This window comes from Hippocampus zosterae, chromosome 3, assembly GCF_025434085.1.
Source record: "Hippocampus zosterae strain Florida chromosome 3, ASM2543408v3, whole genome shotgun sequence".
Taxonomy (NCBI): domain Eukaryota; kingdom Metazoa; phylum Chordata; class Actinopteri; order Syngnathiformes; family Syngnathidae; genus Hippocampus; species Hippocampus zosterae.
Window position 1 is genome coordinate 17,381,979 of NC_067453.1, and position 72,089 is coordinate 17,454,067.

The following is a 72,089-nucleotide window of genomic DNA, read 5'->3' on the forward strand; positions in this document are numbered from 1 at the left end:
AAAGGAGCTGTTTATACTCCATTAAGGAAGACGTGTTTTCAATGTGAGTGGGACCCGCATACCCAAGGCTAAGAAGTTTGTGTGTGTGTGTGTGTGTGTGTGTGTGTTTCTCTCTTTTTGGTGTGTTCATACAAAAGATTGGTGGAGAGGAATAGGGTGCTCACTTCTCTCCAGTGGCTAATTTTCAATGGATCCCAAGAGTAACCCGCACGTTACATAAGAGAAACCCCAAGGCCTGTGAAAATAATTGGAAGACTACCAAATGCAAGGACACAACAATCACTGCATACTTCCATCCATACATTCATCTGTGTGGAGAGTGGGCGGGCTCAATTATGATCATTACACTACAAACAACTGTGTGTGTGCGCGTAGATCATGCGTGTAACAGTGCGCAGAAACGGCAAGTATAATAAGAATAATTTCTGGTTTGAGAAAGGACCTCTCTCAATCAGCAATGTTTCTCGATGCACTAAAAACGTTGCTGTTGTCGTCATAACATTGTTGGGCTAGCATGCTTTGTCATGATTACTTCAAAGTGAGATCAGCTTGCACAACACTTGGCAGTCGTTTAGAGCCTCTTTTTTTTCTTTTCTTTTTTCTTCAACCAAAATATCTCCAAATAATAGAGAATGACTTGTTTTTAATCGCTAAAACTGTCAAATGTATTCTTCATTCTCCCGCCCTTAGCTAGCATGGAATGAGGTGCTTCATTGGCTGCTGGCTTTAGTGTTGCATTCAAGGGCATTAAAGTGTAAAAATGAGTTGTACATGCAGTTTTGAGAAAGGAAGTCATACAGCAGTCAGAGGGTGCCTTGACACCTGCGAAAAAGGAATCTGCGGATATACCTGTACATATATACTTTCTCGCTATCCATACATTTTGAAAAAACATGTTCATCATTTGGGGTCACACTTATTTCATGGATAGTTTTGGCTAACAGGTGTGCATGGAAACGGAATAGTATGTCAGCAAATAACTATTCAACTAAAAATATTCACTGATGCCATTGGAGTTGCTTTATGATTGAATGTTGGCTGCTCATACGTGTACAGTAATTCTGGTAAACTACAGACCCACAGGCCCAGTAGGGATCCACAACTCTATTTTTATGCGAGTGTTACAGAGAGAAAGATCACGACCTAGACAGACAATAAATAGCTTTCATATCTTGCCCAGCTGGCAATCAGACTTCAAAAAGTAATGCGATTGCTGCGTTTCACTAAGGGCCAATTCATTGTACGCATGCACACGCATGCTTCTCCTACCAATGCTGTCCCCAGTGTGGACTACGTACAAACCACATGACAGTCATACATGTTTAATTTGTACTCCTCTCACGTCACAGCTCCTGATCAAGTGTCCTTTTTCTTCTTTGCATCCTGCTTGATATTCATTTGTCCAAGTACAGGTTTCACGTTTTCAAGGATAATTCCTGACTGTCACCAAGACTATGAACACCACTTAAAGTGAGAAAACCTTGCGCATGTAATTATTGCACCTAAAGAATGGTCTTGCTGAGCTTTGGGGGAGTTACGTCAAGTTGCCCAACTGCAGTTAGTTTGATATGAATCCACACATTTGAAGATGAAGGAATACCAAGCGCAGCTTTTGATTGTGAGCTCGGAATCCGCACAAGTTTTCAAAATGTGTGCCCAGGTAACAAATTGACCAATATCACCGAGCGCCATACCAAATATCTTTTGATATGCGAGGAGCCGAGAGTACTGCTCCACAGGCCATTTGATACCGGGCAATGGACCGGTGGGTGGGTACCATTTGTATAATGAATGCAAAATGTCAATTAAGCTTGATTAATTCATTAATAATCATTTCCTGTGAGTAATATGCGTCAATATCCATCCATCCATCCTTTTTCTGAATTGGCATATGACTAATTTCGAGTGTTCAATCAGCCAACCAGGCATGTTTTTGGAATGTAGGAGGAAACTGGAGTACCCGGAGAAAACCGACCCAGGCACATGCAACTCCACACAGGAAGGCCGGAGCCATAATCGATCCCACGACTTCTGCACTGTGAGGTTGGTCACTCACGCTAATCACTCGACCACCGGGCCGCCTACGCATTAATATTATTATAAAAAAAAACCCCCAAAAACAGGGGTGTTGCTTGGCAAAAAGTTCTACTTGGGCACAGACCCCTTGAGAAACAACCGGTTCGTGGTCCGGTACTGGTCTGCAGACCGCTGTGTACGAGGTCGTACAGATATATTAAAAATAAAAATCTGTAGTGCAGCGTATGTGCCCCAATTGTATGTGGTCACCACAGCAGCAACACAGACACACACACATACACACACACAAACACATCAAAAGGGATTACTACCACAGACACCCCCCCCCCCACCCCATTTTCTTTTGGGAAAGCCTGTGATTAATTTCTGATTATCTAATTGAGGTTTATACTTACTCGCCATCAAATATTGAGATGTTTACAAAATGTGCCCGTTGCTCATCCTTCACATTTGCCTCCTTACTCTCCCCTTTCTCCTCTCCCTCCGTACCCTCTGCTGCCTATCATCGGCCAGGATTTATGCACAATTTCCCTGTTAAAACAAGCTGCATTCACAATTTACACGCCTCCCGCATCCCCACCGTCGCCAATAACCTTGCCTTTATTTAGAGGAGTAATATTTTGCATCCACTTCCTCTCGCTTGCGTGGCTCTTCCTCTCTTCGGCATCATTAAAGCCTGACCTCACCAAGAGGCGTGGTGTGCAAGGATGAAGGGTCAATTTTTCGTGTCCTTGCTCACTTGTGTCAGTAAATGTCAGTGTTGTGGTATGAAAGTGTATTGCTTTGTGTGTGTTCACATGCCTATTTGTGTGTGTGTGTGTGTGTGTGTGTGTGTGTGGGTGTGTGTGTGCACGCAAAATATTGCAGGGGAAGGGTTTGTTTCCTGTATAATAGCTTGACATTAACTTAGCTTTTATACCCTTCAACCGTGGCCTCAAGTAAACTGGAGGTACTATGTGTGTGTGTGTGTGTGTGTGCGTGTGTGTGTGTGTGTGCGTGTGTGCGTGCGGGTGTGCGTGTGTGTGCGTGTGTGCATGCACACCACCATGCTGACCACAGTAATGTTACATTTAAGTGAGGCAAGGGTGACAGTGTCAAGCAAGGTTGACTCCATATTTGAACTATTGAGGATTTAATGTGTTCCTCCGATGTGGCTTCCATTAAATTATATTATGGAGCATGTTTTGTTATAGTAACACACATTGAGGCTGTTTATCTTCAACATGAAAAGCCAAAGTCCCGGTCTAGTCAAGGTTGAGGGATTTCTCTCATGCTGCGATATCAAATAGTAAATTTTTACATACAATACAATACAATACATGCTGATTTATATAGCGCTTTCACAACAGCGGCAGCTGTAACAAAGCGCTTTACAAAACGGTTAACATAAAGTAAAATAATAAACACAACACATAACATAAAACACGGACAGTCATGCAGTTCTAACTACTTTTCCATCACACGCTTTGTTGTTTGAAGCAGTTTGAGATAAAAGAGGAGAGAATCAAAGTGTCCTTTAACCAGTGGATCAGAGACGTCATGCTCAAAATGTGCACACGTCGGCTAGAAGCTAAGTTTCAAAGTCAACAAGAAGCTGTAGCATCCATTCATGAAGAAAGAGATTGGTTCACTTCTCCTGTCCCATGGAAATCCATTTAAATTCCAAGCGGCGACTCACGGTTCCAAATACGCATCGGCGCTCTTCGCCAACGCTCCGCTCTCCTCATCCTCAACTTCAGCGGCCATCCATCCAGCCACACCAACGCCGACTGTCCATGCGCAAAGTTGGAAGGTTTGGATTTACCAATTAGACAGACTCCAGGACAATAAGATAATATTTGAGATGTGCGAGATGAGGGATGACGTCACAATTTGGACACGTTGGCAGCGCTTTTGCACAGAACAGTCAAAAGTGATGAGGGAAATGTGCTGAAGCAAAGTGTTGTGATATTGTGTCCAGGTGTGCGCACTCACCGGGTTTACACGGAGCCACGCAATACGATTAGAATCGATACGAATGACCACAGGGTCTAAAAGTGCCCCATATAAACACCTCGATCGTAATAAAAAATGTGAATCTGAATGACATTGCATTCAGATTCAGGCACGGGAGGGGGGGTATATACCCCCCTTTTGGCAATACCCTGCTTTTGCCAATCCATACGAGTCTCATGTAAACAGGTCAAGCAAAATAGCCAAACTGCCTCCGGACTGCACATGCTCTGTAATGACTTAAATGCGTAGCTGCATATTGCCAGAACTTGTCTATGATTGGAGAAAATAGTTTTAAAGTACTTGTAAGTTGTTGTTATCACGATGTTGCTTTGACATAGGTGTTACTATCATGACCACTGTGCTAAAATAACTGCAACTTGATAAATCACGTGATGTTTATGTCCATCTCCGCATGTCACACGGCTGAATACACAACAATGTGATACTAATGACGTGGTGGTTTGTCATCAGGACAAAATCTTTTGTCAAAGTGGAATAAGGTGGCAGTGAGGGACATCTCAATCATAGCAATCAAAATCTTTCAACCACGCATGTCAAACTCAAGGCCTGAGGGCCAGATCTGGCCCACGACATCATCTTATGTGGCCCGCGAAAGCAAATCAAGCATGTCAAGTTCCATCATGCTTTCTAAGGTCTGGACCAACATTTCAAATTGTCACATGTAATCCACAATAACAGTCATTATTCTTGATTTTTTATCTTAAAACTAGTTATTGATCAATTTGTTGTGTGCTGTGTACGTAATATATGGAGGGGATTAAACATTGATATGGCTTCCCAAAACTCATAACTGCCCTCCAAGGGAAAACGTAACTATAATGTGGCCCGCGACCAAAATGAGTTTAAAACCCCTGTTTTAAACTAAGCGTCATGGCCTGTCTGTGAGCATACAATCAACTATTATAATACTTCAGATCAGTAATCAGAAAAATCGAAGCAAAATCACCTGCACGCTCGACAAGCCTGTACTGCACCACTCAGCACAGTGTGCGTGCGTGTGTGCGCGCATGCGTCAGCTTCTCCATCTCAGTCCCTGACAGCGGGGTGTCAGAATCCACTGATGGCTGACCCACGCTGACTACATAACGAATGAAAACACTGCACAACTACACACACACTTTTTTCCTTGGTAGTCGTAACTGTTCTTTTCACTTCTGCTCTTCCTTCTTCTTTGTCTGCACATTATGCCAGTCATTTTTGTGCGTGCGTGCGTGTGTGTGTGTGTGTGTGTGTGTGTGTATGTGTGTGTGTGTGTGTGTGTGTATGCGCGTGAGCAAGATTCAACAGCTGTGCATCACCGATCTTCCTTCCTTTCCTGTGGACAGTTCACACTGTGCAGGTGTGCACCAGTTCTCCTCTACTTGTCCTACACACACACGCACACACCCACCCACATACAAATCACTGATGGTCGTGAGAGGTGACAGCGGAAGAGGAAGACAGCATGTTGAAGGGAGTGTTAAGAATGGAACTCATTGTTGGACATTCATCCTGTGACGCCAGCTCCTGACGGGCCTTCCAGGAACAAACCACTTGAATTTTCGAGACATCCAATTTGTCATTCAAAGAGGGGTTAACGAATTGAGATAAACACCAAACAAAGAATTCCCTGTAAAATAAACATTTTTTCTTTCTATACGCAATTTTTTTTGTCGGGTTTTCGGCTTGAAAGTTGTGATATGCTATAGTTTTAAGGCTTAGTCTTTCCAGTGTACGACCCAGACAGCAAGCATTATACAGGCTATCACAAGGGAAATGATCTGAATATATGCCTTTTCTAGCCACACAAAAGTAGTATTTATAGCTTCCTAACACAACTTTTAATACACCGTCGTCCCATGGATTTGTTCACAATGTGGTCCTAAACAATTCAAATTTGTCCCAAAAAGTCATCCGCTTGCTTACTGTTACAGAAATTACGATGCAGAGCAAAATATATCCATGGTGCCGGTGATGAGTATGACCGAATATTTCAATTTGAATCAATTTCATTCATTCATTCATTCATTCATCTTCCGAACCGCTTGATCCTCACTAGGGTCGCGGGGGGTGCTGGAGCCGATCCCAGCTGTCTCCGGGCAGTAGGCGGGGGACACCCTGAATCGGTTGCCAGCCAATCGCAGGGCACACAGAGACGAACAACCATTCACGCTCACACTCACACCTAGGGACAATTTAGAGTGTTCAATCAGCCTGCCACGCATGTTTTTGGAATGTGGGAGTGAATCAATTTCAGGACAACCTAAATATCATCCGAGGCCAAATTTGGTTGATAAAAATAAACACAATGCTACATCCAGGCGTACGCACACTGATGCCCGTCTTTCCTGTGAGGGCAGAGTCAAGTGTTCCGCTGATGTTTTGCTGTCTTTGTGAATATTAATGAATCACCTTCTCCATCAAAACACAATCTCATTTAAGCAGGACCTCGGTGGCAGGAAAAAAAAAATCTCACACGCGTGTGCCCACACTGAGGGAAAATACGGAGGTGTTAGGGCCCTACGTGTGACCTTTGCTAGATGTTGTCAAGTGCTTTTGACACACGACTTGTGGACATGTCTAATCCCAAATGCATGCAATCAGGCTTCTATTACAGGAATAGAAAACACATCGCATTAATGTGCGTGCGGGCTTTGACTATGTTTGAAGTGTTTTTGCAATATTAATGAAACAGGTTATATTAAACACACACACACAAAACGCTGTTTATGGAAAAAGCGGAATCAGTGCTGAGTGCATGCGGATTGTGAGAGTTGCTTGGCCAGTGTACTCAGATTTGTGGTCAATTAAATTGGATTTAGTGGACCCATCATGAGATCCTCAGCGTCTTAGTGCATTTATATTGGACTGGGATCTTGGTAAGCCTCCTGCATTCTTCCTCAATTCCAACTTTCCTTTCGCAGCTCTTTTCCTCACTGTCCCCTTTCGCTTGCCTTGTGCCGTGCTGCGTCACACTCAGCCACCTAGCCCTCTCACCCGAAGGGCTGCAGGCAAATGATCTTGGTCATTCCCAGCATCCCTTTTACATTTCTGACTGCTCATCAATTGGTTTACCTGCACTATTACTCTCAATATTCCCAAGAGCTCTAGCCATAATTCTGCAATTACAACGTTAATATTGTTCGGTATTAATTGACGCAGTCAGAGAGGTTTTCATTTCAGAATGGTTTCAGTTTGCTGTGATTTAGAGCAACATTGAATCACAATGTGTGCTGTTCCTCCACCCCGACATGTGCAAAAGTAGATCTACGTCTCGGCGTGTAATCGTACTGCATTCATTTTATCAAAGGTGCATGTAAGTCGAGCTGATTGTGTGGTGGTGTAAAACTCTCGCCGGGGCTCACTTGAGGCTGCGGGAGGGTTCTGAAGTCTCTTGTAATGAGGTTCCCTGCCACAGAGGGAATGAATGAATAATGAGCCAAAAGTATCCTCCGTCCGTATCGGTGATGCACAAATGGACCACTGTCGCCCGTGATGAGGAACTCCACGAGAGATTCTGAGACGCAAACTGACAGAGGTATTCGATTAAATGAAGCACATGAGCTTGTGACTTTTCTTTGTTGCGAATGAATTTGAAAATTCCGATGAGACCGAAGTCATCACGTTCATGACTGTCAACGCTTGGTGTTGGACATTTTTCGGCCGGTGACCTGACGATAATTTATTCATTTTTATGATTGTTTTTCATGAGTATGAGTCAACAATTAAAAAAAAAATTATTGGGCATACTTTTGTTTGCGACGTAGTTCCGTTCCAAAAGGTTCACCCGAATCGATGTTCAGGTTGAAACACATTGTTTACTTACGCTAGCAAACTAGTGAAGATGTTATTGCAGTAAATATTTGTGTGAAATTCAAATATAGAAAAATCACAACAAATAAATATGGAGGCAAGCATTCCTTCATGTGCTGAGGGACATCATCAACAAAAAGTCTTATGCCGTTGTGTAAACAATTTTGTCGTGCGCTGTTTATAACCAGAGGACACTTTGTCCTTGACGGATCCACTGGATTTGCAGCCCTCAAACAAATTCGCCATACAGCTTTCTGTGAATGTTCAGGATCACCTTAAATTGTACTTTGTCACCTTTAGTGGTGAAATTAAAAAAAGCAAAATGTTGAACATCCCAAACTTTTTGTCAGTGGATGGACACATAAATCAAGACAATGTCAACAATTCAAAAAATAATTGCTGATTACGGGATCAGGGGCAGCGTTTTTGGTGTACCCTTTATGAATACTCTTGCATTCATTTTCTAACGCACCCCGTCAATAAAAAGAGGGGAAACAAAACAGTAGAACCTCTGTCACAGATCAGAGGACCTTAAGCGCAGAGAGCCAACTTGCAAGTCGACAGGAAAAAAACAAAACAAGAGATAACAAACAGGGTTGCAGACACGGGTCAAAGATTTGTGACACACACATGACAGCTCTATAACTCCAAGAAAAAAAAGTAACTTGTTTTGCTGTAGATCGTGGAAAAATGAAGTGAAGTTACTGACAAAATGGCTGTACATTGTATGTTAGGGATTTTCCTCACCTTTGTAAGCCTCACATTTTGGACTTTGTGAAAACTGGGAAGTGCCTGACCCTGCAAACTGCATTGACTATATATGGAAACGTGTCGCCGGGAAAGGTCTGTATGCACTCAGTAAGCATGGCGCATTATACATGTACTTTGCGTGCGTCGCTCTCTTGGATTGACGTCAGCGCGATGATTTGTACTCCAGCCATTTCAAAGACTGTACTGAATTTAACAGGAATGAGAGGAGCTGCTTCCATTGGCCCTGGGAAGCATGTCGTTTGTGCTCACTCTCACAGTGGCGCAAATGCCCCTTTGTAACAGCGTCCATCTACGATAATGCCAAAGAAAAGGCAACTCTACCATGTGCACAGTTAGACTACACGTTGTGCTAGAAAATAGGACCTTGTGTGTTGTGTTGGGATAGGAGGGATGCGTCTATCACTATATTACTGTTCAGCCTTGGAAAGAGATCGAAGCTCTATTCTTGTAGCATATTTAAATAGACCACCTCGGTCTGACACTGAATGCCACAAAAAAGCGCCAAGCGTCAATTAAAAAAAAAAAAAAAAAACATCTGAAACAGCGTGCACTTAGCCATTGATATTCATTCATTCATTCATCTTCCGAACCGCTTCATCCTCACTAGGGTTGCGGGGGGTGCTGGAGCCTATCCCAGCCGTCTTCAGGCAGTAGGCGGGGGACACCCTGAACCGGTTGCCAGCCAATCGCAGGGCACACAGACACGAACAACCATCCACACCCACACTCACACCTAGGGACAATTTAGCATGTCGTCAATCAGCCTGCCACGCATGTTTTTGGAATGTGGGAGGAAACCCGAGTACCCGGAGAAAACCCACGCAGGCCCGGGGAGAACATGCAAACTCCACACAGGGAGGCCGGAGCTGGAATCGAACCCGGTACCTCTGCACTGCGAAGTCAAAGTGCTAACCACTGGGCTTTACTGAATCTACTGAATATTTAAACAGGCATAAGGTTAAGTTATAATGGATTATCAATTATAGCAGTTTTGACTGACACCATACTTCAGCAATTTGCGGTGGTATGATATTGAAGGGATGAGTGCATCCTAATTTTGCTCCGAGTGATGACCGTGACGGTTTTAGAGGATACTTCCAAAAGTCAGCAGCGCCATTCCGCAGTGTGCTGGCACCAAGACTGACTGCGCTTAACTGTCTGACCCCAACAGATGTGGCATCCTCTGCAGTAATGTGATACAAAAGGTTGCTCCGTGGGCCAGAACAACCCAACCTGCTGTATAGACAAAATGTCCACGTATTCCCGAATATAGCTGTTCAAAGTGGAGATGACAGGTTATGTGGATAAAACTTGCTGATTGGCGTCTCAAATTGCAAATGTGGAAAGTCATGCCAGGTTGGAGGAAGCCAATGAAACCGAACAAACACAATCGCAAGCTACGGTGCCCTTCTCAGATAAAAACAGATTATATTGTACTGTAATCAGAATATGTAAATGGCCAAATACATTTTGTACAAAGTGTCGCAGTCAAACGGGAATGTAAATGTTTGTCTGTCTCCGTATGTGTTCCTGTGATTGACTGGTGACCAGTCCAGTGACAAATGTGCGCTCGGCTAAATATGCCCCCGGTTTTCCCACAAAGAGCCGCAACAGCAGGAGCGCATCTGTTCACATCCGTCCACCCATCTGTCTTTATGTCCCTGTGTGGTAAGCCTCGGTCACCCGGTGTATCCCCAGTGTCCAATCAGCATCGTTGACCCATTCACACGATGGCGGCACCGGCTGTCACACGATCACATAAAAGTGGAAGGCTTACCTGGTGTCTATGCTGCACAGTGTATGGAACATTGTTAGTACAGGATTTTGTTTACTTACAATGGCCAAGCACAAAAATGTCATGGCCATCAAATAGTTCTTTTCACACTTTGGATAAATGTAGTTTCACTTGTAAATTTTTGCCCTTCTGCCAGGCCCGATGAGAGAAAATCACGCCAACTAAGCCCAATTGGGTCTCACAACAAAATCATGTTGGTTCAACTTTGTGTCATGAGTCCGAGAAGTATTTTTTTGATTGCCCTTTGTTTGTTTGTTTGGCTGTTAGCATCATTTTGTAACTTCGCTACACAGCTGGTGTAGCGAAGGGCGGCGCGGGCACCCGCAGCGGCTCCTCTTGGTGTCTGCTGTCTGTTTAAGAGGGAGGAAATTTTATCTGTGCTTGATAATGATAATAATAATGCATTTTATTTAAAATCGCCTTTCATGCCACACAAGGACACTGTACAGACAATAAGAAGATACAATGTAAAAATTGGTAAGCGAGATATTATATTAAAACAGGACATAAAATCATAAAAACATAGGAAATGGAAGAGCTATGTGTTTTAGGCAATCCTGAACAGGTGTGTTTTTAGACGGGACTTGAAAATAGAAAGAGGTGTGCAGTTTTTAGGTCCGGAGTTATGCTGTTCCAAAGTTTTGGAGCAGCGCAACTGAAGGCTCTGGCTCCCATGGTGCTCAGGCGGGCAGGGGGCACTGACAGGTGGAGGGAGGACGAGGATCTGAGGGAGCGAGTGGGGATATGTTATGTATAGTTACGCATACAGCACATTTGACAATAAAGTTGTACTTGGTACTTGACTTGAGCTGAGAGTCAGGAAAAAAAAAACACGGGCAGGGGATCCTATACTACACAGTGTAAATAACAAAGATGGTTTGAGACAAAATACAAAAGGCACTTGTTTGCAGTGGGCAATTTGCTGAGGGATTTGAAACTTCTAATCCGAGTCTGCTGTCCAGCTTGACCTTAGAACAAGTGTACGGTAATCAAGTTAAGCCTTGAATATAAAATATATTTCAAATGATTCGAAATCTCTCTCAATATGGTACAGCGCAATTGTAGACCACTGCAAACAAAAGACGTAACAAGAAACCTGCTAAAAATGAATTAGTCTGACAGCTTCAAAATAATACCGAGCAGCATCTTTTCGACAGGTTGGTCATAGCATCTCCAGTGTGATCATGTACCTAACATGAATTAATACTATTAATAATGAAATAATCAATGGACCTTCAGTTATGTCACTTTTTTTTTTTGGTGGATACATTGGCTACTCTCGGCACTTTAACACATTCTCTCATTCATCGACTGATGACGCAGCATCAGGAGCAACTGGGGGTTCAGTATCTTGCTCAAAAACATGCCAATGGCCAAGGATTGAACCCCAAACTTCTTGGTTAGGAGAGGACCATCTCCCACTGAGCCATGCCATCCTGATATAGGGACACATTTTCATGTAAACAAGGGGTGCCCATTACGTCGATCCTGATCTACCGATAGATCTATGACAGGTCCCAAGTAGATCCGAGGCGTGTCGAGGAGAAAAAACACAAACAACCATTTGTGTGTCTTTGCACATGTGAGTAATATATATTTTTTGTGTTAATGTACGCTGCACCCTAATCATCCTATCAGTCTCATTTTCACCCAAAAAATAAATAAATAAAATTAAATAAAACAGGTAAATCTTGAATTTACAGTAGCGCGTGATTACATCACCGGAAGTTGTTAGCGCTCAGCAGTCTGTATTGCAGCTTGTGATCAGAGCTGTTGCGCTCTATCTTTTATCGTCATTTTTCTCATTCAGAGTTTGCTTCGTTTACAATTCACCGAGGGCACGGGCAAAGAATAGGAGGCCCCAGGGAAGTACTTTAAAACGGTACGTGTGAGCATCACATGCCTCAGTTTCAGGCTGCTTCTCATCATGGCGCGCGCGTGTGTGTGTGTGTGTGTGTGTGTGTGTGTGTGCATGTGTTTATGTGTGTATAACTTTGTGTGTTCATACGTGTGTACGAGTGTGTATTTGTGTGTGTGTTTATGTGTTTGTAGTTTATGATGGAGTCACCGTTCACCTTTTTTTGGAATAAACACAGCACTGCATTGTCTCACTCAATAAGTGGCTTAGCATCGAACTTCATTACACACACACACACAAACACACACACACACGCGCGCGTACATGTTCAAGCGCGCGCACACTCACACACACACACACACGCACATACAGGCATCTGCCAAGTCTCAGCTCAAACTTGTCGGGAATTTATGTACAAATAATTACTTTTTAATAGCCGCTAATGTGATTTCCTGCCAAAGAAATATTCAAATTTATCTCAGGCAGTCCGGTATATTATCTGCCTGCAGCTATGAAAGCGACATAGGGGAGACAGCGCAGGGAAGACGGATTATTGTTTGTGTTGTGAAAATAATTATTTCAGCCCTTGTCATCTGCGCAGAGAAAATGGGAGATAATGCATTTCTCTCCTTTATTTTCTGGCTTCGTCTTGCTTGATGCAGACACTCGAGTTCCATCAAGCAGAGCTTCCATGCACTCCGCTGGTGATCATCAACCAATCTTTATTATATCTTCATTTATAATAGTGTCTGTGAATGCAAGGGCTTTAGCTTTGTTTGTACTTGTCTATGTTCTATGTTTGGAGGAAGTTGACAATAAATAAAGGATTTTTTTTTCTTTATCGTGAAACACGAAGTTTGAATCATTTCTTTTTAACCATATGAATCAGTTCCATCTTAATAAAAACGTCATGAACTGTCAGGGATTTTATTTTAGAACCTTTGCAACAAGAACCAGGTTCAAAATTCATTCATTCATTCATTAATCTTCCGAACCGCTTGATCCTCACTAGGGTCGCGGGGGGTTCAATATTTCAGGCTTATTTAATTTGGAGCTTGTGGACATTGGTTGAATGCAATAAAATCAGCCCAATCTTTTTTGAGCCAAACTCCAGTTTTCAAGCAGCCAACCTGCATTCAACCTTTTTTATTGTTGTTGTTTTTGTCGACAGGGCGATATGGTGCACAGGCACATCCACTGTTGGCGTCCACCCAATCCGCGGATTGAACCCACCCAACAAGTCTCCAGTTTGGAAGCACAAAACGCTGAGCAAGCAAAAATTATTGGTCGCCAGCTTGGCTCAACAAGGTACAAGGTACGTACAAAGGTGACCTATGTTTTCAACCAAAGAACTATAGCAGGTGTAACGTTCCCCTTTAATTAATCAAATGCAAATATGAACAAAAGCATTTAAAAAATATTTCAATTACATGTATATCTATTTTTAGATGAGCAGAATACAAACTGTACTATACAGTTAATGATGAGTTAAGTTGTTTCATTAATCTGTGTTGTCCGATTTGGTGACACATTTACTTTTTGGGGCGAAAATATACTGTAACATTGACTCTCATTAAAAAATTGACATGTGCATCAGATAAGACCAAGGTGGGGTGCAGCAAAAAAAAAAATAATAATAATTAATACATGCTAACTATGTTGAGCAAAAAAAGAAAGTGGTCAGACAAATATGTACAAACTGGATCCACATGCATCACGGACTCTGATGCGACTCAATATCTGCATGATTTGTCATGCCAACTTGAGCAACTCTAGTCTTGCGCCGGCAAAACTAAAGGAGCACTTCTTGTAACTGCATGGAGATTCAACTTATACTTATGTCCTGAAATTATATTTACTTTTTTCTGTTTTTAATAAATGCACTTTTTATGTCTTGAATTTGTTTAAAAAACAAACAAACATAGAATTATTGTTCACTAATGAAGGGTTTGATGAATGTGCATATGAACTGATTGGGTTCAGTCCCTCTAACAAGGTTAAGAACACCTGCCATAAGGGAAGAAAATTGAGATGTGGTTGTTATTGAAAGCGAGAAGGTGTATATAAATTCCCTGCAGTAGCACTTATTCACTTTTTGGTCAATTTGTCCTTTACAAAATATTTATTGATAAATTATTGATGTTTGTGAGTGTGTGTGCGTGTGCGCGAGTGTGTGCGTGCGAGTGTGTGCGTGTGTGTGTGTGTGTGTGTGTGTTGGTTAATGATGTGAAAGGAAACAAAGTAAACCACAGGGAGTCAAACCGCTTGCTGCGCTCTATTGCTCTGAATGAATGAATGAGTTAGTGTGTGTGTGTGTGTGTGTGTGTGTGTGTGTGTGTATGTGTGTGTGTGTGGCACCAGCCAAATCACTGCTCTGTCATCTATACGCAAACGAATTATAGCACGTTGATGCAGTACTGTCATGAAGCTCATACACAGAGAAAGACAATAAAAGATGTGAAATGGGATATTAGTTATTGACAAATGAGCTGAAGCGGAAAAACTACAATGGCCCGCTTATTTTCATTCTTATTTTTGCCCCTTTTCTTCTTCCATTTATCTGTTAGAGCTGTCTATAGTACATCACATCTGTAGAACTGTATGCTTATTTTTCAAGGCACAGATTTGGGAATGGGTCCATTTGTGTATTGCGTGTGTATGTGTGTGTGTATGTAAAGGTAAGTGTGAGCGTGTATGACAAGCTGATAATAGGACTGACTTTGGGCCAAACCACCTGCCTGGAAACACACTATATCTGCCTCAAGGGAACACACACACACACGCACGCACACGCACACACACACAGACTTTGTGTCTTATCACAATGGCAGCCTAGCCAAAAAGAGTCGGATCACTTACAGTCACGGATCAGCGCGCACACACACACACACACACACACGCACGCACTATGACTGTGATGTCTGTGGCTCACCAAAGATGATCCTTTCAAATCTTCCTCTGACCTCACTGATGCTATCAGACACATGAGCCACCTTCTGGCTGTCTCGATGGTAATTGGTGTTCTTTGCGATTTCAAAGGATTGAATGAATGCAATAGAAAACACACACATACAGAAAACATCCACGTTATTTCACAACTTCATATGAGGCAAAGAAGGAAAATATGAGATAAGACAAAGAAAGAGAAAACAAATCGGGTCAAACCTGGCTTCAGGGCTTGACTTTCAAAACATTTTTCACCCCGCCCCATATATAACCCTCTCTCATCCATATCCACTTCCCTTTGTTGGACACATCTCCCTTTCATTCAGTGCTGTGTTCGTTTCTTTTCTTTTTTTTAATCTCGCTTCGATTTGTCTTCATGTAAACTTTTTTTTTTATATCACATTCTCATTTCTTTTCACTACCTCATGCTAATGATTCATGCTGCAGTCCTGATGGGAAGCCCCTGGCACGCACACATATTGCATGCATTCATCACTGCCACAAGCCCACTTTGTAATACACATGCATTGGCATAATTTTTGGTCATGCGTGTTTGATGTGAAGAAAGATTACATGTTTTTTACTCTTAATAATAAAATGGACAAATAAATAGGATTTCTTGGCACTATTTACAATCAATGTATTCAAATCAGCACTCGGGATGACCAGTGTCTCAGCCTGTAACTGTGTTCGACGGTGTAACTATTTGGCAGACAAGAAAGTGTAGCAAAAAAAAAAAAGTGCTTCATATTGAAGGCTTTCTGATGTAGGCTGAGGGCCACCTGCAGGGATTAAACACGGATTCCACTTTTTGGCTAAACCGTAGTTTTGTTGTCTAGTATTTTTCTTTGTTCTCTGGGAATAGAGAATAAACATATTTTTTTTCGAAAGTGGTTTAAAGTGTCCACAAAGGCAAGCCTTGTTTTTACTGATAATTGACACCAAAGCATCTTTCCCCATCTGCAACCTAATTACACGCGGTCAATTAGTTGCCTCCCTCTCGTCCCGTTTTTGGGCCAGGAGATGGACTTGATATCTCTTGTTCCCCTTAGCTAAAATCAATAGACACAACAACAGTTTCTTTTTTTTTCTTCTTTTTCCTGTTACTCGTGCCTTGGGAGTTAATTTGTTGTCAAAAAACACTCGGATGAGAGGGAGATGATAACGTGTCCTCGGAGGATACTTGCAGAGAAAGCCTGCGAACCGCAGCAGCTTTAAACTGACCGTTCGATGAAGTAAGCCATCACCAGCATGAAGGCCTCCACTTTGTCCACCGCAACTTACATTTACATTACAATGACATCACCATGCACCCCCAAATGTTCTTACAGCGAGAAGGTTGACAAATAAATACATGATATAACGTGGGACCACAATTTTTTTTTTGTAGCCTATCCCCTGTTATTCACAAAAAAAAACTTCACTCGCTACTATTTTTCTGGGATGTGTACCTGCAACATACACTTTGTCTGGATCTGCAATCTTGTCTTCATCTCTACTGCCATGCTACTGCATGTTAGCTAGCGCTTTAATCGTGTCGGCCCAAGCTGTGATGTAACCATCTTCATGAATACAACACTGGGATGGTGATAGATCTTTAAATCACATTATCAGCACTAATCACTTTATCAGCACATAAATGTCTGCCGAAAACCATTTCGTCATCACATTACGCCATCACACATCATCACACACACACACCGTAGCTGGATGGTTGAGTTTGGCATTTTGTTCGTGGTCCATAGCTGTAAGCCAGGGATGGCTAACTGGCATCGGGCCTGAAACCACATGCTTTTCAATTTATTTGATTTCACAAACCCCCCAAATTCTCCTTCTAGTTTTAAATTGTAATATCACCAATCAACACAAGATGGCAGATGTGTCTTAGTTGTGCTGAAACCGGGTTTACTGCTGAAACTACAACGCGAGTAGGCCTTATAACTTTTTCGCGCAATATGTTTTACATTTGTGTTGCTCAAGAGCTACCTTATGGTCGTGCTGTTTTGAGTTGCTTGTGTTGCTCAATGGGCCTTGCCATCGGATGAAAGCCCTTCAAACACAATGTTGGTGTTTGAAACACCATGGGAACATTCCACTTGCCCCCGAACACGAAATGGCAGCCATCTCGTTACCACTGCGTCCTGTGTCCTGGACGCAAAATTTTCCCGTCAGACGCACAGTTCCAAATAATGTGCATTTTTGGGACGCAAGGAAATTTCTCAGTAAATAAAAAAAACCAAAATAAAAAACTACGGTAATCATTTTTTCCCGCAACGATCACAGTTCGACAATCGCTGCCATTATTGTTTTGATCTTGCGTTAAGTAATCTTGCGTGATGAGATTTGCGTTCTCCTGAGACGAGATCCGCCTTCACCCCGTGGAAAGCAGACGATTGCCAAGTTGTGTAACGTTAAAACAAGTGTTGCGAAAGTTTATTGTGGAGAAATGAACTCAAAGACTGAACTATGGGATGAAATAAGAACCTATTTCTCAGCAAATCTTGTATGCCTGAATTATTTACATTTTTACAGCATTTATTTATAAGAAATAAACCTATTATCAATGTATATTGATGTTGATTGAGTTATTATCATATGCAATTGAATAAGTGGACCATTTCAGAATTCAAAATTTGGGACTCTCTAAATGCATCATGGGATTCATACTTTTCTCATCAGCGAGTCCCTGGGACTCGCAGGGCTCAAACTGTAAAATTATCACTGAAATGGCAGTTTTCTTTGATCATTATTTGCATTATAATTTGTGTTATTGAGTAAGGCTTTTTGTGTATGTTGATCTCTATTGTGTTTGGATTGATACTTTCCATTTAAAAAAAAAGCTGTTAATCTCCTGCCTCAATGTTGCCCGAGAGCACACCGCCGACTGCAGAAATTTTCATAATGAGGTCTGACAAAAAAAATAAACACTATTTTTGTAAACAGTTCAACCTTGGCAGTGGTCTGTGTCCGTGTTGAAATGTCACAAAATTTGGTGACACAACACAAGGCAATGCAAATTCCATTGGCCACCCGATAGCTGTCTTTGACATCATCAGCCAAGGACGGGTCAATACTAATCAAGTCAGAGTGAGGACATGGAATATGATTACAGTATCCACTTCCCAAATGACATATTCTGATCAAACGTTGAGACAAGAAGGACAATAGAGCTGTTTGTTGAAATAAAAACAGTTGACGTCAGCATCAAGGTTTTTCACGCGGTTATGAAACTTCACAAACAAGAACCTAAAAAAAAACCCAAACATGTATGGTGCAGATTGTCAGAACAGTTGAAGCCGCTCAAAATAGTGTGCGATTGAGCAAAATGCTCCAATGGACTCAGGATAGCTTTTTTTCGAGCAACAAGTTGCAATAGCCACAAGCTGTTCATCTGACAAGCAATTGCTCCCACGATGCGAGTGCCCATTGTTTGTATTTTACATGACATTATTGTTGAAAATCTGTCAAAATCTATTTGAGATCCCAGAGCAAACTCTATAAAATTGTTGCATACAAAGGCATAGATCGCTATAACAGCAAATCAGGCCCGGTGATACATTGTAAAAAGTACAAAGAAAAGGTGCCGTAAACAGAGGGTTTGACATTAAGCAAATACTTTGAACGCGAAAACTAAGCTAAATCCTCTTCCTGCTGATTGGCCAACAGGTATGCCACCGAAACTGTCAACAGTGGAAAAAACCCCCAACAAACTGTCATAAAACAAGGCGGGATACTTACCGGATATCACATTACCAGTCAAAATCACTATGCTATCATCTTCATTTCATATTTGTGATACAGCGCTTGCTTTGAGTCTCATTTGTGTTGTGACTGCTTTCTTAAATACGCTTGCTAATTGAAAGTTATTGAGTGAGATACAGATGCCACAACTAATGACGTTTGATCATGTTTATAAAGAGCGGAAAACGTGTGCTGTTGCGCCGCCGCATGTATGACACACTCACAGAATTACAAAAGGTGGAAGCGAATGCGTGGGTGACAAATCAATCACCATGAGAGGGTGAAGACACGACCTGCACACAGCTGCTCTTCTCAGAATTTACTCACATCATTTCAATGCATTAAGACACACAAATACGCACGTACACGCACACGGCGCAGGCCGTGGTGCGGCAGCTGCGAACTCTGCAGTAAACTCAGTCAGTCTGCGGGGGCTGCACTCAATTATAAACACATTAGATTGTGTTTCCGATAATGCGGAACGACAGAAGTACCTGTAATATTACAGGGGGTGTCACACACACAATTTCCTCCCTCGCGAACGCGCACATTCATTGGCCACTTAAATAGGCATACCTTTTAAAATGTGATTATGACTGTTCGGAATTTAACTGGCCCCTGGAATTCCTTTTGATTTTTTAAAGCGCTGTACACACATACAAATTTGTGCATTTTCCCGTCCTTGTGATCAGAGTGAGTCAAGAAGCGATCCATCCCACTAATGTCTCTGAATAAATATCCTGAGCAATTATATTGTGGTGTGGGATTTTTTTTCCTACCCATTCTGCTCACAAAACAATTGAGGCTTAATATCTTAACTGTTCACGTTTTTTTCAAATTACTTTTTGTCACGTGTTAAAAGTGTAGTGATAACTTGACAGTTATACATGATCAGTATGATTTGTGAGAAAAAAAAATCCACCATCGCTGGTCTTACTATATGCGTCTTATTTGGCGTATGTGAAACGATCATGCCTGAGGAAAAACAACCAATCAGACAGAGGACGTGATTTCAAAAGTGTGTCACTCATCGCGGCCTTCACATTTGTCCTATTTTGGTGAACAGCACCAATCCATCGTACTCTGGAAAAATCCAAGTTAGACCGGTTGTTAGTAATGTATTTTAAAAAGGGTGTTTTGCGTCACTGTGGGTGTGATCACAGCCAACTTGATCTACTCCCATTCAAAGTGGCTCCTCTCGTTCTTTTTAAAAAATGCGTCAAAAGACACAGCGGGCACCCTCATAGAATACAAAATGAGCTTTAACCACTGGCAACTTAAAATATGTCCACCGGCCTCATGTGTCTATCCCCATGATACATCATTCCTCCGAATGCCCCTCGACGATAATTTATCCATTTTCTTTGGGCCCTTTAGTACCTCCGGAATATTATTCAAATTTGTGTAAAATTAAATAAATGATGTGAGTGGAATGCCGCGGACTGCGAGTGGAGTACTGACTCCTCTCATTACAGAAAGAAAGAAAGAAAGAGAGAACATCTCATGAAGACAGTTTCTTGTAATACACCAGGGGAAACCAGACCTTTTGATACAAATAAAGACTGACTTGACAATTGAGAAATTCACTGCCGGGGTTAAAAAGAAACTCAATTCGTTGAAGAGTCCTCCTGTAAAAATCACGGGTATGCGCGCTCAATTCCCAGCAGTCGCGTTGTCTTTAATGCCACCAACGTATCAGAGCTCAGTCACAAAATGGATGAAACCAGAACTGACAGACAAGCTGAACGGAAAAGAGTGTCTTTGTGTTCCTTTGCACTTTCATCCATAAAAAAAAAAAAAAAATCACTTGAGCAGCGTTCGGAGGCGCGCGGCGTCAAGAGGTGTGGGCGACGAGCTTCTTCGAGTATTAAGCACGTGTAACATGCAGCATACACCCACAGACCACAACATTTAGTACGCCTCGTACACAGGCCACAACGTTTAGTACGCCTTGTACAATAATGCTCAGTTTTGATTGACACCGGCTTAGGGAAGCAGAAAATGGACCCGCTAACAAATAAATAGATGAGACCTTGGCCTTGGCAGAGGTAAGAATGGCGTGGCTGCCTTTGTCTGATCACTGGTGTTATGTGTCAGCTTGCTTGGTCCAAGGTCCCCTACAATTTATCTTCTGCTACAGGCACAAATCATCACACACCTCATCGCTAATATAGAGTGCTGTGAAATCGTATTCACCCTCTTCCTGATTTCTGTGTTCTTTGCATATTTATCACACTACAGTCTACACAAGGAAATACAAAATGCCGTTTGGCAATGTACAACAGACTTGCAACTGTACTAGAGCTTGTAAATATATACTGTATGCCAGGGGTGTCAAACTCATTTTTGGCGCGAAATTACCATTTCACTCGGAGGGCCGTTATGACTGAAACCATACAAAGAAGTCAAGAATAGCTGTTGATTCAACTATTGTTGAAGTTACTATCATAAAGGGGTTTGGTAACAAGAAAATGTTTGGAGAGAAAATCTCTTATTTGTTGCATATGCCTTCAAGATGGCGCCCCAAGAGTTGGCTGCCTTTCCAGCAGCTCCGATACTTTTTGTTCTTCTACTTTCTTTCTTTCATAACTTTTCTGCTGTAAATTGGGAATTTCTTCATTGTGAGATGAATAAAGGTTTTCTTATTCTTATATGACAATTTAAAATTTGGGTAGACATTATAGCAAGGATCATGGAAATTGACTTGTTTGAGCTGCTGTCGAGGGCCACATAAAATGATGTGGTGGGCCAGATTTGGCCCCCGGGCCTTGGGTTTGACACCTGTGCTGTATGCTAACACTTAAGATAAATTCAGGTGCCTTCACTCCTACCTCAGAAACTGGAAATAATCTTTGGCCAAGCCCTCTCATTCAAGAGCCATCCATAGAAATATTTGTAAACTAGTTTCTACCAAGCAAAAGAAAATGGCAATTTTAAAAGAGTCAGTTGAAAATCTCCAAATTTGTTTCTCATCGGGCCTTTGAGCAGCTTCACACTGGAGCTCACAATATTATTTTACTTCAACTTAGCCGAGTAGTAACAGTAGTAACTAGTGTTAGCATTTTGTCTCTTTGTAATGGTATGACAACCAATTAAAATTTTAACTGACAAATAGTTGTATCATTCATTCATTCATTCATCTTCCGTACCGCTTGATCCTCACTAGGGTCGCGGGGGGTGCTGGAGCCCATCCCAGCCGTCTCCGGGCAGTAGGCGGGGGACACCCTGAATCGGTTGCCAGCCAATCGCAGGGCACACAGAAACAAACAACCATTCGCACTCACACTCACAACTAGGGACAATTTAGAGTGTTCAATCAGCCTGCCACGCATGTTTTTGGAATGTGGGAGGAAACCGGAGCACCCGGAGAAAACCCACGCAGGCCGGGGGAGAACATGCAAACTCCACACAGGGAGGCCGGAGCTGGAATCGAACCCGGTACCTCTGCACTGTGAAGCCGACGTGCTAACCACTGGACTACCGGGCCGCCCTAGTTGTATCATGTTTAGGTCATATTTGACCCAATTTCTGCCCCTGACAAAACCTGATGTCACCGACGTCATTCATGCCGTTGTCAATACCGAAAACGGAGAAACTCCACTTCAGTGGACCAAAACCTTTTCATCACGCTCATTGCACCACATAACAATAAAATGTCTTTTTTTCAATCAATACTCATTCCCCTTCAGACAAAAAGAAATGATGGTGACCTTTAACCCGCTGAAGATGGGATATCATTCATGATTGTCCGCATGACGAGCCACTCAACACGCTGCGCTTTGCAAACATCTCACTTCCACGCCGCGGCGACTCATTTACTAGCGTCGCAAGAAAAGGACGCACACCTCTTGGGCCGTGAAAACATTTGAAGCACCACTGAAAAAGGACATCCTATTTCCTTTAAAGGCCGAGATGTGGCTCTTGTTACAACAAGAAGGAGCAGCCTCAAACATAGGACGTTTGGAGATGAGCAGTACAAGGAAAGAATCTAGAATAGAACGCGCGGTAAAAACTCATCTTAAAAGTCAGACAAACCGTGGACAAAAAAATCACGGCAAATAATGGTTTGGATTGTTCAGGAAATAATAACAATACAACGAATCGAACAACAAATCTCTCCTTCCGTTCATATATTCTACAGCTTTGATAGGAAATGTTAAAAACACCAAACAATGTGTACAACACAATAACTACATTCTAAATAAAGCCAAGTGCCAATGCATTGAGATTGAAGAAATATGCACAGATATTTGATGAAGCAGCGCGTGAAGGCGAACGACCGAAGCTGAACTATATATCTCACAGGCACCATACAATGACAATAAAGTCTTAACCAGGAATGGCTTTCTTTGTTAGTCCATCAATAAACGTTAAAACCAATGTTGGTATCAAAATAGTCAGGATTTGATTCGATTCATTTATTGAACCATGTTACTTATGTGGTTTCGACCCCATCTAAAGATAGCCTAAATAATACTCAGACTGTAATCTATGACGGCGGGAGCTGAAGGAGTGAAAGAGAGAGAGAGAGAGAGAGAGAGAGAGATGCTAAAGGGAATCACTGAGTGATGCTCATTAAAACTGATTATTAAAGCAGCAACTCTGAAGAGCGGCATTCATGCATAGACACAGCATCCCAAATGTGTCTCTCGAAGTGTGTGCGTGCACTTGTACCTGTGTGGGCATCAAGAAATAAATACTTGCAAAACAAGAACGAAGCCATAAAGCAGAAAGGATAATGTTGTGTCCAGTGGATCGCATGTCAACCTCACAGTGCCGAGGTCGTGGGTAGGAAAGATTCCTATGTGGAGTTTGCATGTTCTCCCTGTGCCTGCGTGGGTTTTCTCCGGGTACTCCGGTTTCCTCCTACATTCCAAAAACATGCAAGACAGCTGTTTGAACACTCTAAATTGTCCCAAGGTGTGAGTGTGAGTGTGAATTGTTGTTCTTCTCTGTGTGCCCTGCGATTGGTTAGCAACCGGTTCAGGTTGTCCCCCGCCTACTGCCCGAAGATAGTTGGGATAAGCTCCAGCACACCCCTCTCCTCCCCTCCCCTCCTCCCCCACCCCTCCCCACAGTGATCCTACATACATGGATCACTGAATGCTTGGAGTTGTATAAGGTGAACAGGAACCTAAGAGCCTTCGTTGCGAACTCGATGAGGATGTGGAAAACCACACTTGAAGCCAATGGCAAGCCACTTACCCAAGTGTCCATCAAATGTGGCATATACCAAGGTGATGCACTCTCCCCACTGCTGTTCTGCATAGGACTGAACCCCCTAAGCCAAGTAATCACCAAGACAGGCTATGGATACCGCCTCAGAAATGGATCTACAATCAGTCACCTCCTCTACATGGATGACATAAAGCTGTATGCTAAGAGGGAAAGGGACATAGATTCCCTGATCCACACAACCAGGATCTACAGCAGCGACATCGGGATGTCATTCGGGCTTGAGAAATGTAGTCGGATGGTGACTAAGAGAGGAAAGGTAGTCCGCACTGAAGGGGTCTCACTCCCTGAAGGAACAATAGCAGACATTGAGGACAGCTGCAAGTACCTTGGTATACCACAAGCCAATGGCAACCTCGAACTGGCAACAAGGAAAGCAGCTACGGCCAAATACTTCCAGCGAGTGAGGCAAGTCCTAAGAAGCCAGCTCAATGGCAAGAATAAGACCCGGGCAATAAACAGCTATGCCCTGCCAGTGATCAGATACCCTGCAGGAATAATAAGGTGGCCAAAGGAAGAGATTCAGACCACAGACATTAAGACCCGAAAGCTCCTAACCATGCATGGAGGGTTCCATCCCAAATCCAGCACCCTGAGACTGTACGCAAGCCGAAAGGAAGGAGGCCGAGGACTAGTGAGTGTGAGAGCCACTGTCCAGGATGAAACATCCAAGCTCCATGAATACATCAAGGAGAAGGCTCCAACGGATGACGTACTCAGAGAATGTCTCAGACAATGGGGAACAGAAGATGAGGCGCTGGAAGAGGGACCATCATGGGAGGACAAGCCCCTACACGGGATGTACCACCGGACCATAACTGAAGTGGCTGATCTCAAGAAGTCCTATCAGTGGCTAGAGAGGGCTGGCCTGAAGGACAGCACAGAGGCACTCATCCTGGCTGCTCAGGAGCAGGCCCTGAGCACCAGAGCCATCGAGGCCCAGATATACCACACCAGACAAGACCCAAGGTGTAGGTTGTGCAAAGAGGCACCTGAGACGATCCAACACATAACTGCAGGGTGTAAGATGCTGGCAGGGAAAGCCTACATGGAACGCCATAACCAGGTGGCTGGCATAGTCACCGAAACAGCTGTGCGGAGTATGGACTGGAAACCCCAAGGTCAAAATGGGAAACACCTCCGAAGGTGGTGGAGAATGACAGAGCGAAGATCCTGTGGGACTTCCAGATCCAGACTGACAAGATGGTAATGGCGAACCAACCAGATATCGTGATCATAGATAAAGGGCAGAGGAAAGCCGTTGTAGTGGATGTCGCGGTCCCAAGTGATGGAAACATCAGGAAGAAGGAACATGAGAAACTCGAGAAATACCAAGGGCTCAGAGAGGAGCTGGAGAGAGCCTGGGAGGTAAAGGTGACAGTCGTGCCTGTGGTGGTCGGAGCACTCGGGGCAGTGACCCCCAAACTAGATGAGTGGTTGCAACAGATCCCGGGAACGACATCGGACATCTCAGTCCAGAAATGTGCAGTGCTAGGAACAGCAAGGATACTGCGCAGAACCCTCAAGCTTCATGGCCTCTGGTAGAGGACCCGAGCTGAATGAGGGACGGACACCACCTGAGGGTGAGATGAGGATTTATATATATATATATATATATATATATATATATATTGCGTCACAACAGCAAGTTTAGTATATATATATATTGCGCGTCGTCCCGCACGCGGTCTGTCCTTCCGTCTGTCCCTTTTCAAAACGTACCTACTTCACTGCGCCGCTCAGGCAGTGGCTCACTACGATTGCGCGGGCATCTTAGCGAAAAAATGTTGTCTACCCACAAGCATTGCAATAATTGCGAACCAGCTAGTATATATATATATATATAAAATGCTTTTTTTAAAGTGTGGAACATTTACTCAAATTCCTGCCGCGGGGTGTTGTCTCGAGCATGTGCGTATATGAAGAAAACTGCATCAGTATTGTTCAACATGCTCTTGCCTCAGGCGAAGCCAAAAGACATGGACGTAAATCTGAGATGCTGAATCAAGTCGTTTGTGTTTGTGTTGTTTCGCCTTTGTTTTCTGAGCAGGCAGAGCTATCCTAACTCGAGCAACCACATTGTTTTAAAGGGGTCAATCCAATTACTCATAATGATGAGAAATGTTTGGAATAAACCGTACTGCCCAGAGTTAATTTATCTCACCGCTTTTTTTTTTTGTCCCTCAAGTATTGTATCTAAACATATTGACCAGTGGCGATTGCTCTAAGACTGCAAGGGAAGCTCAGCTTCCCCAAAAATGTGTGTACCGTATTTTCACGACTATTCGACGCATCGTACTAATGGCCGCAGTCTCATTAATGCGTGACATTTCTGTATTTTACACATACACAGGACGCATCGTACGAATAGCCGCAGTTTTACAGTGGTAAAACATACGCCAGCTTAAACATACGGCATGCATGCGCGCACTCTAACACGTTAGCTTGAAGCATACGGTAGCATGCCAAAACATACAAATAAGATAAAAACACGTTTTTAAAAAGGCAACGAAAGCAGAACTGAGTTCGGATGTATTTTATTTAGCCATCGTACAATGTTCTCACGTTTTTCGATCAATCATCACCTAGAAATCCATCAAAGTCCTCATCCTCTGTATCAGAAGCAGAGGACTGCACATCTCAGTTGTCATTGAATGCATCACATGCTAGTGTGAGTTGCTACGCATTGCCGAGCGGAAAGAAGGAGTAGCAACAGCAAAGTCAACATTTCTCTCGTGTGAAGCTTTCCCACATTTGAAAGTAAAGAACAGAGCGAAACATGGTGGCAGCGCGTGTGTGTGTAGAAAGAATTGAACAATTGTGCAAGTACCGTAATCCATCAAAAACGCCGCGTTCCCTCTCGTTGTTGCGTATTGTGGCAACTCGCCAAGCGCTGCCTCTCACTCTTTGTAAAGTTGTGTTTGCCACCGATCATCCATTGTTCCCATGCCGTTTGCAACTTTACTTTGAACGCCCAGTTGATGCCAATGTCCAGCGGTTGGAGTTCTTTAGTCAAGCCTCCGGGAATAACGGCAAGCTCAGAGTTCATTTGCTTGACTTTTTTTTTTCACCGCTGCTGTGAGATGGGCACGCATGCCAAAAGCATAACCGGTGGCTTTAAGTTTGAACTGAGCTTCGTAGGCGTGCGTGTCTTTTTGTCGAATTTATTTTCAGGGGTTCTTAGAAACCAAAACCGGAGTTGTTTTGCAACAAAGCACATTGCCACACTCTATACAAGTGTTGGTACTGGCTTGAGGCGTCCACTTACACGCCCACCCTTCACCATTGGCGGACTAGCTTGTCTGTCCTCTCTCTCCCTCTCCCTCTCTCTCTCTCTCCCCCTCTCCATATATGTATGTATACACGCCCACCCTTCCCTGATTGGCCGACTTCTTTCACAGTCACTTCCGCCTTTTCTCTATATAAACAGCGTGTCGGCAGTCAGTCAGATTTTGGAACTCAGCGCATATAAAGGACGCTCCGCACCATAAGGCGTACTGTCCATTTTGGAGAAAATTTAAGACTTTTAATGGCGCCTTATAGTCGTGAAAATACGGTACATAAAATTGTGTGTACATGTCATTGACTAAATATGCGCTACAAGGCGCTCAAGTTTTGTTCCGAATCACAGCTTCTTACTACTGGTTACGACGTGACTCTCTTCTCATTCATTCCCGCAGCTTCACTGTGCTTTTAACTGTGTGGACACTGAGCGTCTACAGCGCGGACGCTGGGTGTCTCGAGAGTAGTCCCAATTCATTGAAACGGGACCAGTCATTGGATAAATGCTGGTTTTGTCCCGCCCATCGGACGCTCAGCGTCTCTGGGAGTCTATGGGCAGTGGGCGTTTACGGGCTGGCCCGGTCAGCTTTTCTGCATGATGATTGGATGATCTGTCTGAGGCGGAATCTGTTTTTGATCGACAGCGAAATGAGCCAATCACTGATCTTTTGGTGGAGGCACCTTTTTTGCCTCAATTTTCAATTCTCATTCTGTTCTGAGTTGAACTGGAGACTTCTTCTAATCATATTCGCGGCACTCTCTTTGTTAAAAACGACGATTGACAGATTACCGGTAATCTTTTATTTCTGGTGTGTTTTATGGTAGTTGTTTGTGTTCACAGACTGACTTATGTCACCCCAGTTAAGACCCTGGAAAAGACGCCTTGTTGGTATGACAGCGTCACAGATCATTTTCTTGAAAAGGAACGGAGACTCGAATTCACGTATAAATAAACGGACACATTTTATGATGTCGGCCAAAACTGAGCTTCCCCTCGTTGACAGACCAGCATCCGCCACTGATCTCGACCCATTGTAGGATAACCTGAATGACAGGTTATTTTATGACAGGCTTTACCGTCCTATTTATCTAAAGAGATGACATGCCTTGCTTTTTCTTGCCAGTATATCCCAATATAATTTGCAGACTCCAATCAATTAGTATGTGAAGTCTGCTCCACGTTTGGTTTTCTTCATCTTATTAACAGCCAAAGATCAAATCAGACTTTTTCGATCGAGATCATCATCTCGTTTCTTTATGTACATAATCTCTCACCCTACACTGCTGCCATTTACTCTTCGTCATCGCTTCTCTTCCTCAGGCTTCCAATTGACCCATAGAGCTCATGTTTGACTCTCCTCCGATGGCGGTTAACTTGTTCAAGCTGTCGCAGCACACGCTGACTTGATGGGAAGCTCAAAGTGTTTGCTGTTAACTAATCGCTTCGTCGGATGGAAGAGAACAAGGAGGTCTTTTGAATTAAATACAACGGAGGGGCAGGGGTGAACTTTTTTAAATTTAAGTCTTCGATCACACACTATCAGCTTCATTCTTGACAATCGTATCATATTCTTGTGGTTAAAAAAAAGGAACATGGATTAATGTATATTTTGTCACTCAAAATATTAGTTGAACTCGAAATTGTGGATGTGACACTGCGTCACAACAGCAAGTTTAGTACAAACCAACGTGTCATCCACATGATTGCAAAGCAATTTGCCAAACAAGCATCGAAAACTCTTTGTGGAGGACCCGGTACACTCTTTTCTATTTACGAAGATTCTTCTTCCTTATTGGCACTTACTGCTCACATCACCACTGTGAGAGTTAGCTTAATTACTTGATCGACGGTGTGCAGTAAAAGCTCATTTTGCCCCCGGAATAGCCAGATTCACCCTGAGGAGGATTTAAGACAATTAGTCACTTATGCGCCTGGAAATGAATGTATAGAATTGTGTAAATGTATCTTGGTCTGAAGTTTGACGTTTGTCGACACAATAACTGCACGGCAATGATCTTAACATTTATGATAGGTGGTTGTGTTTGTGTCATAATTAGTGTGTGTGTGTGTATGTGTCATGTATACATAGGGTGGTCAAAAAGCTTTGCATCATTTCATATTGTGAGAACAGCCAACTCTCGCTCAAATTAGCTCAGAGTTTAACAAGAGGTGTAGATAGGTTGATGTATTTTTGGTTTTTTTTGTTGTTGTTTATGTTAAAATGCATTTCATGTGTATGAATACAAAACAAGAGTGTCCCATGTATATTGTTTCAGAAATTTAATGGCTCAACAAATGCAAAGGAAAAATTCAACTCACAGCCAGTGAGAGAGCTGGAAATAATAATGGTCATAAATAAATAATAATAATAATAATAATACCCATGTTAAAAGTGTTAATGTAGAATGGAAATATGGGAATCCGGACAATTTGATTTTTTTTTTATTGGATGAATTTTCCAACACCAACTTTATCCAAATCTTTGATCAAAAAAAAAAAGATTAATAGAATAAACAGGTTGAGGGTAAAAAAAAAAGTTTTTTTACACACACACACATACACACTAACACACACAAACATGTAAGCACATCTTAATTAATTACAATGTTGAAGAAAGGTTTACTGTAATGAAATCAATTCAAAAGGTGAAATGCAAATATTGTACAAAGTCACAGATAGGAAAATGCTTCCCAGAAGGCAAATTTCTCCCCGATTTCCACTTTAAAATGATCTTTGAATAGTGATTATGAAATATTCAAATTTCTTTTTAGCATTCTATTCCTTCTGGTAGAGAATTTAGACATTCCATTAGCTCTGAACTATAATCCTCCAAATTCTAACACATAAAATAATTCAATATTTGACGGTGTGTCTACTTTTATTCCTGTGAGTTTCCACAGAAAACTTTTGCGACATATCCAGTACATGTCCTCCCCTCATCAATCCTCACAGTGTGGAATTTGGAATTTGTGTGCGTGTGTGTCCATCAAGAAATATTGCATTAATCACCAGTGACTGGACACAGCTTTTTATTTTTGTTCGACACGTTGTGTAGCGCACTCTCGTGCAATATCTGAAGGACATCACTTCAAGCCGAAAAAAAAAAAGAAAAAGAGGCATACAGCAACAAAAGCTTTTTGTGCACAATATGATGGTCAAAGGAATAGAAAACAGGAATGTCATGCTTCTTCTTTCAAACACACACACACACACGCACGCAGGGGCGCGTGCACTGTATTCCTCTTCCCCTCGTCCATCCTCATTTCTCTGCCCAAAAGGTTAGTAAATGTCAGATGGGAGTTGTCATCATCTTCAATGGCGTCATCTTTCTTCATAGAAGCACTCTGTCACGATGAGCATCTTTGTGTGTTTTTTGTGCTAGTCTGTGTGTGTGTCTATTTTTTTTTTGTGCATGTGCGCGTGACAGGTTGAAGGGAATAATAACTAAGCAGAATGAAATAGGGCGGCATACAGAAAATGGGCATGCAACAAATAACAACATGCATGCCCTGAAAGATCCTTTTGCCTCAGTGTGTGTCTTCATTTTGCCATGGGAAGCCAACGCACAAACTTTGGGGAGCAAAATAAATAAATAAATAACATCGACGGGGCATTCCTGTGTGTTATCCAGTAACACACATTTACACTCACTGTGCTGCGTCGTCACTATATTTTATGACTAATAGAAGGAGCAAACCTTTGTGGCCATGACAAATCTCAACACTGCGACACTTTTACGAGCCCTAAAGAGCCCCTTGACAAACGATTGGGCTGTTTCCCTAATATTCTAATGTTGGGGGTGATTGTAATGGCGTGTGTGTGTGTGTGTGTGTGTGTGTGTGTGCGCGCGTGTCTACAAATGACTCTTTCCGAGCTGTTAGGCATCACCTAACTACATTGACAATCAATAAGCTTTAGCACCAAGAACAAATGCAGATTTTGTCCACACAAGCACGCTTGTGTCGTGCTTTATGTACGTTAAATGTACCGCGTGGGTGGAAAGGTGCGACATTCTTTTTTTGGATACGTTTACAGATGATGAGTATTCAGGTGAACTGTTCAAGGTTATGCTATAATTTGACGAGTACCAATGGATACGCTTGAATGCGACTATGCAAACGAAGGGTGTTGCACACTTCTTTAAACGTTAATTGCTGCGCGATATTCACGGTTTGTTTCACTGATCCTCCATCCTTTGAGTGTGTGGCTTTATCAGTCAGTCTTTTGAATCATGTTGTGTGTGAGTGGTTCTGCAAGGATGGGCCCTGATAGTTGAAGCCACCTGTAGTCGTGCGTTTACGGATTCTTGGAAGCATAAAATTGGGAATTCTGGAATCATGGCGCCTTGAGAAGGCGTCACAAGCTCTTTCAGGTCCATTGCTGCGTGAAACAATTAGTGCTTTTATAGGAGAGGGGAATGATTGATTTAAAGTATCCAGTGCATTGAGAGCTATGATCGCTTGTCCTACCTCCAGAGTCAGCACTGGACCACCTCTATGGAGACTTTTTTGGCCCTTAATTCATTGTTTTAACTGTGGTTGTTTTCATGTCTGAGTTTGTGCGGTGCATTGTATGCAGCTGTGGTTGTATTAAAAATGCTCCGTAAAAAGAGTTGAGATGAAACTCAACTTTTTGGGGAGGGTTGGCGAAGGTGTCAAGCAGTTTTGGTGAGGATTAAAAATAGGGTGCAGGTATATTAGATTTTTTTTTCCTATTCCAGTCCACTAGCCCTGTTGCCAAGACATCCACCAAGCTTGGCGGGGTGTAGCGAGGTGCCCATATCCCATTGGTGTGCAGCGTAACAGCTAAATGCTGATTCACCCCGTTTGCTTCCTTCACTGTGGACTACCGCACCTTGTCGCACGGCCATTCGAACTCTGGACTAAAGAGAGTGCTGAAAATACCGGAAAACATTGACGGACTCCATCGTGATTATTCTTTCTAAATGACGAGGCTTCTGCTTCGGGGGGCTGGCATCCCGCATGCCACATCGTCATCTCATAAGTCTTAACGGAGTACATGTCTCACACCTTTTCTCTGCTCTGCTCATCCATAATCCCCAAATGGCCACGTGGTGTTATTTCCCCCGAGGCCCGACGGGCCAGCCACTGTTGTGGGAATGCATTAAATTCAAGAGTTGTTGATGCACGCTTAACAGAAAGCAATAACCTGTGCAGGGTCATTTTTTTCCCCTCCTTTCCTTTCATTTTCTGAGGGTGGAACTGAATTGCCTTTCAACCGCGCATGATTATGTTGCGCTTAGCATGGGAATTATGAGAACCACGCGCACCTCAACAAGATTAAAACTTGCTGGTGGAGAGGGAGAGAGAGAGAGAATAAGGGTCAAATGGGAGAAAGCGAAGCGCCGAGAGTGATAAGCGTGACATGTATCTTTACTGTTTTAATAACACCTTTCCTTGTAGCTTTTGTCGGGTGAGCCCCAATGATGATTGACGGTGATTATTCCAGGTATCAATCCGGTAGCCCGCAGCCTAAACAATGACCGCTGGCTATTCCAGACAAAACAGGAGAAGGTTTACAAGCATTTAGTCTCCCGATTGTCAAGCGTGGAGTTGGCAGCATATGTTTTAGAATACAAGAGTACCTCCCTCCCTTGCCACCTGTTAAAAAAAACCTTCGGCAGATCACAAAGTGCATTGGACACCAGGTCTAGCTACTCACAAGGCCCTGCACCGAGCCATGCCGTGATAAGCAAGGAAAATAAAACACTTCCCTTTTTTTTTTTGAAGTCTGGACCAGGATGAAATCTCTCTGTTCAAGTAAGGGGATGCCAAACCCCAAAAGCCAAAGCCACACACCTTTTACGGTTTATCACCATTTCTTTGTTGTTACAAAATCCACTTGTTGATTGTCTTCAATCATGTAATGCTGTGAGTGACGGGTGGGCAGTAAAGTGATACATTTGCTGAAGTGGGGAACAGATGAGTGGATACATTTGCTCTTCAACTATGAGTTATGTTAATTACAATGTCAAATAGATTAAGTATCAAAAGTAGAGACGAGTAGCTTCTAAATCATCACCGTGCATTGACTGAAATGGAACAACTTTTTGTGCGTACGGTGAAGACAAAAGAAAAGCTCAAATCTGTTCTTTGCTGAGGATGAAATTCATCTGTTCCTAAAAAAAAGAGTGGAGATAACAGCTCTATTTGGCGTGGTACCATGGTGAGAGCGACCCTCGTGAGGATAAAGCAGATTGGATATCGGACGGATGGATTTATATTTTAAAAGTCTTGACAGTTCATTTAAAAGGAGACCTGCAACTTTAAAAAAAAACGTTTTACCTCCTTTGTGTACAGTACACACATCGCGGTGATTATCATCGTGAAAGATAAGATAGGAAAAACCTCTATTAGTCTCGCAATGGAGAAATTCCTGATTCATAGCAGCAAAGTTATGAAAGGAAGAAGTAGAACATCAAAATATAGGAGCTACAGGAAAGGCAGCCACTCACGCGGCGCCATTATAATCATATTCACGACATTGGTTCACACACAATCACTGGACTATATATATATATATATATATATATATATTATGATATCTTCATATATATGTATATTAAGATTTCCACATTACTTCCCATCAGCTGAAATATTGTTTAAAAAAAGTCTAAAGTAGTCTTTAAAAAAACCCATCATATTTTGGGATAAAGATTCTGACACTACCATCAGATTTAGCAGAAATATGAAACGTTTAAAAAATTCATAATATAAAATAATGGAATGGCTGAAATCATTATACTATTTCACATTAAAAAACGAACGTCACGTATGTCAAATTTGTGCAATCTTTTTTTTTTTTTAGAACCAATTACAGCTCTTCTTTTTTTAATTTATTCAATAAATTATGACAATTTTGATCAGGAGTCCTTTCCAAACTCCCCAGCAGCAAAAGCAAATCTATCAAATATTTCGTTAAATCAAGGAAGAAGATTGCATTTCCAAGCCAGCAGCTCGTGTCACTTCATGAAGCAGGCGTGTCACTTTGTTACCCCGGCAACAGGTTGGTTATCAATGTCGAATGTGCTTTTTGTTAATAGGAGGAGGTTGGGGGGGTGGGGGGAGGACACACTCCACTAATTTAGCTCCCTCAAGTATGCTTAAGGACTTAAGCTCAGCTTGCAGGCACGTAACTTAAGGTGCTTGTTTTGGTCAGGATATGGACAAGGCGGCAGCTGCGTGCAGACCAATAGGCAAAGAAATCCTTTGTCCATCGAGCCATCTGTCCATTTTCAATGCCTTCATTTTTGTTTTCTGACCATTCTTTACTTTCACTCTTTCCATTTGAATAAAGAAATGTGAACTTTGCTCGGTCAAAATAGCCTGTTTTCTATTTTCACCCTATGGAAATGATCAAACAATGTGTCAAGAACAGAGTGTGAGGACATTGAAGGTGTGTAGTCAAAAGGAGACAAGCCTGGGCAACAAGAATACCAGAGGATTTTTACTTCCACTTACAGGTCTCATGCCAGCAAAACCTCAAATTTTCTGCTGGTTTATGCCATACATAGATCAAAATGCTTCTGTGATCTGTGAAGTTTGACATCTGCACATGCAATTTGTCCATCTTGCGAGATAAAATCTGCATCCAACACTGGTTAAAAAAAAGTTTTACATTTTTTAAATAAAAGTAAATTTTTAAACATTTGTTGTACTTTTTTGTGCTCTCCTAACAATACGTAACTACATATATTATTTTTGAATGTCCTTAAGGCAGTGAAGCTTTCAGTCTTTGTGATCAAAATGCACACAAGCGACGTCTTGCCTGGACCACACCGGTTACATGAAAGTGAATGGGAGCGGAGTCATTCATTTCCATCACCGTCATCTGTGTAGGAACCCGTGTCTTACTTCATACTTACTCTCTCAAACGATGGTTTTTAATTGTGAAAAAAAGTTAAAATATGCTTTATATGCAGTCTCGGGAGCCTACACAGGCTTGCGGCGGAGCGGGCAGGCTACACGTTGGACTGGTTGCCAGCCAATCACAAGGCACCAAAAGGCAACTTATAACAAAAAAAGAAAAAAAATACCAGTGCTTGCAGAAGCAAAATATCTAAGACGGTAATGACAGTTAAAATTTAATCCCACCATCATCATTCTCACCATTAGCCATTTCTCCCACACAATAATTACACAGGGCGGCCCGGTAGTCCAGTGGCTAGCACGTCGGCACAGTGCAGAGGTACCGGGTTCGATTCCAGCTCCGGCCTCCCTGTGTGGAGTTGGCATGTTCGCCCCGGGCCTGCGTGGGTTTTCCCCGGGTGCTCCGGTTTCCTCCCACATTCCAAAAACATGCATGGCAGGCTGATTGAACACTCTAAATTGTCCCTAGGTGTGAGTGTGAGCGTGGATGGTTGTTCGTCTCTGTGTGCCCTGTGATTGGCTGCCAACCGATTCAGGGTGTCCCCCGCCTACTGCCCGAAGACAGCTGGGATAGGCTCCAGCACCCCCCATTACCCTAGTGAGGATCAAGCGGTTTGGAAGATGAATGAATGAATAATTACACAAGCTGCTCAACCCTTCTCTTTTTAATTGCCCCTCTCCACCCATTCATTCTTGTTTCCTTCTTTCTCCTCCTTCCATCCCGGAGCCGAGTGAGGGGGGGGGGCCCGGAGGCCCCCCCCCCACCCCCCCCACACACACACACCATTTGAAGAATTAGCCGCTCTCATGTCAGCCCTAATTGGCTGTCACTGTGTGCTCAAAAACGTGAAGCCGCATCCCGGATATAATCATGTTTACACACGGGCACCGGGTGCCAGATTGCCGGGCCTGTCTCTCGCTCAGTGTAATAAAATAAATAGATATTAAGACACACTGATTTACTCCTTTTTTTTCCTTGCTGTTAATTTGCCAGAAGGAGTACTGGAGTAGCAAGACACGTAAGCCTCATTATCACCTTGTTACTTGAAATCACAAGCAAATAAGTACATTCATGTTTTATTTCAACCAGCAAATCCCATTCGTGACGGCATGGGAAAGGAGCAGAAAAGGAGTTTTAACCACGTAGGTTGGATATTTCCAGTGAAACCCCTGACATGTTCAACACCACTGGTCGTACAATTTAGAAAATGTCAATTTGTAACCGTCCCTGACCATGCCTGATGCTACCTTACTTCAGCAAGCATTCACAATTGAACAGCTGCAGCCGACACCAGAGGAGAAAGACTCCGTAAACACATGATCCACGGACACTCATCCCCTTTCTGTCTGAATCACTTTAAATCATCTGACGCCAATCCTTCTAAATTTGCGCTTGTGTGTGTGCGGCCACTTGGTATTTGGAAATGTCCCCTCATAACTGCTGATCCATGAATAGCCCAGCTAGCTGCTTCGCCACATGTCCTGTCATTGAGTGCCTAATTGGCAAAAAACATGCACACAGAGAGATGAATGAGTGTGTCTGCATGCACACACAGGAACAGAAATAAGGGACACAAACACACACACGCACACACACACACACACACACAAACACGCTAGCACACAACCCAGAGAAGGACAAAGGAAAACACAATTAGAGTTAAAAAAAATGTCAAGCTTCACAGTGTGTGGACATCTCAAGCGGGCCCCTCAACACACCCAGTCCTCACTGCGTTGGGAATAGGAATTAACGGGATTCATAAATAAGGATGTGCTCCTCGGAGAGTTGCCCTCTGGTCACAGCGCTTCCAAACAAAGACGCTTTTAATCGGAAATATTCTTGACACTTAAGTAAAACACTTTTTGTCATCCTGTGCACCGACTTTGCCATTGTGACAGCGTGACAGATGCATTACGCTTAATAAATCGATTTTCTACACTCGTCGCTGATGGTGTAGTGGTGCACCCGCCTGGCTCATGTGTGGGCGACGTGGGATCGGTTTCCACTCAGTGATGGTCTGAATGGTCTGAAAAGGTTACATTCCATACACATTAATATACCGTATTGGCCTGAATATAAGACTGTGTTTTTTGCATTGAAATAAGACTGAAAAAATGGGGGTCGTCTTATATTCGGAGTCTAGACATTATACCCATTCACGACGCTAGATGGTGCCAGACATCATTGAAGCGAATGCTGAACTTGACTCCCCGGGCCAAAGTCAACCCCTGTCACAAAGAATAAAAGTAAAAATAGCGGCAGCACGAAGAAGAAAAAAAAATAGCTTAAAGAAAGAAAAGAGAAGAAAATAATAGAAGAGATAGCAGAAAATGGAGAAACGTAGCGACAATCTGGAGAAAAGTGGGTCGAAGATCGGCCAGGTTAACCGGCAGCTGAGGAGAAGTTATGGTGACAACTTCAAGATGCTTTTTCTCTCAAATATATTGTTATAATAATTTGTTTCAGATGCACTGTAATTATTTTCTGTATCAAAACTTGGTGTTCAAAAAGTCTTTTTTCAAACTTGAGTCTTGAAAAAGAGGGTGTTGTCTTATAATCAGGGCCAATCTTATATTCGGGCCAATACAGTAATATTTGATTTTGACTTCATAAAGACTGTGAGGACCACACTTTGCCTAGGTCAGCCCTCACCATTAAAAACCATCAGTCTGCACAGTATTTGATATTGAACGACATATTCCATGATGCGTAAGAATCTTAATGCCATGTTTGGTTTCTTCCCTGGTAAGGCCCGTGATTATGCAGGAAGTTATTCACAATGAGATTTGGTCCAGATGTGCCCAAAAAACCTTTGTATTATTAAATTCAAACATAAAACGACATTCAGAGTGTGCTCCTCTCCGAACATCAGTGCCGGAAAGAATCTGTCCGTGTTCATTATCTTCTTTCTTTGCTTTGTCTTCCGTCTTTCTATAACTCTGCGGTCTGCTCTGTCGTCGTCTGCACTCCCTCGTCACTTCAGCTCATAACGCACGATGTACGGTACACATTCAGGTCAGCCGCAGCAACACACGTCCTATTTGGCATTCCGCTGTTTCCATTCGGAGGCCTGACCTCCACGCACAGAAAAGATACTTGCTCAAGTCATCTTCACAGTGTCACTGTCGCTCTCAGATATGAGCGTTTGTTGGCTTGGGCGCTCTGAATTCATGAAAATACCACCAAATACCACCAATTCATGAATAACACGGGTTTGATTGTTTTTCACAGGCCCACTTAGCATGTGTTTAATTTTACAGATGTTTTGTGCGACAAATGACAGGCAGAGTGTTGTTATTTTTTTGCCATTCGTTCGTCTGTCTCACCACTGTGGTTGAAGTCGCTGGACTGTGTTTTCCTTTCATGCACGGGCTCTCAAATAAGCTGACGACACGAAGCATTTTGGTTAAAATGAGATCAGAGATAAGGGGCGATAGCGTTAGCTTGCCTTGGCATGCACTGTAAACCTGTGATCACATATCAGTGCATCAGTGCGTTATTTGTCGCAGGTACCAATGCCAGCATTTGAATGCGATATTGGGGCCCGTCCCGATACTCATGTCGGTATCGATGCAACACTATTTTGATTGGCTAGCCATTAGCTTGGACAAAGCTAGGCTCGGCAGTTCCACTTTTCTTCATGTTCCCTCCGCTGCCAACAGCACCTGCCAGACCCGTAAGCAACCCACTGATCCTGCCAGTTGTGAAAAACTCATCAATTTGTAGTGTAATGTAATTCTGATTAAGTCCACATGATGATAGTATCCAGCAGAGAAGGTAAAATTACAGTTAAAAATGAAAAGGAATGGCTTGGTCCTTCTGTTGCTAAAGCTAATATTTCATTCAAAATTTTGCTGCTGTGAATTGGGAATTTCTCCATTGCAAGACTAATAAAGGTTTTCTTGTCTTATAAATAACACTAAAGATTTCAATATATTAAAGAATATATTTGATATTATTATTTTACAAAATCTGGGAAAGTTCAATTGCCTCTCTGATGAATGAAAACTGCAAAACATTGTTGACTAGTGTTATTCGATTATCAGTGGACTAGTATAACACACACAAATGTTTTTCATTCATACAACAGGACTGCGTCTGCTGTTTCATAAGAACTGTGATTTTTGCCATCATCTGAAAGAGCATGTCCTGGTTATGCAATCCAGTACTATTCATGATTAATTCGTTACTTGGTTTTGTTTACGAGTAACATCACACCAGGATGGTATTTCGACCACTGGTGTGTGCGTGTGTGTGACTGTGAGTTTGAATAAAAATAGGAGAGTATTGTAAAGGTTGTGCGTGACTGTGCAAATGTTGGTAGAATGACAAGGATTGAGATGAAGGGAAAGTCTTTTGGGACAAAGAGGTACAAATTCCAAACATGAATGGCATTAAGCACAATGTAAACAATTTGAAGAAATGTGTAGGTGTGTGTGTGTGTGTGTGTGTGTTCTGAATATAAGGAATAACACACTCACATGGGTGGACTGCGATACTGTGAATTGCTCAAGTCGGCTGAATCTCAGTGTGCTTGCTACAATCCCATTCGAACCGGAGGTCTCTCGGCATATCGCCACACACACACGTTGGACAATCACAGTGTGGAAAAATGCATCGTCATTCAACACACAAGCTGGTTCGTGCAGATTTTGTCTGGTTACTTTAAGATCCGGATGAAAACCCCCTCCAAGTGTGAAAGTTTACCCTTAAAGTTAGGAGGGCCCTTTCACAGGCGCTGTGTCAGTTGTCAAAAAAAATCGCTGATGCACGTCGCAATGTGTGGACATGTTATGCATCTTTTAAAAGCGGAGTTTCTGGAGATTTGAATGTTGCCCTACATGTTACAATTGTCACATTTGAACCGAAGCTCGGGGAGACTTAAGCTTTGATCCTGTCGTGTTTTCAAGTCCTTAATCAACATTCTAAATCAATTTTCAAGGCAGGTATTATGAAAGGAAATGAGACGAACGTTAGATTTGCCTTTTTCTTCTGTTTTCAAACATCCGTAGTTCAGTGACAGGAGCACTTCCACAAATTCCTACTGTATGGGAGAAATACATTTGGAATACTTCAAAAAAGGGCAACTTTAATAAAAACCCACTAAATCGTGTACTCACCATTAACTTTGTCTCTTCACACGAACACAAAAGCCAGCTAACTTCCAATGCGCGATCAACTCTTCTTGTATTATTAAGTTGTTGCTTTAGCCATATTGTAATGAGCAGCCACAGCTGCCATATGTTATCATTCCATTTGAGTTCCATGGCGGCCTTCATGTCACCAATTTTGTATTTTTCCGCACTCTTGCAGTAGCTTCAGTTTGCGCGTTGGTTCCCCAAAATGGTTCAACGTATGCTACTGTATTTGAATAAAATGGTTGTTGTAATTGGTAGAAAGAGATGAAATGAATCGCATAGATTTCAGTGACACATTATAAGCAGCCAATTGCCAACACCAAAAATCTATTGTCTTAAAATAAGCATGCATTAAAGCTCGTTGTCTCAAATCCAAAACACAACAAAAATAAAAGATTGTGTTTAGAATCATTTTTAATTTGCGGAAACGGCATAAGACAATTTGCTGATTCAGAACTCGGCTTTTTTCTTGAGAACATCCATTCGTCCCACTTAACCTGTTTTATGGTTGCAGGGCACTATAGCCAATCCCAACAAGTGGCAGGGTACACCCTGGATGGGTCGCCACTGAATCACAGGGCATTCTTTTAAACACATGAGCAAAAGTACATTTGGCTCAAACATGTCACCCCTTTTGAGAAAGTTGTGAACTGTTTAAAAAAAAAATTACCATTTGCAGTAGTTGTGCAGGAAGAATAGTCTGTTACTTCTCAACAACACATTTCCCCGAATGCTCTAAATTTGAGTCCTCCAAACATTCAGTGAGTGATGACAAGCCACTTAAAAACAATAAGAAGATGAAGCTGTGTTTACAGAGCGAAACCAGGGCTCGGAACGTAGACGGAGAGAGAAATTGAGGACAAGATGTTTAAAGGAGGGTCTTCGGGAGGGACAAGTGGCGGCAACATAAGACATGAAGAACGAAGAGATGAAATAAAAAGAAGGAAGAGACGACGAGAAGGAGAAGGGAGGAAGGAAATGATGTTTGTGTTTTACGTTTTTTATTTCATTTTTTTTCCCTAGCACAAATTTTCCCCCCGGAGCTCATTAGTCTGGAGAGAAACAAACCACAAAACCTTAAAAACCAACAGAGTGGAGAGAGACAGCGGCAAAAAGGGGGAAGCTTGAGGCAAAAAAAAAAACAAAAACAAAAAAGATGTCAAACAAGAGAACGCGGCAGTGGAGGGAGTCGGGAAATGCGACGACAACTACAAGTGGACAAGAACATGACACAAAAAATGTTGATTGAACAAACTACCAGACCAGACAGTGAATTAGATTAAAGAAAAATAAAATTACATTTACATTTTATTGATGTCAAAGCAATTAAAAGATCAAAACAGTCAATATTAAATCCATTTGATTGAGAGATAAATCAGAATTTTTAAGGTCTAAATATTCACATGTAATTTACAGCCAAGATAATAATATAATAATAATAATAGCATTTTATCTTCTGATAATATATTGTAACACGGTATGTATGTAGCATCTGAGCTTTTTAGCCACAACTTAGTTTGACCCCCCCCCCAAAAAAAACAAGAAGCAAATTTTCTTGTCATCAGAAGAGCAGAACAGCAGCCCAGTTTCCCCACACAAAATCACTAGCAGTTCCCCTTATAATCATTTTTTTTCTTCGATATAACACTGAAATACAGAATATACAGACATTATAGTCATCAACCGGATTCGATTTAAAGTGTGGGTATTATTGTTATCATCATCATAGTCGCGGTAGGAACTGTGGCTCGGATCTATGATATAACCTCATGTATGTACGACATATTGTTTCTTTTGAGTGTCTCAGAGTCCCAAGTCTGACGTTGAAGTAAAGCAAGGATTAGTCCGTGCTAGGAGGCAAAGGAATACAGCAGCAGATAAAAGTACACGTGGGGGAAGGTTTGGAGGAGGATGAGATGGACCGCTCATGGAGGAGGAATGAGGGGGCGGAGCTTCTGGGGGTGGGTCACAGAGAAGTCAAACGAAACTGCAGCTTTCAGAGACAGAAAAAAAAGAAAGAAAACAAAGCAAGAAAAGCAGCACTGTTCAAAATGCCTTGCGCCTCATGTGCTTTGCCGCAGTTTTGAAGCCCGTTGCAGAATCATGATTATTATTGGTGATATTTGCGCAAAAAAAACCCAAAATCGGTTGATTAACAGTTCCCATGTAAACTTGGCATTTGGAGGTGTTGTTGCCGTCGCTTGCTGCCTGATGGCGTGGTGGTGGATTTGGGGAGTCTTCTGGAGAAGATGCGGCCAAAGGACTTAACGCAGCTGACTAAAGCTTCTTGAAGAAGATGGACATTTTGATGTTTGCTCCAAAATCTGAGCAATTTCCCCCAAAAAACTAGATGGGCTGGACTATGAAAGAAACATTCCTCAAAGTAGTCGATGGAATGAAGGGACTGAAGGGCTGCCACTCTACACTAACGTTATATGTATTGAATGGAGCAGAGAACAAAACAAAACAAAAAAATCGGGTCCATCCACAGATCAACACTAGGAGGAATAGATGGATGAAAGAATGAAGGGAAGAGAAGAAGGTGGCCACACTTTTCAACTCTTCAGCAGCATCCCAAACAGAAGTCCATGGTCAACTCATTTTCTCTTGCCCGCGCAGCGCCATCTCGTTTGCACTTCCCACCAACAACCGGCTCCTCCTCCTCCTCCTTTTCACTTCCCTGCTCCACTTCCACACTTCTACTCTACATGGGGAACACCAGGAAGCCGGAGAAGGTGGAGTATTTCCATCCTCCCATCAAATTTCCTCTCTCCAGTTTGAGGTAGGCCCGGTCTCCTTTTTCCATCTGGATCAGAACGCCATTGCTGGCCGCCTCGCGGGTCACGTCCTGGTCGCCAGCAAAGGCTGAGATCACGGGCCAGCCGTTGTGCATGAGGCTCACCTGGACAACAGACAGATGGAAACGGATTTACAAATAGAGCACGGAAGTCAAAGACCCACCGGAATATTGCGAACGCCGAACACGCAAATCGTTCAACGTTTTAAAACAAACGAGTGTCTATTTTGTGGAATTGATCTGACTTCGAATTCTGAGACGAGACCAAAACCCTTAAAAAGTGCTCTCGAGGCCAATCTTGAGACCAAGACCTCTCTCGAGAATAACAGATCGTGGTGTGGGTGAACACCACTTTTTAAAAATACAATCGAAAACATACATTTACATCATTCACATCCCAATATTGTTAGTGATGAAACACAATGAGAGCATATGGTAGCAGACGTTTAAAAGTTAACAAGGTTATGGGTGCAACACACACACACATACACACACTGGTCAATGGCTCGAGAAAATGAATGTATTTCGAAGTTCCTACAGTCTTGAAGCAAACAAGCTGTCAGAAATATTTCAGGACTAAAATCTGCTTTTGCCCCGCAAGTGATCACTTTGGAAATTAGTGCACTTTCCGGGTCTTGTCTGTTGTCCGTTCATGCACCTGGATCCCTCGAGCTTGGGGAAGAAGAAGAAAAAAAATAATAATTTCACAGAGCCATGTCAAGTGAGTGGAGAGGTTGCTCCAGCTCGGCTGTGTTCCAGGTTCCATTGTTGTCATGGTGGTTGATTTTCATGAAGAGAAAGACTTGTAAAAAAAAAAAAAAAAAAAAGAATAAAAAGCATTTTTATTTTTCAAAATATATTTTCCGACCCCTGTCCTGGGATTTTCTGACTCACCTCGTACACGGTTGGACTGATATGGTATAGCAAAGGTTTTTAACTCTTTCATTCCACAAGACGTACCTGTATGTCTTTTTAAAATTACGCCCCGCCTACTAAAGACTTGTACTCTAAGTCTTTTTTTTTTTGGCGTCATACAGAGGAGGAGGGTCTGATGCAATCTGCGAATGAGAATAAGCCGTTTGCATTGTAAGTCATGTAAAAAAGCGACCAGTAGGTGGCTGTGGTGCCTCACATGCTTGAAATGCATGCTTTTATAAAAAGCTCTTTTTCTCAATTTTTTGCCCAGGGATCGACATTTTCATAAAATTTAGCCATTTTGTAATGCAGATTGCTGAAGAATGGAAAAAAGATTGATACCATTTTTTTTTCTGCTGGAAGAAGAGTGTCCCATCTTTATTTTGGTAGGCTCCATGTTTATATAGCACTAGCTGGTTCGCCGCCCTCCGGGCGGCTCATTAGCTAGTTCCTGCGGAAGACTGGTAAGGTGGTGGTTCGCCGCCCTCCGGGCGTCTCATCAGCTAGTTCCTGCGGAAGGCTGGTAAGGTGGGCCTTCGGCCCACAAAAGTGTTGTTGCTTGGTTCAAATTTTGTTCATCTTCATTGCTTATCGCGAAAATAAAGAGATGTTTAGCTCTACTAAATAACTAACAATTTTATTGCAATGCTTGTGGGTAGACAACATTTTTTCGCTAAGATGCCCGCGCGATCGTAGTGAGCCACTGCCTGAGAGGCGCAGTGGCGGCGCGGTGAAGTAGGTACGTTTTGAAAAGGGACAGACGGAAGGACAGACCGCGTGCGGGACGACGCGCAATATATATATAGATTAGAACCAAATATTCTGTGGGCCTTGCATGATCAGTCAAAATCCAGTAAAACGCTGGGATTGAGGGGGTTGCTCCAGTGAAAATGGCTGGGATTGAATGAGTTAATAGGGTGTCGACAATTCACTTTGTGGTGACTGCTTCACAGGATCTTGACTTCTCATTGTCATTTGTTTTACATTATTTGCAACAGTCACACTGCATGACATACGGCGCTAAGGTTAGTTAGTCCAATAAAATTCACACAGGTGTACCATGTGTGTGTACATAATGTACGTGACAGTGCAGTACTAGTAACTGTTCGAACAACAAAAGTTTCTTCATATGAACAAATCTGCTTGGTGGAGTTAAAGGATTTGAAACTTCGCTAAATCAACAGGTGTGGCATAACCATAATCATCACACCATAATTATACACTTATACATCACGCCACCTCCTGAGGCACAAGTGTGTATGTGTGTGTGTGTGTGTGTGTGTGTGTGTGTGTGTGTGTGTGTGTGTGTGTGTGTGTGTGTGTGTGTGTGTGTGTGTGTGTGTGTGTGTGCGTGCGTGTGTGTGTGTGTGTGTGTGTGTGGGCAGGATGAAGAGAGTGGAGAGCTCTTTTGGTCCGCCACTCCTCTTTAATGGGCAACCCGCTTAATGGGAGTCAGAGCACACGTGTGAGAACGAGTGTTAGTATGTTGCATTGAATAATTACATGAAAACACTCAGACGCTACTTGAACTCCTTTTTTCATTATATCAGGACGGCGACGTGCCATAGGTCAACGTGGGGGGCAGGAGGTAGGGATGTGTAATTTCTGGTGCTGAAACCAATAAAATACAGTATTCAAAGAACTGCGCTCACTTTTAATATATGCACACAATGTATGTTTAATATCTTTTATACATTGCGCTTTTGCTTTAGGATGCCATCCACGCTTCATGTACATATTTTTTTTGCCACATTTGTTCCACTTCAAGTTCTTGTTTCCAGCGAGTTTTGTTTCCGCTTTCCCGTGTGTCCTTCCAACACTCCTCCACTTAATGCGCAGTACATGCTTACCAGCCATATCATATTTGAGAATCATGACACCATCCCTACGTGGGTTTTCTCCGGGTATTCTCCGGTTTCCTCCCACAACAACATGCATGAGAGCTTAATGGAGCACTCTAAATTGTGCATTGGTGTGAGCGTGAATAGTTTTTAGTTGCTGTGTGCCCTGCGATTGACTGGCAACCATTTCGGGTTGTACCCACTTTGTGCCCTGAGACAGCTGGGATCGGCCCCAATGCAGGTTCCCATGCAAAGATCAGCTCAAATGGAGTCGTTAAATCTCTATTGAATGGCATTGTATGATTCTTAATCAATAAAACATTTTTTTTTTAAAGATGTTGAGATCTGTTCAGTTCTTTGTGATCCAAAGAGAACTTTGAACATGCTATGTTGGCCAAGAGTCTAGTTCAAAACTGCTCTTCACGCCTGTATTATGTACAAGTAGTGGACTGATCCAGTTATTTGTGGCATACTGCAATAATTTTGATGTAAATATTATTGACTCAGCTGCCACTTACTTTGATGGAGACCTTAAGGAGTCACTTCTGTTCCTTTATCTAGAATGTTGAGGTGACCTCAGCAATTAGATGCAATCAGGGCATTACTGGACATAGAACATAACCAACGGTGTCAAATAACCCTTATTAACCCCTTGATATGTTGTGCCGGACATTCACCCTTGAGGACACACGCTAGCACATACACTCCCATGAAGAGTGTACTACACTCTCCTCACCTTACCTCAATTACCAGGCATAAAAATAAAAGCATGGTAAGAGGACTGCACATTGGTCAGGCCTAAATTGACCCACATTCATTATGCATAAGCATCAATTAAGTGCCTTATTATGGAGCAAGAGGCAATAACCGACCAAGTGCAACAAAGGGGATGCAGGAAGCCAATGACTAAAAGAAGACACAGAAAAAAAAATTGGAAGCCAAATATGAAAGGTGGAAGCGCGGAGAGGCCGCAAATATAAAACGCAACAGGCGAGTACTTTGGGACAAAAAAAATCTCTGATTAAGTGTAAAATATCGACACTGACTGCTTTTGGTCATCTCTACTGTGTATTTATATATTGGATTTTGCATTCAAAAATGAATGTGCTGTTCTAATTATTATTACGGATGATATAGTGATTAATTATCATTCCAATCTGGGCTCCGGTGTGGAATTTGCATGTTCGCGTTTCAAAAACATGCACATTCAGTTTTTTTTCATGTTTGGTTTCGGTTAGAGCAAACACAAGCGCAGTTGATTCACTGGTGTGAGAAGCTATCTGAGCCGCAGAATGCTCAAAAGAAATAGGGTGAGAAGGCTTTGGAAGGTGGTCTCAGCTTGCTCGTAAGTGACCTCCGATTCAATGTTTGAAAGCCGCATGGACCAATGAAAGCAGATAGTGAACGAAAATCACAAATGCTGATACGTCAAGTTGTCAGAAGCACTGTTGCTTATATCAGTCTGTGGTAACTAGCAACGGCCAGTGAACAGATTTCCTTGAAGTCATCAGTGCATAACTTTCTCAACTGTTGGACTTGTTACCATCATGAAAAATAGTAAATATGAGTATAAACGCCATCCGCAGTCCAAAAGCGTATTTTTCAATATTTTATCCATCCATTTTCCGAACTGCCTGATCCTCACCAGGGTCGCAGGGGGTGCTGGAGCCTATCCCAGCCGTCTTCGGGCAGTAGGTGGGGGACACCCTGAATCAGTTGCCAGCCAATCGCAGGGCACACAGAGACGAACAACCATTCACGCCCACACTCACACCTAGGGACAATTTAGAGCGTCCAATCAGCCAGCCATGCATGTTTTTGGAATGTGGGAGGAAACCGGAGCACCCGGAGAAAACCCACACGGGCCCTGGGAAAACATGCAAACTCCACACAGGGAGGCCGGAGCTGGAATCGAACCCGGTACCTCTGCACTGTGAAGCCGACGTGCTAGCCACTGGACTACCGCGCTGCCCTCAATATTTTATGTTTGTACATAATTCGTTTAATAGCAAGAATTTGTTGAGGACCTGCGTTATAAAAGTGGACAAATTATTGTGTTGGAACCCTCCATCGTTTGTCAAGGGAGGTCATGTAAATAAGTGTTAAAAAGTGGAGAAATTGAAACATCACAAACCCAACTTTTTGGTGTGTGTAATATGGGGGTAAGATAATGTTCTGAACTTCTTGGAATGTATCGAAAGCATTTATGACACTTGTTTTTTTTAAGGCCTTCAAATACAGTCAAAATATAACAAACATTTTAAATATGTAAAAACAATGAGAGCACGAGCAAGGGATCACACAAAAATATTGTACAAAGAATACCAGCAAAGGGGCGGCACAAAGGTCGACTAGTTGGCACGCATGCCTCACAACGCGTAGGTGCAAAGTTCAGACTTTGGCCTTCCTGTGTGGAGTCTCCCCGTGCCTGCGTGGGTTTTCTCCGGGTACTCCGGTTTCCTCCCATGTTCCAAAGACATGCGTGCTGGATTAATGGAACACTCTTCCAGCACGCAAGGTACGACTGTGAATGTGAGTGGTTGTTCTTCTGTGTTTGCCCTGCGATTGGCCGGCAACCAGTTCAGGGTGCACCCCGCTTACTGCCCCAACTCAGCTCGGATAGACTCCAGCAGGCCCGTGACCTTCGTGAGGATAAGCGGGTTGGAAAATGGATGAATGGAAGGATACCGCAAAGTGGCAAATTCTTTGGTGCAGACCATAATGATATGAACACTTTGAGACAGTAATTCATGCCTTTGTCACATCCCGGCTCGATTACTGCAACGCCCTGTACTTTGGAGTCAGCCAGTCCTCCATCAAGCGCCTTCAGCTGGTACAGAATGCCGCTGCTCGCCTCTTGACTGGTACTCGTAAGAGGGAGCATATAACTCCTACTTTGGCATCCCTTCACTGGCTCCCCATTCATTTTAGAATTATTTTTTAAGATCCTCCTCTTTGTTTTCAAATCTCTGAATAATCTCGCGCCACCTTACCTCTCTGAGCTCATACACCCCTACACCCCTGCCCGGCGCCTCAGGTCTGTGGACCAGTCTTTGCTAGACGTACCAAGAACTAAACTGAGGCTCAGAGGGGATCGAGCCTTTTCTGTTGCTGGTCCATCTCTCTGGAATGACCTCCCACTGAACATTCGGCAAGCCTCCTCGCTGCCCATCTTTAAAGCCCTCCTCAAAACTCACTTGTATTCTTTGGCGTTTGACTCAGCATGACTTAGATTTGCTCTTGATTTTACTGCTTGGTGCTTTCTACCGCCTTATTACTTATTACTTATTACTGATTCGTCTTACTGTTTATTGTATATGTTAAATTGCTCCATGTACAGCACTTTGTATGCAGCGATGGCTGTTTGAAAGTGCTCTATAAATACTGTTGACTTGACTTGACTTGACATAATAGCGAGTGTTCACAGAGCCTTGATTCTCCAGCAGAGCCACATGGAGCTTTAGTCCCACACACATTTTCATAGGCGCCCACATTAAACTCATTAAACTCTAGCAATTGCCTTTCTGGCCAATGGCTAGCACAATGGCCTTCCTCCGAGTTGTGTCGCGCGGCTGCATTTCCCGCAGGTTAGCACATTATAGGTTGTTGTAGGTTATAGGTTGTTATGTGAATGGAAAAAAACTCAACAAAATAGTTCCAGCTTCAAACTCCACAGTGAGTCTCTTTGTATTTTTCGAACAGATGCTCCCCAAATTGCGTTAAAAAGCGCACAGCTGAAATAAAAACAAAAGCTATTATGAGGGAAAAGAACAAGAATAAGAACATCTGTTGTTAGCTCTTAAGGTGGGTACACATACAGGAAAGCCACGGTGGTACTTCATTTCACGCTCTAGCTAGAAAATCTGCATTTTTTAATTGAAAACAAGTGTACAAAAAATGTACATTCAGGTACTGGCTGATTCATGTTTGTAACCAATTTCCATCCCTCTCACCCAGGATTTCTCTTGCACGATACTAGTTGAGGTTGACGTTGCTTGTAAGAAACCAGAACGTACAAAAAAAAAAAAAAGCTTTGTAAGAGGCCCCTGGCTCACGTACGTGTGAAGGATAGCTAAATAATTTTGCCCTCGAGCTCTTATATGGCTTTTTAGATTTTTGGTGATCCAGAGCAACAGAGTCAGTTGCGACAATGTTGACTTTCTTTTGACGGCTGTCAAAGACTTTTAATGTATGACCACCGGTGGCCACCTTCTTTAGTATATGAATTAATAATGCACCAAAGGTATTTGCCAAATGACAAAAGAAAGTAGAAGGTATAGAAAAAGAAGTAGTAGTCATGGCAACTAACGTGTGATGCATCGCTAGTTCAGCATGCAGGAAAAGGCACAATAATTGAGCAGGATTCGACCACATTGCAATGCAAGATTCTAGTTAAAGTAAGCCATTTTCAATTTAAAAGGAAAGGTTTTCTGTGGTTGGAAGCGGATGTTTTGTCCTTGTTTGCTTCTTTCAACCAGGTGTGCGTTCAGAAATTAACTCTGAGGCCCTAATACACGCTGCGAGTGTGTGTGCTCGGAGAGACAGAGCGCTCTCCGCTCGCGTTAATTTCGGAACGCAGCCAATCAGCAGCTCGTGATTGAACAGTTTCCATTTGTACAGTTCTATCTCCGGAACCCCCTTCACCAGTTCTTAGTTCTAGACCCTGCCTTCTCCCCTTATTTCAAGCAAATCAGCTCGTTGCCTTTTCATGCGGTCGCCCAACTGTGTAATTTGGCCTCATTAGTTTATTTGCTCAATATGCACATGTGACACAAATGCAGGCTGGACAGTTAAAGCCGAGCGTGGAAGTCGTCAGCTGCTGCTGAAGTTCATTACAGAAGCAAATGTTGTGCTGATGCCACCACACATACACACATTATGAGCTTAAGGAGGGAAGCCGCAACAGCAGTCTAAGTGCACACATTGGATAGAAGTGTCCCACTCCAGTGAGTTCTGTCTGAATGGACTGGACTCCACCATTTTGCCACTTGCTGTTGACTGAAAACAGAAAACATTTTACTGTAAAGAAAATTTGGGCTTTGACTTCCCCTTCAAGCCACTCCGGTCACTTTAGCTTAGCATTGCTTCCTGTCTGTCTCATTGCTGAGGAGTGATGAGTGTGAGGACTGAAGGACAGCCGCTATCGAATATTTTGGCATTCGGATAGCCAACTGAAAATTCTAACGAATAAATAATTATTTTTTTTTGCTTGATTCCAAATACACAAAACAAAACATAAATAAACTAATTTCCGCTCAAAAGTAAATGGCCAACTGCTTTTCATTTTTAGATAATCAACACATTTGACTTGAATTTAAAGTGCGATTAAGAGCGCATTATTGTACTCTCAAGAAACATTAGTGAGATTTGTGACAAATGTCTTCTCGTGTTTTGGATTATTGTCAGGCCACCCTACATGTGGAAAGACGAAGTCAAACCAGACGCCACGGCGATTGTTCATCCCGTGTGCGTTATGGTCATCTCCCGCAGGCGAGCAGCATTGGCCACTTTCAAACTAAATGTTGAGCAACATAAATGCTTTGGATTTAAATAATCTCATGAAGTAACCAGGCTTGGCTATGGGATGGGATAACGTCTTCAACTGGCCATCGTCAATGTGGAAGTTGATACAGTCACAGAGACGCTGTATTCCAATTGAATCTGTACTACACGTACAATAGAAAAATCATTTTCTAGAGAGAACGTCATGTTTATTAAACTTGAGAGAACCTTTTTCCGATATATATCTCATTGGATATGAGGGAGGCCACCGAGGGAGGAAACTGGACAAAAAGGTCAGGATGTGCAGAAAGTAACCTCACTATGCTGTGCTGATTTTCGGATACAGTAGAAATGCTTGGGAAAAAAATGTGACCTGTCAGGCAACCGATGGGAGTGAAAAAGAAGAGTCTATGAACTCCAGTGTCATGGCCGTCATGAATCCTGTGCGGCGCATGGCGTGAATCTGATGTTGATAATTTTGCAGATCTCTGAGTGGGAGGGCTGCGCCACTGTGGTAGTGGTCACAGCCGACATCAATCATGGTTAATCGAAGCGGATCCTCTCACTACCTTCAAATGCGGCGTGGGAGTCAAACACTAATGTTGACAGATGGCAGAAACACACCTGCACCTTCAAGTGGGACTTGGAGACCACCGCAGACCCCCGATTGGTCATGCCCACCCATTACATGAAATGCGTCGTTAGATCAGTTGTAAACCCTACGCTGGTGTTAGACATGCACTGAGCAGGCGTAAGGTTTAGATTGACTTTCTGCAAACAGATTGTCATCCCGCCAGATGCATCCCAAGACTCTCTTTCTGCTGTGTCGGCTCTCCATGTTTGGAGTAGGCCGGTCTGCGAAATTGTCAAAAGCGCAGCAACACTGACATGAAAATCAGGACCAGGCCAGTATTCTGGCAAAGTTGGAGTAAAGTATCACAGATTATTAATGTGCCCTGTATGAGTACCACATGGGTTGCTGCCATGTTATTTTACAGATGCTGACCCGAAATGCGTTTAGTCCAGGAAAAATAGTGCTTTTATCAACTTCGTTTGAAACTCTTTCACTGCCAGTGACATATTTTGGGTTTTTAAGAATCCGGACATTCAATCCCAGGTGAATGAGTTTTCATTTCAGACAAAAAAGGGAAAAAACACAGTGTTAACTCATGAAAAAGATTGAATCACTGCACATATTTCCTTCGATGTGCAAAGATCGACTGACAATTAATTGATAATCGATAAAGATATTTGTTAATCGAGTAATTGTTTACATACCTCTTTTTAATTTAGAATTTGTCCAAATCCTCAGAAATTCTGCTCGTCAACAGTCAATATTTTCTCATCTCTGTCATCCTCGATGAAAGCAGACTGATTATCTTTGTGTTGAATGAAAATAAAACATTCTGATTCACCGATTAATCAACAAAATAATCAACGGATTAATCGCCGATTAAATATTGCATTTTAGGAAACCACCAAATTCTAAGAACCTCACAAATCTAATCGCAAAAGATGTGTCGCTTGGCGTCGTGTTATCTGTCATGCGTCAGATGACTGGTTTCTGATTGAAAATACATAAATAAGAATAAAGTGCGTCACTTTGCAAGTAAGTGAATTGATTCACTGAGGCAAAAAGAATACGCAACACAACCTGATCCCTCACAATTAATCAAAATAAGCAGTTTAATTGCACTGGAAAAGTGTCTTATGATCAATGCTTCCTCAGACTTTCATCCTGCTTGTCCCCGCAAAGCATCTTTTCCCTTCCTTAGTGACAGTCGTTCCCTTTTATTCCTCTCCTAGCCCGTTCATTACTTTTCCCGTCCATCCACGCGGGTTCATTTTCACCTTTCCTTTCTGCCACCTTCCTTTTCATGCGGCTTCGCTGCCTTCCCTTCATGCTTTTTAACGTGTTTTTCATCCGCTGCCTCGCATTTCTTGCGCGCGTCGCAACAACTGCCTCTCAGGCAATTAAACAGCGGGAGTTTTCAACACGCCGGTTAGCTTGGATGGGTGGGAGGAACTTCGACACCTGTTCTGTATTTGGAAAGCAGGTTGAAATCACTCGGTTTTCCTCATGTCAATATCTTCTGCACCGTTTGACTAACTTGATGACTTTCAAAGCAACGCGCCTCACATTTGTCACCTCCAGTTGTGTTTTGTGCGCGTAGCCAGACAACAATAACCCGCTCCAAATGTTTCCCGCCTTCCTCGCTGTTGCCGCAGCTATGCCGCGGTAATTAATTTGGGACTCCAATAATAGCGTCTAAGTAGCAACACGTAACGGCAAAACTCCAGGGAGCCCACATCATAATTACACAACAGTTTAATTTGCAAAGAACACATTGTAACTAACACTCATTATGCACGTGTTTAATACAGGGAACGGGGGTGAGGGGTTGCTCAAACATTTCCTATCACTTGACACATCAAAAGAATCAAAAGAGGCAGCAGGGCGCATGCGGTGGAAGTGAGTTGTAAGTGGGACGAAGGGGAGGTGGTTTTGCAAGGGTGTGGTTCCCGAAGTGTCTACCCCGAAACCTTTTGTCATAGCGTGAGTACCCCCTAACTCGTATGGCGTGATGAGTCTCCAAAAGTGGAACGGAACACAACCGATTATAACATGAAAATCTTTTTCTTTTGTTTCTTAAATGTGAACACTTAATTCTCAGGCATTGACTTCTTTTTAATTCAAACATAAATGTATTTCAAAATATATATAACTTTGATTGAAGAATTAACCTGACTTTTGCTGGATATACTCTTGTCACACTGACCACCAAAAAGTGGCGCTCCTTTGAAGAAGTCCGCTTAAAGCCTTTCAGGGACAGCGGTTACAACAGTGGACAGCATATCGTGTTATCAGGTGACAGGGTGCATGAAAGGGTTCACGTCACACTTGGGTTGACATGCGGCTGTTGTCATTTTGCCGCCGCAGCGCCACAGGTTATCCATCTGAAAAATAAATGATGCCATGTTTCCAGGTACTCCCTGCAATATGCTCACGTCCCCCCCAGGGGCACGCGTACCCCTAATTGGGTAAAAACAGACCAGCGGATAGATATTTCTTTACTGTAAATTGAAAGCCGTGCGGCGTGGAACCTCACTATTTGAATACCGCAAGAAAGAAGTGGAGGGAATATGTGCTGTCCGTGGTGCTGAAGTTGTAGCGGCTGCAGTATTGCGCTACAGGCACCCCATTTGATTGTGACTCTGTGCATGTTTGGATTCTAACCATCATCTGTTGATGCTCACCCATTTTTTGTTCTCACTGGAGAAATAAGATGCGTGCACACACACACACACACACACACACACACACACACACACACACACACGCACGCACGCACACTAACCTGTATTGTTTGCCGGTTGTAGACTTTCACTACATGGAAGTTAAAACTGTAAATCCCTTTTCGCGGAGCGACGAAATTACTCCTCTCCTCATCGAAATTGCTCCCGACGTTTACGAGAACCTGACAGAGGAGAAATAATAACGTTAGGTTGTCGACGTGGGATTCAATTAGTTGCTGCAATTTGACGTTGGGGTGCGGCAAACATGACAAGATGTGAAGTTTTCGCTGACACCCACACACAACATTTCTGCTCTTATTTATCTTCCTGTTGTTTCATAAACTGACCAATTTTTTCCAAGATACAAGGAATCCGATCAAGTCTATGACTAATGAAACAACATGATTTAAATGGCCACTTCCAGTCGGTGCAAAAATGCGCATCTTGCCTCACCGTGTTCAGATTCCACCAGTGAAGACAAAAAACTGGATTCCTTTATCTGCCCCTTTTTGCCACTTAACTTTATAGGGCAGGAAAAAAAAGACTCAAATCATCTTCCCAATGAAATTTCAATTATGCATCTCTGCAGCCAAATGTCTGATTTAATGGAATAGGTGGAAGCGGACCGTGGCGGGTAATTGAGCGGCAGTTTGAGTGAAAATGAACCTTTCTGGCAAGCAAGTAGGACTTCGCCCCCGTGACCCGCAGTCACTAAATTATTTGATGACATGTCAGATCACATAGCCAATATCATCTTGAAAAGCCAAAATCTGGAAAAGGCTTTTTTTTTAAATGTCAGACTTGCATTAGCTTCAAAAAGGATTGGATCACACACGCTTCACTTGGATTGTGCATCTGACCGTTAGAGTACCAGACTGGCACGACTGGAAGTTGCTGATTTGTCCTTCCAGCAACTCAGTCTGACCTGAATATTTTTGTTTGTTTTTACAACACCTTTTTTTAAACGCATGGGACAGTTCATATTTCAGCAACCGTCGCTTATTTGTCAGGGTGTGTGCTTTGGACCCATATTTTTTACATTCAGTCCTCCTGTGGACAGATGTGTGATGTGCCCTTGAGCAAGGCACCGTCGACACCCTCCTGAATCTGCAGCACAGCTTGTGCAGAATGTAAATTGCGTTTCCCGATGAGGGATGACAGTCAATATAAAAATACTTACAGCAGTGTTTTTAACTGCAAAAGCAGTCCTGATGTGAGACCACCATTTTCATAGACATTATTAATCAAATTAATAAACACATTAAGCTGACATGGAATTGTTAACTCGCGACTCAGTAGATGGTCTTCAACATTTTTAACACAAACGCCACACTTTTCTTCTGCCTTGTCAGACATTAAATCTCCACTTGATCTCAACAGCACATTAATGAGGTTACCTTGGTTATAAAGTGGCACTTTCAATCTGAAAAGCACGTGTTTGTTCCCTACCTTATCAAAGTAGATGACGTTGGTCCGGTTGCTCATTTCCGAAGGTTCGTGGTTGGTATTTCGGACGGCCGAGAAGGCAACTTTAGCGCTGCCGGAGCGCACCGAGATGCCCAGCGCGGTGCCCGTCGGGTCCGACGTCGGGTTGGAGTCGCACACCACCAGGCACTTCCCCTCCAGGACGATCGGTTCCGTCTCGTTCTGAGCGCGGCTCGGGTTGGGGCTTGCCGCGAGCCACACGGCACTCAGCAGGCAAAACGCCAACATACCCACGATCACAAGCGACGACTTGGGCTTTTTAGTCCACTTTGAAACGTCAAATACGGCGGCGAGAGTGTCCCCAGCGTTGGCCCAAAGTGACGCAAACTCTGCTGGGAGTTGGCGAACACGCTTGCTCTGGAAATCTAGTTGGCGGCAAGGGCTTAGCTCCTCTCCTTTCTTTCTCAAGTTCCACCAAGTCCAGCTCGATTTGACACTGGGAATCCGTCGTCCTTTCTTTTCTTATTTTTTTCCTTTTTCACTTCTTTGCAGCTTTTCACTGATTTGCAGGACAGGAGAGGAGTGTGTCGCGCGGCGCGGCGGGGCCGTGGTGTGTGCACGCGGAAGAAGCAGTCATAGCGCGCGCAGAGACGCTGTAGGTTGGCCAATGGGTGGGTGGCGGTGGGGGGCGAGCGCTTCGTCTGGCTAGCTCGCGCGCGCGCGCGACTGAATTATTGATACGTCACATAGGAGAGTTTCAAACACAAAGGGCTCCGGAGGAAGAGACGCCGCGACGCAGCTCGAGACGCTAACGCCTTGCTTTTACTTTTTTTTCTCCTTTTCTCCCGCAACCGCAGAGTTGGCCCTACCTCCGGGCATGTGGAACCATCATCGGATTAGCGCGTGCGCGTCCCACCTATTTTCCAATCGCCTCGACCCACATGATCCCCGCCCCTCCTGCACTTCAGGCATCTCTCTCTCTCTCTCTCTCTCTCTCTCTCTCTCTCTCTCTCTCTCTCTCTCTCTCTCTCTCTCTCTCTCTCTCTCTCTCTCTCTCTCTCTCTCAATTTCTCGCTCTCTCTCAATTTCTCGCTCGCTTGCTTTCTCTCCCTCCATCGTCGGTGGGCAGGTGGCACGTTTCAATTTTGAAACGATTACAGTGTATGGGCCAGGAAAATGCGTATGAAACACTTGACCAATTCATGACATGTCAGAACCTGAGCAACATTGTTTATGAAAAAAGACGTATGGCTCGAGCGCTAGCTCGTTTACTTTTTCTTACTTATGGTATAAAAGCGAAATATTTGAACCATAAAAAGCATCAGATAATAAAATGTAATTGCCTCTGCACCAAACTAGTATGGCTTTTAACGTTTAACTTTAATATTTACTTTGTAGGCAGCACGGCGGTCGACTGGTTAACACGCCGGCCTCACAGTGCAAAGGTGAAGGGTTCGACTTCGGCTCTGGTCTTCGCATAAATATAGAGAGTATGTACATAATGGAAGGGCAGCACATAAGCAAAAATAAAGTGACCATTAGTGCAGTAATTACAGGACAATGACACTTGTGCGGATGATGCAGATGGTCATTGCATGATTTAATGTGACCACTATCAGCAACAGTAGGGAGGAGCAGTGGAGATAGGACGCATCCCTGGGGATCTCCTTGGCTGATGGTGTTGATGGTGTAGAGATGTCAGACCAACAGGCCTGTCGTCATTCACTTGCAATAATGTAGTTTTTTTAATTGGGGACTGGGATGATGATGGAGCATTTGAAGCAGGATGGGGTCTCAAACAGCTCCAAGGATCTGTTGCAGTTCTGTGTAAAGTCTGGCGCAAGCCGGTCAGTCCAGACGCTCAGGCAGGAGGGAGACACACCATGTGGACTGTGACTGAGGTCGTTGTTAGTGGGGGTGGGAGTGTGTTTTGGGTGTGAAAGTGTCCATTTCAAATTTGCATTAGAACATATTGAGGTCGTCAGCCAGTTCCTTATTGTTCTCGTCTTGGGGGATGCTCTCCTGGAGTTTGTTACTGATTTCAGGCCATTCCACAACCACACACAGTTGTTAACAGTGAACTGCTTTTTTTCCATCTTTTCTGCATAGCGTCTCTTGGTGATGTTCATTTGCTTTGTCAGATGCTTTTCGGGCCTGTTTGCAAAGTGCTTGATACCTTCTTTGAAAGGCATTCACCATAGCCTTGTTGTTGGTGAACGAGTGGAACATTTTCTGTTGACAGACACATGTCATCACAGAAACTAATGTAGGATGTTCCAGTCTTCGTATGTTCATCCAAGCTGCCAGCTGAAGTTTCAAAGACACTCCAGCCAGTGCATTGCTTCATTGGTCCACTTGGTCACAGTTTTCACATTTGTGCTTGTATGTTGGAATGACATGGATTAATCAGTGATTAGACAAATCCAAAATTGAGTGGGGTAATAAAGCAGATGAATATCGCAGAAGGGGGAAAAAAGGGTGCTCCACAGGGTCACATGCCACCCCTATTGCCTAACCTAAACACATCTTGAAGGTTAAAATTAACCCAAAGAGCACCCTCAGCCTTATATTGTAAATAAATACACTCCAACCTGCTCAATACATTTGCAAAATTACAAAGAATGTCAGCATTCCCACACAAAAACCAAAAAAATATTTCTGTGACTTTTATCCGCTAAAGCCAGAGTCCATTCACTTGCAGAATGTTTTTGGGCAAATTCATTAGAGTTATGCATTTCAAATGCATGAAACATTTCCGTTCATTTGAATTACTTGAACTTAAACATAAACGGGCCAATAAACTATGTGGTGTATATTTGCCAGTCAAATGGAAATGAAGCAAATAAGAACGAGAGTTATGTGCAACACACACAACTACTATTACACAACAGGAGAATACAAAAATAAGTACCGGTACTTTACACTAAAAGATGTATGTAGCTATGAACAGAGTTGTTTGAAGGTTAAAACTATTTACAAATGCTACGAGGCATCCTGGGAAAGTCCTTCTTTTTCATTTCAAATAATGACAAACCGATTAATTTACCACAGGAAATATTTTCATATTTATCTGAACATAATGGGAGGCAATCTAATAAGATTTAGTGAAATGAATCTTGGTTTATCCACAGCCTACGATAATTAAACTATATTCGTACATTTTAACTGATTCAAATGGACTACTTTTGAAATTCTAAGACTGACGCTGATTTTAACAAATCAAAAAATCACACGATTGAAACAAAATTAAATAAATATTTACTTAAACATAAATTATCTTATGGTTCATTTTTTCGAGTGTTCTGCGTCTGTTAATTTGAGGTCATTCTGTACATGTATTAAAAAACAAAGCAGCCATGTTTACAGCATAGCTGTCATTATTTGCAAGCTGCCACATACGCATATACTGTATGTTATAAGGCATCAGATTCCCTAATTGGCCTATCCGATGCTAGAAGAAAAAGTAAAAAACAACGGTGGAATAAGTGAAAACAATGTAAATTTTTGTTACCTAAAAAAAACAAAAAAACAGCTTGTGTATGTACAAAAACAAAACATTTCACAAAGGCTCCACTGATATCCTGGCAGATGTAGCAGACATGATGAGGAGAAGGTGCAGCAAGGCAGAAAGTGTACCAAATAAGCACCTCGGGGAGCCCAACCAACAGGGATGCACATGCATGACATGAGGTACTCTTACAGATGTTAGTCAGGGTTACTGTTGCAGTCTCTGACAATAACGTGAGCAGCATTGCAGAGCATAAACACCCGACTCTGCAGCTCCCCCGCTTGCTCGCTGGCTTTTTAAAGCGTTCCAGCAGAGGTGTGTTTAGTATTTTGGTGGGCTCGAGACAAACCCATGGAGCCCGCCACATCCATGTACTGCAAAGATTTTGAGCGTTAATGTTTATCATCAACTAAAAGGTGTCAATTTGACTAAAAGCTTCCCCTTTCCTGAGCGAGAGAACCTAATACAGAATCCATCTTTGACTGTAATTAAACATTAATCAAGATCTTAGTATTTTATATGCGTGAGTCAAGATCTAAATAATAATAACTGCTTTCAGAAAATTGAAGACAACTTTATGAATCCATTTTCACTGGACATCTCAGGTGTCCGGGCATTTGCCTGTGTATGCCTTATGGTGAGTCTGTTTGTTTTTTCCGGTGTCAGCAGACAATTACAACAGTCGCAGTCAGTAGCTACAGGCAGCTTAGTGGAATAAAAGACCAAAAAGGACTGAAGGAAAGCAAACACAGAGCAAATGAGAATGAACGTTTCACATGACGTTCAACAGGTCTCAGAAAGTGTTTCTATGAAGTGAGGATAAGTGACCTTGGATACACACACACACACACACACACACACACACATACACACACACACAAGAATTTTTTTGTTACTGGTTGCCACGGCAATGCTCATGAACGTCTTATCTTTTAATAGATGTTATTTTTGGTTGGTTGTCAAGGAAGTTGAGAATGTCAAATAGATTTTTGCAACACCAGAACAAGTGACAGTACACGTAGTCATCGATGCATTTTGCCTGCCCCATGTCCCCTCATGTCGACCTATGTGTGTGCGCGTGTGTCAGCCATTGACACCAAAACCTTTGCGGTGTTTCCTTGACATTGGCACAAGTTGACCGTTGTCAGCGGCTTTTCCTGCTAATTGAGTATGGTAAATCTGTGGCGGTGGCCACAGTTGACAGAATGTATTGCCGTGCCTGCACAGAAAAAATGGTGTATTGAAGTACCTCAATTTTATTTTGTTACCAGCCGAGTGAGTAAATTCATTCAACAAAAATCGACTTCAACATTAATTTATCAGTGTTTTTAGTTTGATGTACTCTAAAGCTTTTGTATGTATTTACACCCACCACCAAAAATATAGTACGTTTTAGGGCCTCTTCACCCATCTAGAAATGCCACCACACACGACACCACACCAATTTCTCTTTCAGTTCATCCCTAAGTTACTTGATAGATTCCAAAGTATCACCTGAGCCAGTTTGAAGACTATTTTACTCCCAAAAGCCACTTGCTCGCAGATAGCATTGTAATAGGATTTGTTATGAAGATATTTGTCTCAAAACAGTGGAGGCTTTAATATTATATATTTTTTTACTACTTATTCCTTTATTATTGATTCACGAAGAGATATGTTTACATGTAAAAGCATTTTAACTCTTAATTCTACTCAACGCCGCACTACTTGCTTCAGTCCCTTATAAATCTCTCGCATCCGAGCTGGTTGTGTCTTTGTATACTCTTGTGCAGTACCTTCTCTGTGGCTCTTTCGCTGCCTTTGTCTCCTGGGGGTTTCCTTCAGGCTTTAATATAAGCTGACAGTGAGAGACAGGCCCAAAGGACTTCTTTCAGACACATTACGCAAAGGACAAGACACAACGGCTCTCATCCTCTGTTTTGAAAACGTACACATGCAATGTTGTCACACAATCTGATTTGCATAAATGTATTGCGTGCCCATTTGCTGACCACTGTTTGTTTACTGCAGACATGCATTTTCTTCCTCTTAACCTGTTCAGGGTCATGAGTAAACTGGAGTCTATCTCAGCTGATTTTGCACAGGAGCCCAAATGGCCGACCAACATAGCTAGCTAGCTATCCACCAACTACCTAGCTAGCTAGCTAGCTATACTGTATTCACTATGTTAATTCATTTCATCTGGAACATGTGGTCTGTCCTCGCTGTCACAAACAACTCAATGAATGACAGTAAAATTATGACTTTACTCAGTTGTCATATTGTTTGTAATCAGTTGTGATTTCGTCACACAAAAATCGAATTGATTATTTATTTAACAGTTGTCGTGGGCCTAAGATTAATCAACATCCACTGTGCCCGTTGATAAGCATATTCTTGAAGGGGAGCTGCCAATAACTGAGTTATCTTCTGTCACCACATCTAGCACTTCTGTTGAAATAATCAAATCACATATGTAAAGTCAAGCCTCTAATCTCATTTTCAAAACCTGATTAGATTTTATGTTTGCAGGGCAGGACAGCCTCACTCACTGCAAGGTTGTCACGTCCTATATGAAGTTGTTGTATGTGTCCACTAATTATTTGTGAACCATAAAAATACGGTGTGCAGCTGCTTTGTCTTGACAACTGCTGCACCTTTTTTTTTTAGAGAGCTTCTGAAGGCAAAAATCTTGACAGCTTGATCTTCGTGCAAAGCTTGGACTGTACTTGTAAAGGCAAACTGTAATTGTGTTTTACAAGTACTTTGACGACAACAGTGAATTCTCTCTTCTGCTACTATACACTCTGCTTGGAAGACTTTTTACAAGACTTTAGAAGGTGTCTATTGCAATTTGAGTCCAGTTAGCCAGAGGATTTGTGAGTTCAGAGGTCACTGATATTGGACCAGACTCCTGTCGGACCCTATTTTGGTAGACTGGGGCTCATACCCTCTTCCTTCCTTTTCGTGTCAGCGCAAGTCTTCTCTTGGGAGGCACTATGGTGGGGTGCAACATTGTAGCTAACACCCTGAGTTGTGTAATGCTACATTCTGGCTAAAAAACAAAAAAACAAAACATGACTGGTCGTAAATACTTTTGTGGACTTAATCCAAAAATATTTTGGGGTCATTCCGCCTGGAAAAAGCATCCTAAGTGCAACACTTCAGCAGAGTGAACACAGTATACAGTACATACTGTTCCTATTAAATGGAAAATCGGAGCAGTCTTACAATCGTTCAGCTCAGTGTCTAGATGAAACATTTAAATCATTTAAATAGTCTCTCTTGAAGGGCCCATCACTTTGAACTAGTCAACATGGGGACACAGAAGCGCTACACTGTGAAGGAAAAGACTATACACAGGCAACCATCTCATGTTGACAGTACAAAGCCTTAGGAAAAGAACCTTCAGAGGAGGCTTGTTTGAGACCGTTGCCATCGTTAAACGCCATTCACACAAGTCACACCTCACTTTTTCCCTGCTTTAGCTAAATCAACTTCCTTCTGCAGTTATTCATTTAGTCAGTCAGTTATCAGTTAGTCATTCTCTTGCTGTGCTGCAGTGAAAGCTCTCTGCAGTCACAAACTCCATCAATCCAATCATCAATATTAGATGATATCCTACTACTACTACTATTAGGTAAATGCCCTCAGCAGCGTATTGTATCCGAACATGTCTATTGACTGTATGCAGTATTTTCTAGATGCCAAAGATTAACAAGACATCTGGTCATCCAATCATACTTATGGACACCAGTGTTAATTAAAAACAAAAAATTCCAGCAATTACATGCAAATCTTCAATATTTCAGTCAATTTACAATTGGAGCTCTCGGGAACCTCAGCACGCACATTTATCATGACTCATATAGAAAGAAAAAAAAACAAAACAATGAATAGAATATTAATCAATGCTAAAGTGAATCACCCTCTTAACATTTAGAATAATTCCAAATGCATTTCAGATGAATCCATTCAAAACAAGGATGGGTGACAAAAAAGAAGGAGTCTGTTACTGACCTTGCCTTATTCTCTTGTTCATGCTCATTTCCCCAGTGTGTGCAACAATTCAATTTCCCACATTTCCCTCTCTGTCACATTACTACAAAAGAGTGGAATAACCTGATGATGAAAGTGGAGAATTAAGGGGAACATTCACCTTGACAATGTCTTTCACGCCGATCTGATTAGCTGTCATCACCCATCTCCCAATGTCTTTATCCCCTTCTCACATTCCCCCTCTTTCAGTCTTTCCAGGTAATCTTTTCACACATCTCATACTCTGAGGACCCCATGCCCCGTCATCTCACACACACACACACATGCGCACACACGCACGCACGCACACACACACACACACACACACACACACACTTATTTCAAACATTCTTAAGGGGCTCTTACAAACTTTAATCTCTGAACGCATATCTAAATTAATGATATTCAAGGGAGTCTGTGTTTATGTGTGTGCATGTGTGTGTAATATGAGTGTCCCCTGTATGCATACTCAGCCTTGTGAACTATCATAAGTCTCTAAAAACTGACTGTGGAAAAATCAAACCGTCACCTGACGTAGCCGTCTGTGTGCGAACTTCCTTAGTTAGACCCACTAACGTGCATGCACGCACAGCTCATACGGAAAGTGCAACAAAAGAGCTGTGAACATGCTTACATTTGGTTCGACAGAATTGTGAGATTTCAATGTGTGTAGTGTTTTGGCGTGGGAAAGCTTTGTTTTTGCATGTGCATGCCTGCGTAATGCTTTTATGGTGCGTGTCATAAACGCTTATATGGCTATGCAGCTGCAGAGAGGCCAGAGATCGAAGCCTTTGATTGCATCTACCCTATGTCTGGAGAAAGGGAAATAACATCAGGTGTTCGGAGCAGAAAGGTGAAAAATAACCGGTCATTATATTTTTTTCCCCCCCTGGTTCGCTTGCTCTCTTTCAATCTCTCCGTCGTAGCTGTCCTCACGCTCACTTTCAGCACGTCTTCCGTCATGTGCTCTCCTTCACACTTCTCAACAGCTCCAAGCTTGTCAAACAGCCGGTGACTCTCTGACGACATTGAGGCGCAACTATAGCGTAAGCACAAATCCACCACAAGACAAATCTTATACAGCAGCCTGTGCATCTGTTAGAATGGCAGGTGGCAAGCGGAGGGGTTGCGCAAGGGTGGTCAATGAACTAAAAACGATTCAGATGATCCCGAGAACCATATAAAGCCATTGGGAGCTCAACAGCAGGTGCAGCTTTAATATAAAGGCCGATCGCATTATATCGCAATGGGATTTTGTCAAGACTGTGTGAGAACACGGTCCACGATACAGCATACACAGCAGCAGCAGAGAACACATGTTACAAGGAGACCTTTGAGCCATGACAAAATCATCCATTTGTTAGTCATTGAGAACCCACATCCCAGTATGGCCATGAGAGTTTCATCACTCCGTTCTGTATCTGTTGTGTGTTTTCTAGTATTCCGAGATGTGCGAAGAAATACTGCAAGGGGAGCACAAAAATAGAGCAACTGCTGTGTTATAAGTCACACGGAGAAGCTATTTCAATGAATTGAATGGGAGGTGTGAAGTGGGAAGCCAGTGAAGTCGTTGTTTTCTTAGAAGGAAGCCAGACATGTTGGAAGACATTTGGTGCGCAGGACACCCCACGAAAAAACATGGTCACTGTGCCCAACACTTCAGTCGCGGACACTCTTTTTCTTTTGATTCAGATGCCCTGATGACAGCACGTACTGTGTTCATTTGCGCTTAGATCAGTGATGCTTTCATAGGCATGGAAATCTGAATGAACATGTTGCTGAATTTAGCTCACTGCGACAGTGTGCTTGTGTGTGTGCGTGTGTGTGTGTGTGTGTGTGTGTGCGCGTGTGCGTGTGTGTGTGTGTACATGTGCGTGTGTAAACAAAGGGGTGAGGCAATTTTATATGTGCAGCCTTTTTTTTAATGTTTGCTTTCACCTGTGTGCAAATATCAGAAGAGGGTGAGGTGCCATGTTGACTCAGTGGATCGATAGTTGACCTCCCAGGAAAAGTAAAAGGCCACTGCTGTACTGTAATAACAGTGGTACACTATACCTTTGCATGAAGGTGTGTGCGTGTCTTGAAATGATGCGGGCGTGAAGAATGTCAAGTCGACATGGCCAGCGTGAGTCTTTTGTGTGAAGGCACTTAGCGTAACGCTAACCCTAACCCTCCTCCATATGTGACTAGTTTTGTTGCCCATGCAGGCTGGAGAAGCACCAGCTGAAATGAATGGCACCAGAAATTAATAATAATCTGATATTTATGTTAACCGGCGTGCTTTTTAGTCTTATCAAGTCAGCCAATACGTAATATAAGGACACCATCTACAGTATCCAGATATATACAACTACCTCATTTACTCACCATCAACCTTGAGGTAATCTTAGAAAGTCTAAAGGGGATACACATGGATGACATCAGAATTTGGAAAGAACCTTCAGACTTGGTGTCTACCTGTTTAAAACTCATTCAGTACCAGCCAATTCTGGACCAAGTCTGAAAAGACGTTTTAAAACGTCTTTGGGAGTGAATGAGTAAAGATAGGTTCGTCATCACTGGCAGGTTAAGTGTTCCTTGTTCAGCCGCAAACCAGGCCTCAGTTGTAGTACGAAGACGAACCTGTGAGAGGCAGCATAGTGCCAAAAGGCATCCAGGCAGCCAGAAAAATACAAAGAAGACAGAATAGTACAAAGAAAAAACAGGAGAACTGTTTGTTTATCCGGTAACTAATTTCTGGTTTGAAACGCTTCACACTTTTCATTGTAGTGTCTGACTATGGTAGCATGACAGTCAAACTGAACTTTTGCCTCTGGTTGTTCCTAATTGGCCGTTTCACGTTTGGCTTGGTTGAAGTCACCTTTGTGATCATAAATATTCAACAAGTTCCAAATTTGTTGGCCAACCGATTTCCGGGGAGAATAACGACCCTCTGAACACATCACCCACCACAAAACAACCCCTCAGGATAATCTAACAAAGACTTCCCAAAATCGGACCTTTGTTGACATTGCAGACAAGTGCAGGGGGCTGCAGTAAAGTAACGCCTATACAAGTTTGCAACACAGTAGTGGCACGATGACGTGTATTTGGGTTCTCATGTGTTTGGTAGTGATGGGTCCAGCGACACCGATGCATTGACACATGCGCCGGGCTCACAGGGCAAACCACGTGTCGATGCATGTGCTGCTTCATTACGTCACGTGATTGACACGTGAACTGCATTGACACAGTCCAGGCTTCTAATTGACACACCGGCTGCGTTGACACAGTCCAGGCTGCTAATTGACACATCGGCTGCGTCGACACAGTCCAGGCTGCTAATTGACACATCGGCTGTGTTGACACAGTCCAGGCTGCTAATTGACACGTGAACTGCACCGGTGCAGTTTAGACTGCATCGGCTGCTTGGCACAGTCCAGGCTGCGCCACTTTGTCCAGGGGGCGTCGACTCAGTGCAGAGGGCGTTGACGCAGCAAAAGCCCGCCACACAGTGTTTATAAGGAAGTGCGTCTGGCTAGTGGCTACACAATGCCACCTGCCGAAACAAGCCAGACCTCACTCATGCTCGCTTGTCGAAGTTCGTGTCAGTGCAGACTTCGTGTTCGTGCCTTGCCTTCCTTGCCGATTATGGAGCAGAGACGCAAATCATCCGCCGTGTGGGACAATTTTAATGTCCTGGAGAATAAGGTATTATTTATTTATTCAAATCGCCTTCTGTCGCTGAGAGCTTCTCGGCGAGAGGCACTCGCCGAGTGCCTCTCAGATTATTGACACGTGTTTTACCATTCTAATCCAAATACATTTCAAGGTAACTCTTAGTTACTTCTTATTCACATTTCATTACAGGTGAAATGTCATACACCAACAGAAGCACCTCCACCATGCTGAGGCATTATCGGGCCAAGCATGAGAATGAAGTTCGCTATACACCCAGTATTACGCCAGGTATACAAACGTTCACTCATCTTTTCACGGTTGCTATTTTGATGATTAATTGACAATCAGTAATTATTATTGGTTGACTCTCCACTGCATGTTTGACAATCAAGGTTCCAGGAAGCAGCTGTACTGGAAGGACCAACGCACTTCTTTGCCAAACCTCTCCCACCTCGCAAAGGAGTTCCTTTGTACGCCAGCCTCATCCGTCCCTTGTGAGCGTGTGTTCTCCACAGCAGGAGAAATTACTTGTAAAAGACGCAACAGGCTGAAGCGAAACATTGGAGCATCTTATTTTTCTCAATAAAAAATTGTGAAGTCAAAGCCCACAAGCATCCTCATTCAAATGATCTTCACATTATTTGAACACATTGAATGTTGCAAAATGAATGCATGGATGTGAATGATATTGTATACACTTCATCATCAAATCGATGAATGACCTTATGAAAATGTCTTGGAACAGATGCAGATGCAAAACCATGCTGGCAGCTACATAAGAGATAATAAAAGAAAAATATCCCAAACCATAGGGATCCTCCCAAAAATTAAGGATGTGCTGAATAAGAGATCCTTGTACACATTATAATTTTATTACTTCCATATTTGACCTATTGTGTGGAAATATGGGGAAATGCCAGTAAAACACACTCTGTTTTAAAACTACAATACAAAGCAATCAGAACAATCACTGGCTCCAAATAGACGGAACCCACAAATCCACTGTTTATCGAATTAAACGATGAAATCGCCTGACCTGGTTGACTTCAATTAATGTACAAGGCACACAACAACCTCCTTTGCCAAAACATCCAGAAGCTTTTTAAAATTCGAGAAAGTTGTCATAATTTAAGGGGTACTAACCTATACAAAAAAATCCAAATCACGAACAAACATCACGCAAAGGAGTGTATCTGTAATAGGTGTAAATCTGTGGAATGATTCTGAAACGGACCAGTAAAATGAGTAACTCTCTTGCTGAGATTAAAAGTGAATTCGAGAGTAGTACAAGACAACTACACAAATCAGAATTAAGCTGATAAATTCGATACACTCATGAAATATAGCAATACATCAGAAATACATTGATGAGATTATTTAATATATTAATGAAATGTAGCATCCATTATGAATATGAGAAAATCGACATATACATGTGGTCCAATGAGTATGTACTGTATATACAAACCTAAAGTTGTAAAAATGTATAAGTACAGCATACATAAGGGTAAAAGCATTTGTTGATATGTAGACTTTCTTTCCTATTTTGAAAAATGATCAATTCATATATAAGAAGGGGTAGGACTCGGGGGGTGGGGTAGGTTTTTTACTTCTTTCTAATCCTTTGAACACATAATTGTGATGATGACTATTTTCTTTTCCTTTTTTTATATCTTACCTTCACTTTTTGCCAATTTATTACCGAATTGTATGTTTATATGTTCAATATACAAATAAATTTATCAGTCAGTTCAGTCTGTTAAGTGGGTTGGCTGCAGGGATCTTGAAGGTCCAGCAGGTGGCAGTGGTCAGTGACACAGTATCAGCACAGTATCAACACAGTGTGTCAGTGTGTCGACACGCCTCATGAGGCCTCATGGACCCATCACTAGACTGTTTGGTTAACCCACTTCATTAGCTTGTTTTGTATAGTACATAAAACGTTTTCAGCAGAATGAGAGTGAAATAAAAAAGTTAAAGACTGTCAGAAGAAAGATTAGAAGAAGGGATATATAGAGCAGCTACTGTAAGAGCTAAGAAGAGGCCGTGCGGTGAAAAGATGAGCTATTTAAAACGCAGTCAAGAGTAAGAGAGGGAGAGAGGACACATCCAAACAGCACTTTCCTACGGGTCACACACTGTTAATGGAAAAGATGGAGTGATGGGTAGATGGAAAGGAAATGTGATGAGTGGAAGAGGAAATGGATTAAGGGAGGGTGAACAAATTGAGAGATCGCTCCCAAAAATCAGTGCTGGGGAATCAGCAGGCGGCAGAAGGGTTAACACAATTGTCACATGGAGTCTCTCTCACATTTTAAAAATTGGTTGCTATGTTTACAATCGGGATGTGTGTGTGTGTGTGTGTGTGTGTGTGTGTGTGTGTGTGTGTGTGTGTGTGTGTGTGTGTGTTCTTGTACGTATGACATTGTGAGGACCTGAATGAGTTTGTATTTCAATAAATTGCAACTTGTTTTTTTTTTTTGTTGTTGTTGTTGTTTTTTATTGCAAGAGAGTAATGAGCTCTGGAGAGAATCATGGGTTACTAATCGCATTTCCTGTGTGACCCTGCTAATGTTGCTGCGATCAACATTGAACATGTCTGCCATTTCAGCCGCCCACGCACACATCCACACTGTTTCCAGTGTTGATCGTGGAAGAAAGAATTATTTTGCGACTGTGCACGTCATGACCGCACTTATTTCCATAACCACAATTTATAATGGGCATGCTTTTGAAATCCCTCTTGGCTCTGCACAACAAAATGATAACTCTCGCCTACAAGTCAGCTCTCGAGTGTCCTCGCCTCTCTCTCTCCCCCTCTGCCGCAAAAGAGTACACAGATGCGACACAGTGGCCGTCTGACAGCTGCGTACAGCAGCACACTCTTGCACCTGTCCGCTCATATTACAAGGCCGATTATTCGCCGTGCTCTGCACACCCATCGTGAATTTGTAATACATTTAGAGTCCATGCACCCCCTTGTCACACTGATCTATTTTTAACAGTGGCGGAGCGGGGAAGTGTAGACCACTGCTGCGCAATATTCCACAGATGTTCCACCCTGAGAAGTATCCTGACACCTTATTGGCTGTGTGAATTGCTGCTGTCCAGAGTTTGATTGAATTGTCATCTTATAATATTGCCAAAGGTCATTCTCTTGGCGTTTTGGTTTTCTGCAGCGGAAAATCAATATGTGTTGTCTGCTGCACCTCTTTTGACTTTACCTTTTGATCTTTTCCCTTCCTCTCCTCCCATTTCTTACTTCCCTTCATTCTTTAATCCGTCTTCTGTGTTTGTGCTTCTCGATACACACTGAGAAGGTAAGCTTTCTGCTTCCTCTGTGTGTGCACGTATGACCGTTGGTGGTGAGGCTTTTGTGAGGTTTGGGGGTGTTGATGCATAAAGGTCAAAGCTGACAGCCTTTTAGCAAGGCTGCCAACAGCACATAGGAGGAATATACATGGGCTGTCCGATGGAAAAAGTCTGCACAAACAGACATCAAGTCCAAGGGCACATATACCGTATGGTAGATGCAGAAAATAATTTTACACACTCTGGATATAAAAACTGGGTGGCCCGGTGGTCCAGTGTTTAGCGCGTCAACCTCACAATACAGAGGTACCGGGTTAAATTCCAGCTCCGGCCTCACTGTGTGGAGTTTGCATGTTCTCCCCAGGCCTGTGTGGGTTTTCTCTGGGTACTCCGGTTTGCTCCCACAATCTGAAAACATCCATGGCAGGTTAATGGAACACTCTAAATTGTCTCTAGATGTGACTGTTGAGTGTGAAAGGTAGTTCATCTGTGTGTGCCTTGCAATTGGCTGTCAACCAGTTGAGGGTGTACGCCGCAGTGTCCAACAAATAAAAGAAAATTTTGCCACAAAGTAGCAATCACGTCATATAAATTAGAACATTTATTTTAGTAGTTTATGAACTACATTAAGGGACAGCTATCATCAAAGTCCAGCAGCAAACTACCATCATCTTTAAATTCCATCTACCTTAGTGGAGAAGCTTCTTCTCATTTTAGCATCTCTCAATCATTGTCAGGTTTTCCTACTGCCAAGGAAGAGCAAATGCATTGCAAGGTCTAGCCTCAATGGCAGTGGTGGTTCTTAAATAATGTTCTGATAAGAGGCCTACCAAATGTCCCCATCATTCGATTACATTTTCAATAGAACACTCGATGACTAAACCTTTTGATAGCTGCAGCCCTCATATTATTGAATCAAATGTAGTGGCTCGCTAACTTCGCCAGCTTTTTTTTGCATACGCGACAGTAAGGCTGGAACGCGTGTCAAAGTTGAACTTTCTTTGAAGAGAGAAAATATTTGTTCTGCCTCATTTCATGTACCTCTTTGATCGATCACGTGTGCGGTGACAGTTACCATGACGACCGGTCGGGTGATCACAGAGCCCAACAGGTGTCTGTCTGTGTGTGTCAGCACAAAAAAAAGAAGGACCCTGAAGCGTGACCTTGTGCATTACTACACCATACAGCACACAGTGTTCTATCAGCATGGTGCGGGAGAAAAATCACTGTTTCCTTCCTACGATCACGACTGCCCAACCAACCACCCACATCCACACACAACACAATCCATCATAACCGTGCCGCAGACCAAA

General features: G+C 42.7%; 1 protein-coding gene across 2 annotated transcripts; it reads right to left on the reverse strand.

Annotated features, from left to right (window-relative positions):
• Positions 1-41,776: 41,776 nt before the first annotated feature.
• cbln1 (cerebellin 1 precursor) lies at positions 41,777-57,228 on the reverse strand. Of its 2 annotated transcripts, none has more exons than XM_052061559.1 (3): positions 56,304-57,216; positions 54,917-55,036; positions 41,777-43,404 (listed from the first exon to the last, which is right to left on the reverse strand). In XM_052061559.1, the coding sequence occupies exons 1-3, from the start codon at positions 56,565-56,567 to the stop codon at positions 43,207-43,209; spliced, it is 582 nt and encodes a 193-aa protein (XP_051917519.1). In that variant the 5' UTR covers positions 56,568-57,216; the 3' UTR covers positions 41,777-43,206. The 2 variants fall into 2 exon arrangements, with proteins under 2 accessions (XP_051917519.1, XP_051917520.1); XM_052061560.1 differs by lacking the exon at positions 41,777-43,404 and adding an exon at positions 53,905-54,515 and having other exon boundaries at positions 56,304-57,228.
• Positions 57,229-72,089: the final 14,861 nt, after the last annotated feature.

Bases quoted from the DNA above. Each gene is read 5' to 3' on its own strand.
- cbln1 (XM_052061559.1), bottom strand. From the start codon at position 56,567: ATGTTGGCGTTTTGCCTGCTGAGTGCCGTGTGGCTCGCGGCAAGCCCC. The intron at 55,037-56,303 runs GTAGGGAACAAA...CTCCTCTGTCAG, and splicing joins ACGTCATCTACTTTGATAAG to GTTCTCGTAAACGTCGGGAG. The intron at 43,405-54,916 runs GTTAGTGTGCGT...TCTGTTGTCCAG, and splicing joins ACAACCGGCAAACAATACAG to GTGAGCCTCATGCACAACGG.